Source organism: Pleurodeles waltl, unplaced genomic scaffold (genome assembly GCF_031143425.1).
Source record: "Pleurodeles waltl isolate 20211129_DDA unplaced genomic scaffold, aPleWal1.hap1.20221129 scaffold_135, whole genome shotgun sequence".
Classification (NCBI taxonomy): domain Eukaryota; kingdom Metazoa; phylum Chordata; class Amphibia; order Caudata; family Salamandridae; genus Pleurodeles; species Pleurodeles waltl.
In genome coordinates this window covers 71,704-141,940 of record NW_027149841.1, presented here as the reverse complement: position 1 = coordinate 141,940, position 70,237 = coordinate 71,704, and the positions used below count along the sequence as shown (strand labels likewise).

Sequence of the window (70,237 nt, the reverse complement as noted above, 5' to 3'; positions counted from 1 at the left end):
CCTTGGGTTTCTTTCACCTTGCTCTCGGATAAATTTGGTTGTATGCTGCAGTTGCCTGCAATGACTACAAGGTGGCGCTGCTTTCAGGTAAGAGCACAAATATGCAGAAAATGTTGGGGACTTTTGCCACATTTATCGGTGGTGGGTCTCGCACATTTTTTCCAGGGGAGAGATATTGACCTGAAACACTTTTTACTGCAGAGATGCTGCAGTTCTAAAGGCTGGTCGGGCAGAAGGGCTCAGCCGTTTCATTGCCTGCCCCCCTGCAGCCCATTTATTACCAGCAGTTGTGAGTGGTGACTGCTGTTTGTAAAATATAAAAATTTCAGGACATAGAAAGTCGCAGACGGGGCTTTTGAGATGCCTGCCTATGTCTTTGTTTATTATTTATCTAATAGCTGAGTAATCTGGTCAAGATATTTCTTTTTTTTAACATATTGCGTTAGAATAGCTACTGCTTTCTTAATGTACAAATATTAACACTGCGTTGGTCGGGAATCGAACCCAGGTCAACTGCTTGGAAGGCAGCTATGCTCACCACTATACCACCAACGCTCCATGGCATATGTTTTTTATAAGCTCTAGAAATCACAACCCTGAGTTCAATGACTATATTGCACCAGTATCAGAGGTATTTTTGGTTTACAGACCAACATGAAAATCAGGAAAAACGTTCATGCAACTGCTAAGGAACTGGAGATTGAAACCAATGCAAAAGCTGCGCAGAAAAGGAGAAAGGGAAAGCAGCAGTTCAAATCATTGAAATAAGCATATATTGGCAGCAAGGGAAAAACAGCAGGGTAGAGAAAGAAAACAGCTCCACGAAATTCACAGGAGATTGATAATAGCAGGACAAAAAAAGGGAATAATAGCGTTCCAAGCAGGCTCAGAAAGAAGTTCGAGGTCCCATCTTTCGTTAATGGTCATAACTGTGCATCATTTCCTTTGAAGTGTAGGGTTGATTCTCTGACCATCTGTCTCCCTGACTTTGAGCAGAGACCGATAGTTGAGCAGTCTCTTCCCACAAAAAGCTGGCACAAGCCTGCTGTTTTCCGCTCTGGCAGCGTGGAAACGAGAGAGTGGTCCTCACAAGAAAAAAAATCAATCCATGCTAGCAGAGGATGGTTTCGATCCATCGACCTCTGGGTTATGGGCCCAGCACGCTTCCGCTGCGCCACTCTGCTTCCTGTTCAAAATGCTTTGGTTATGCAGATCAGGAGCCTTCAGAGGAGTGGCATGGGATCGCTGGAGCTATTCTGGCAGGGCTCTCACCTCATTTGCCTAAGAATGTCACAAGGCATGCTGGGTGCAGAAAATCTTCGCCTTCCCCTCTCACAGTCAGTCATAGGGGAAAGTCAAGTCCCTCTCAGTCACTAGCCATGTCTCGCCTTTGTCAAGACAGAAGCACCCCCACCCGCTCCTTCTCTGTGATCCTGCGCTACCATGCTCAGGTTTTGGCCTTACCTGGGAGCCAGAGGTGCACCCGCTGAGAGCTTGCCCGGTAGGAGCGTTTGGGAGCGTTCGGGACGTGAGTGGACTTAGGACTGGAAGTTCTGTCCATTCGAAGCAGCCAACCTTCCTGCTGCAGACAGGGGCTGTTCCCTTGGGTTTCTTTCACCTTGCTCTCGGATAAATTTGGTTGTATGCTGCAGTTGCCTGCAATGACTACAAGGTGGCGCTGCTTTCAGGTAAGAGCACAAATATGCAGAAAATGTTGGGGACTTTTGCCACATTTATCGGTGGTGGGTCTCGCACATTTTTTCCAGGGGAGAGATATTGACCTGAAACACTTTTTACTGCAGAGATGCTGCAGTTCTAAAGGCTGGTCGGGCAGAAGGGCTCAGCCGTTTCATTGCCTGCCCCCCTGCAGCCCATTTATTACCAGCAGTTGTGAGTGGTGACTGCTGTTTGTAAAATATAAAAATTTCAGGACATAGAAAGTCGCAGACGGGGCTTTTGAGATGCCTGCCTATGTCTTTGTTTATTATTTATCTAATAGCTGAGTAATCTGGTCAAGATATTTCTTTTTTTTAACATATTGCGTTAGAATAGCTACTGCTTTCTTAATGTACAAATATTAACACTGCGTTGGTCGGGAATCGAACCCAGGTCAACTGCTTGGAAGGCAGCTATGCTCACCACTATACCACCAACGCTCCATGGCATATGTTTTTTATAAGCTCTAGACATCACAACCCTGAGTTCAATGACTATATTGCACCAGTATCAGAGGTATTTTTGGTTTACAGACCAACATGAAAATCAGGAAAAAAGTTCTTGCAACTGCTAAGGAACTGGAGATTGAAACCTATGCAAAAGCTGCGCAGAAAAGGAGAAAGGGAAAGCAGCAGTTCAAATCATTGAAATAAGCATATATTGGCAGCAAGGGAAAAACAGCAGGGTAGAGAAAGAAAACAGCTCCACGAAATTCACAGGAGATTGATATTAGCAGGACAAAAAATGGGAATAATAGCGTTCCAAGCAGGCTCAGAAAGAAGTGCGAGGGTCCCATCTTTCGTCAATGGTCATAACTGTGCATCATTTCCTTTGAAGTGTAGGGTTGATTCTCTGACCATCTGTCTCCCTGACTTTGAGCAGAGACCGATAGTTGAGCAGTCTCTTCCCACAAAAAGCTGTCACAAGCCTGCTGTTTTCCGCTCTGGCAGCGTGGAAACGAGAGAGTGGTCCTCACAAGAAAAAAAATCAATCCATGCTAGCAGAGGATGGTTTCGATCCATCGACCTCTGGGTTATGGGCCCAGCACGCTTCCGCTGCGCCACTCTGCTTCCTGTTCAAAATGCTGTGGTTATGCAGATCAGGAGCCTTCAGAGGAGTGGCATGGGATCGCTGGAGCTATTCTGGCAGGGCTCTCACCTCATTAGCCTAAGAATGTCACAAGGCATGCTGGGTGCAGAAAATCTTGGCCTTCCCCTCTCACAGTCAGTCATAGGGGAAAGTCAAGGCCCTCTCAGTCACTAGCCATGTCACGCCTTTGTCAAGACAGAAGCACCCCCAACCGCTCCTTCTCTGTGATCCTGCGCTACCATGCTCAGGTTTTGGCCTTACCTGGGAGCCAGAGGTGCACCCGATGAGGGCTTGCCTGGTATGAGCGTTTGGGAGCGTTCGGGACGTGAGTGGACTTAGGACTGGAAGTTCTGTCCATTCGAAGCAGCCAACCTTCCTGCTGCAGACAGGGGCTGTTCCCTTGGGTTTCTTTCACCTTGCTCTCGGATAAATTTGGTTGTATGCTGCAGTTGCCTGCGATGACTACAAGGTGGCGCTGCTTTCAGGTAAGAGCACAAATATGCAGAAAATGTTGGGGACTTTTGCCACATTTATCGGTGGTGGGTCTCGCACATTTTTTCCAGGGGAGAGATATTGATCTGAAACACTTTTTACTGCAGAGATGCTGCAGTTCTAAAGGCTGGTCGGGCAGAAGGACTTAGCCGTTTCATTGCCTGCCCCACTGCAGCCCATTTATTACCAGCAGTTGTGAGTGGTGACTGCTGTTTGTAAAATATAAAAATTTCAGGACATAGAAAGTCGCAGACGGGGCTTTTGGGATGCCTGCCTCTGTCTTTGTTTATTATTTATCTAATAGCTGAGTAATCTGGTCAAGATATTTCTCTTTTTTTTAACATATTGCGATAGAATAGCTACTGCTTTCTTAATGTATAAATATTAACACTGCGTTGGCCGGGAATCAAACCCAGGTCAACTGCTTGGAAGGCAGCTATGCTCACCACTATACCACCAACGCTCCGTGGCATATGTTTTTTTTAAGCTCTAGACATCACAACCCTGAGTTCAATGACTATATTGCACCAGTATCAGAGGTATTTTTGGTTTACAGACCAACATGAAAATCAGGAAAAACGTTCATGCAACTGCTAAGGAACTGGAGATTGAAACCAATGCAAAAGCTGCGCAGAAAAGGAGAAAGGGAAAGCAGCAGTTCAAATCATTGAAATAAGCATATATTGGCAGCAAGGGAAAAACAGCAGGGTAGAGAAAGAAAACAGCTCCACGAAATTCACAGGAGATTGATAATAGCAGGACAAAAAAAGGGAATAATAGCGTTCCAAGCAGGCTCAGAAAGAAGTTCGAGGTCCCATCTTTCGTTAATGGTCATAACTGTGCATCATTTCCTTTGAAGTGTAGGGTTGATTCTCTGACCATCTGTCTCCCTGACTTTGAGCAGAGACCGATAGTTGAGCAGTCTCTTCCCACAAAAAGCTGGCACAAGCCTGCTGTTTTCCGCTCTGGCAGCGTGGAAACGAGAGAGTGGTCCTCACAAGAAAAAAAATCAATCCATGCTAGCAGAGGATGGTTTCGATCCATCGACCTCTGGGTTATGGGCCCAGCACGCTTCCGCTGCGCCACTCTGCTTCCTGATCAAAATGCTTTGGTTATGCAGATCAGGAGTCTTCAGAGGAGTGGCATGGGATCGCTGGAGCTATTCTGGCAGGGCTCTCACCTCATTTGCCTAAGAATGTCACAAGGCATGCTGGGTGCAGAAAATCTTCGCCTTCCCCTCTCACAGTCAGTCATAGGGGAAAGTCAAGTCCCTCTCAGTCACTAGCCATGTCTCGCCTTTGTCAAGACAGAAGCACCCCCACCCGCTCCTTCTCTGTGATCCTGCGCTACCATGCTCAGGTTTTGGCCTTACCTGGGAGCCAGAGGTGCACCCGCTGAGAGCTTGCCCGGTAGGAGCGTTTGGGAGCGTTCGGGACGTGAGTGGACTTAGGACTGGAAGTTCTGTCCATTCGAAGCAGCCAACCTTCCTGCTGCAGACAGGGGCTGTTCCCTTGGGTTTCTTTCACCTTGCTCTCGGATAAATTTGGTTGTATGCTGCAGTTGCCTGCAATGACTACAAGGTGGCGCTGCTTTCAGGTAAGAGCACAAATATGCAGAAAATGTTGGGGACTTTTGCCACATTTATCGGTGGTGGGTCTCGCACATTTTTTCCAGGGGAGAGATATTGACCTGAAACACTTTTTACTGCAGAGATGCTGCAGTTCTAAAGGCTGGTCGGGCAGAAGGGCTCAGCCGTTTCATTGCCTGCCCCCCTGCAGCCCATTTATTACCAGCAGTTGTGAGTGGTGACTGCTGTTTGTAAAATATAAAAATTTCAGGACATAGAAAGTCGCAGACGGGGCTTTTGAGATGCCTGCCTATGTCTTTGTTTATTATTTATCTAATAGCTGAGTAATCTGGTCAAGATATTTCTTTTTTTTAACATATTGCGTTAGAATAGCTACTGCTTTCTTAATGTACAAATATTAACACTGCGTTGGTCGGGAATCGAACCCAGGTCAACTGCTTGGAAGGCAGCTATGCTCACCACTATACCACCAACGCTCCATGGCATATGTTTTTTATAAGCTCTAGACATCACAACCCTGAGTTCAATGACTATATTGCACCAGTATCAGAGGTATTTTTGGTTTACAGACCAACATGAAAATCAGGAAAAAAGTTCTTGCAACTGCTAAGGAACTGGAGATTGAAACCTATGCAAAAGCTGCGCAGAAAAGGAGAAAGGGAAAGCAGCAGTTCAAATCATTGAAATAAGCATATATTGGCAGCAAGGGAAAAACAGCAGGGTAGAGAAAGAAAACAGCTCCACGAAATTCACAGGAGATTGATATTAGCAGGACAAAAAATGGGAATAATAGCGTTCCAAGCAGGCTCAGAAAGAAGTGCGAGGGTCCCATCTTTCGTCAATGGTCATAACTGTGCATCATTTCCTTTGAAGTGTAGGGTTGATTCTCTGACCATCTGTCTCCCTGACTTTGAGCAGAGACCGATAGTTGAGCAGTCTCTTCCCACAAAAAGCTGTCACAAGCCTGCTGTTTTCCGCTCTGGCAGCGTGGAAACGAGAGAGTGGTCCTCACAAGAAAAAAAATCAATCCATGCTAGCAGAGGATGGTTTCGATCCATCGACCTCTGGGTTATGGGCCCAGCACGCTTCCGCTGCGCCACTCTGCTTCCTGTTCAAAATGCTGTGGTTATGCAGATCAGGAGCCTTCAGAGGAGTGGCATGGGATCGCTGGAGCTATTCTGGCAGGGCTCTCACCTCATTAGCCTAAGAATGTCACAAGGCATGCTGGGTGCAGAAAATCTTGGCCTTCCCCTCTCACAGTCAGTCATAGGGGAAAGTCAAGGCCCTCTCAGTCACTAGCCATGTCACGCCTTTGTCAAGACAGAAGCACCCCCAACCGCTCCTTCTCTGTGATCCTGCGCTACCATGCTCAGGTTTTGGCCTTACCTGGGAGCCAGAGGTGCACCCGATGAGGGCTTGCCTGGTATGAGCGTTTGGGAGCGTTTGGGACGTGAGTGGACTTAGGACTGGAAGTTCTGTCCATTCGAAGCAGCCAACCTTCCTGCTGCAGACAGGGGCTGTTCCCTTGGGTTTCTTTCACCTTGCTCTCGGATAAATTTGGTTGTATGCTGCAGTTGCCTGCGATGACTACAAGGTGGCGCTGCTTTCAGGTAAGAGCACAAATATGCAGAAAATGTTGGGGACTTTTGCCACATTTATCGGTGGTGGGTCTCGCACATTTTTTCCAGGGGAGAGATATTGATCTGAAACACTTTTTACTGCAGAGATGCTGCAGTTCTAAAGGCTGGTCGGGCAGAAGGACTTAGCCGTTTCATTGCCTGCCCCACTGCAGCCCATTTATTACCAGCAGTTGTGAGTGGTGACTGCTGTTTGTAAAATATAAAAATTTCAGGACATAGAAAGTCGCAGACGGGGCTTTTGGGATGCCTGCCTCTGTCTTTGTTTATTATTTATCTAATAGCTGAGTAATCTGGTCAAGATATTTCTCTTTTTTTTAACATATTGCGATAGAATAGCTACTGCTTTCTTAATGTATAAATATTAACACTGCGTTGGCCGGGAATCAAACCCAGGTCAACTGCTTGGAAGGCAGCTATGCTCACCACTATACCACCAACGCTCCGTGGCATATGTTTTTTTTAAGCTCTAGACATCACAACCCTGAGTTCAATGACTATATTGCACCAGTATCAGAGGTATTTTTGGTTTACAGACCAACATGAAAATCAGGAAAAAAGTTCTTGCAACTGCTAAGGAACTGGAGATTGAAACCAATGCAAAAGCTGCGCAGAAAAGGAGAAAGGGAAAGCAGCAGTTCAAATCATTGAAATAAGCATATATTGGCAGCAAGGTAAAAACAGCAGGGTATCGAAAGAAAACAGCTCCACGAAATTCACAGGAGATTGATAATAGCAGGACAAAAAAAGGGAATAATAGCGTTCCAAGCAGGCTCAGAAAGAAGTGCAAGGGTCCCATCTTTCGTCAATGGTCATAACTGTGCATCATTTCCTTTGAAGTGTAGGGTTGATTCTCTGACCATCTGTCTCCCTGACTTTGAGCAGAGACCGATAGTTGAGCAGTCTCTTCCCACAAAAAGCTGGCACAAGCCTGCTGTTTTCCGCTCTGGCAGCGTGGAAACGAGAGAGTGGTCCTCACAAGAAAAAAAATCAATCCATGCTAGCAGAGGATGGTTTCGATCCATCAACATCTGGGTTATGGGCCCAGCACGCTTCTGCTGCGCCACTCTGCTTCCTGTTCAAAATGCTGTGGTTATGCAGATCAGGAGCCTTCAGAGGAGTGGCATGGGATCGCTGGAGCTATTCTGGCAGGGCTCTCACCTCATTTGCCTAAGAATGTCACAAGGCATGCTGGGTGCAGAAAATCTTCGCCTTCCCCTCTCACAGTCAGTCATAGGGCAAAGTCAAGGCCCTCTCAGTCACTAGCCATGTCACGCCTTTGTCAAGACAGAAGCACCCCCAACCGCTCCTTCTCTGTGATCCTGCGCTACCATGCTCAGGTTTTGGCCTTACCTGGGAGCCAGAGGTGCACCCGCTGAGGGCTTGCCCAGTATGAGCGTTTGGGAGCGTTCGGGACGTGAGTGGACTTAGGACTGGAAGTTCTGTCCATTTGAAGCAGCCAACCTTCCTGCTGCAGACAGGGGCTGTTCCCTTGGGTTTCTTTCACCTTGCTCTCGGATAAATTTGGTTGTATGCTGCAGTTGCCTGCGATGACTACAAGGTGGCGCTGCTTTCAGGTAAGAGCACAAATATGCAGAAAATGTTGGGGACTTTTGCCACATTTATCGGTGGTGGGTCTCGCACATTTTTTCCAGGGGAGAGATATTGACCTGAAACACTTTTTACTGCAGAGATGCTGCAGTTCTAAAGGCTGGTCGGGCAGAAGGGCTTAGCCGTTTCATTGCCTGCCCCCCTGCAGCCCATTTATTACCAGCAGTTGTGATGGTGACTGCTGTTTGTAAAATATAAACATTTCAGGACATAGAAAGTCGCAGACGGGGCTTTTGGGATGCCTGCCTATGTCTTTGTTTATTATTTATCTAATAGCTGAGTAATCTGGTCAAGATATTTCTCTTTTTTTAACATATTGCATTAGAATAGCTACTGCTTTCTTAATGTATAAATATTAGCACTGTGTTGGCCGGGAATCGAACCCGGGTCAACTGCTTGGAAGGCAGCTATGCTCACCACTATACCACCAACACTCCGTGGCATATGTTTTTTTTAAGCTCTAGACATCACAACCCTGAGTTCAATGACTATATTGCACCAGTATCAGAGGTATTTTTGGTTTACAGACCAACATGAAAATCAGGAAAAAAGTTCTTGCAACTGCTAAGGAACTGGAGATTGAAACCAATGCAAAAGCTGTGCAGAAAAGGAGAAAGGGAAAGCAGCAGTTCAAATCATTGAAATAAGCATATATTGGCAGCAAGGGAAAAACAGCAGGGTAGAGAAAGAAAACAGCTCCACGAAATTCACAGGAGATTGATAATAGCAGGACAAAAAAAGGGAATAATAGCGTTCCAAGCAGGCTCAGAAAGAAGTGCGAGGGTCCCATCTTTCGTTAATGGTCATAACTGTGCATCATTTCCTTTGAAGTGTAGGGTTGATTCTCTGACCATCTGTCTCCCTGACTTTGAGCAGAGACCGATAGTTGAGCAGTCTCTTCCCACAAAAAGCTGGCACAAGCCTGCTGTTTTACGCTCTGGCAGCGTGGAAACGAGAGAGTGGTCCTCACAAGAAAAATAATCAATCCATGCTAGCAGAGGATGGTTTCGATCCATCGACCTCTGGGTTATGGGCCCAGCACGCTTCCGCTGCGCCACTCTGCTTCCTGTTCAAAATGCTGTGGTTATGCAGATCAGGAGCCTTCAGAGGAGTGGCATGGGATCACTGGAGCTATTCTGGCAGGGCTCTCACCTCATTTGCCTAAGAATGTCACAAGGCATGCTGGGTGCAGAAAATCTTCGCCTTCCCCTCTCACAGTCAGTCATAGGGGAAAGTCAAGTCCCTCTCAGTCACTAGCCATGTCACGCCTTTGTCAAGACAGAAGCACCCCCACCCGCTTCTTCTCTGTGATCCTGCGCTACCATGCTCCGGTTTTGGCCTTACCTGGGAGCCAGAGGTGCACCCGGTGAGGGCTTCCCCGGTATGATCGTTTGGGAGCGTTCGGTACGTGAGTGGACTTAGGACTGGAAGTTCTGTCCATTCGAAGCAGCCAACCTTCCTGCTGCAGACAGGGGCTGTTCCCTTGGGTTTCTTTCACCTTGCTCTCGGATAAATTTGGTTGTATGCTGCAGTTGCCTGCGATGACTACAAGGTGGCGCTGCTTTCAGGTAAGAGCACAAATATGCAGAAAATGTTGGGGACTTTTACCACATTTATCGGTGGTGGGTCTCGCACATTTTTTCCAGGGGAGAGTTATTGACCTGAAACACTTTTTACTGCAGAGATGCTGCAGTTCTAAAGGCTGGTCGGGCAGAAGGGCTTAGCCGTTTCATTGCCTGCCCCCCTGCAGCCCATTTATTACCAGCAGTTGTGATGGTGACTGCTGTTTGTAAAATATAAAAATTTCAGGACATAGAAAGTCGCAGACGGGGCTTTTGGGATGCCTGCCTATGTCTTTGTTTATTATTTATCTAATAGCTGAGTAATCTGGTCAAGATATTTCTCTTTTTTTGACATATTGCATTAGAATAGCTACTGCTTTCTTAATGTATAAATATTAGCACTGCGTTGGCCGGGAATCGAACCCGGGTCAATTGCTTGGAAGGCAGCTATGCTCACCACTATACCACCAACGCTCCATGGCATATGTATTTTTTAAGCTCTAGACATCACAACCCTGAGTTCAATGACTATATTGCACCAGTATCAGAGGTATTTTTGGTTTACAGACCAACATGAAAATCAGGAAAAAAGTTCTTGCAACTGCTAAGGAACTGGAGATTGAAACCAATGCAAAAGCGGCGCAGAAAAGGAGAAAGGGAAAGCAGCAGTTCAAATCATTGAAATAAGCATATATTGGCAGCAAGGGAAAAACAGCAGGGTAGAGAAAGAAAACAGCTCCACGAAATTCACAGGAGATTGATAATAGCAGGACAAAAAAAGGGAATAATAGCGTTCCAAGCAGGCTCAGAAAGAAGTGCGAGGGTCCCATCTTTCGTTAATGGTCATAACTGTGCATCATTTCCTTTGAAGTGTAGGGTTGATTCTCTGACCATCTGTCTCCCTGACTTTGAGCAGAGACCGATAGTTGAGCAGTCTCTTCCCACAAAAAGCTGGCACAAGCCTGCTGTTTTCCGCTCTGGCAGCGTGGAAACGAGAGAGTGGTCCTCACAAGAAAAATAATCAATCCATGCTAGCAGAGGATGGTTTCGATCCATCGACCTCTGGGTTATGGGCCCAGCACGCTTCCGCTGCGCCACTCTGCTTCCTGTTCAAAAGGCTGTGGTTATGCAGATCAGGAGCCTTCAGAGGAGTGGCATGGGATCGCTGGAGCTATTCTGGCAGGGCTCTCACCTCATTTGCCTAAGAATGTCACAAGGCATGCTGGGTGCAGAAAATCTTCGCCTTCCCCTCTCACAGTCAGTCATAGGGGAAAGTCAAGTCCCTCTCAGTCACTAGCCATGTCACGCCTTTGTCAAGACAGAAGCACCCCCACCCGCTCCTTCTCTGTGATCCTGCGCTACCATGCTCATGTTTTGGCCTTACCTGGGAGCCAGAGGTGCACCCGGTGAGGGCTTGCCCGGTATGATCGTTTGGGAGCGTTCGGGACGTGAGTGGACTTAGGACTGGAAGTTCTGTCCATTCGAAGCAGCCAACCTTTCTGCTGCAGACAGGGGCTGTTCCCTTGGGTTTCTTTCACCTTGCTCTCGGATAAATTTGGTTGAATGCTGCAGTTGCCTGCGATGACTACAAGGTGGCGCTGCTTTCAGGTAAGAGCACAAATATGCAGAAAATGTTGGGGACTTTTGCCACATTTATCGGTGGTGGGTCTCGCAAATTTTTTGCAGGGGAGAGATATTGACCTGAAACACTTTTTACTGCAGAGATGCTGCAGTTCTAAAGGCTGGTCGGGCAGAAGGGCTTAGCCGTTTCATTGCCTGCCCCCCTGCAGCCCATTTATTACCAGCAGTTGTGATGGTGACTGCTGTTTGTAAAATATAAAAATTTCAGGACATAGAAAGTCGCAGACGGGGCTTTTGGGATGCCTGCCTATGTCTTTGTTTATTATTTATCTAATAGCTGAGTAATCTGGTCAAGATATTTCTCTTTTTTTGACATATTGCATTAGAATAGCTACTGCTTTCTTAATGTATAAATATTAGCACTGCGTTGGCCGGGAATCGAACCCGGGTCAATTGCTTGGAAGGCAGCTATGCTCACCACTATACCACCAACGCTCCATGGCATATGTATTTTTTAAGCTCTAGACATCACAACCCTGAGTTCAATGACTATATTGCACCAGTATCAGAGGTATTTTTGGTTTACAGACCAACATGAAAATCAGGAAAAAAGTTCTTGCAACTGCTAAGGAACTGGAGATTGAAACCAATGCAAAAGCTGCGCAGAAAAGGAGAAAGGGAAAGCAGCAGTTCAAATCATTGAAATAAGCATATATTGGCAGCAAGGGAAAAACAGCAGGGTAGAGAAAGAAAACAGCTCCACGAAATTCACAGGAGATTGATAATAGCAGGACAAAAAAAGGGAATAATAGCGTTCCAAGCAGGCTCAGAAAGAAGTGCGAGGGTCCCATCTTTCGTTAATGGTCATAACTGTGCATCATTTCCTTTGAAGTGTAGGGTTGATTCTCTGACCATCTGTCTCCCTGACTTTGAGCAGAGACCGATAGTTGAGCAGTCTCTTCCCACAAAAAGCTGGCACAAGCCTGCTGTTTTCCGCTCTGGCAGCGTGGAAACGAGAGAGTGGTCCTCACAAGAAAAATAATCAATCCATGCTAGCAGAGGATGGTTTCGATCCATCGACCTCTGGGTTATGGGCCCAGCACGCTTCCGCTGTGCCACTCTGCTTCCTGTTCAAAATGCTGTGGTTATGCAGATCAGGAGCCTTCAGAGGAGTGGCATGGGATCGCTGGAGCTATTCTGGCAGGGCTCTCACCTCATTTGCCTAAGAATGTCACAAGGCATGGTGGGTGCAGAAAATCTTCACCTTCCCCTCTCACAGTCAGTCATATGGGAAAGTCAAGTCCCTCTCAGTCACTAGCCATGTCACGCCTTTGTCAAGACAGAAGCACCCCCACCCGCTCCTTCTCTGTGATCCTGCGCTACCATGCTCCGGTTTTGGCCTTACCTGGGAGCCAGAGGTGCACCCGGTGAGGGCTTGCCCGGTATGAGCGTTCGGGACGTGAGTGGACTTAGGACTGGAAGTTCTGTCCATTCGAAGCAGCCAACCTTCCTGCTGCAGACAGGGGCTATTCCCTTGAGTTTCTTTCACCTTGCTCTCAGATAAATTTGGGTGTATGCTGCAGTTGCCTGTGATGACTACAAGGTCGCGCTGCTTTCAGGTAAGAGCACAAATATGCAGAAAATGTTGGGGACTTTTGCCACATTTATCGGTGGTGGGTCTCGCACATTTTTTCCAGGGGAGAGATATTGACCTGAAACACTTTTTACTGCAGAGAAACTGCAGTTCTAAAGGCTGGTCGGGCAGAAGGGCTTAGCCGTTTCATTGCCTGCCCCCCTGCAGCCCATTTATTACCAGCAGTTGTGAGTGGTGACTGCTGTTTGTAAAATATAAAGATTTCAGGACATAGAAAGTCGCAGACGGGGCTTTTGGGATGCCTGCCTATGTCTTTGATTATTATTTATCTAATAGCTGAGTAATCTGGTCAAGATATTTCTCTTTTTTTTAACATATTGCTTTAGAATAGCTACTGCTTTCTTAATGTATAAATATTAACACTGCGTTGGCCAGGAATCGAACCCGGGTCAACTGCTTGGAAGGTAGTTATGCTCACCACTATACCACCAACGCTCCATGGCATATGTTTTTTTTAAGCTCTAGACATCACAACCCTGAGTTCAATGACTATATTGCACCAGTATCAGAGGTATTTTTGGTTTACAGACCAACATGAAAATCAGGAAAAAAGTTCTTGCAACTGCTAAGGAACTGGAGATTGAAACCAATGCAAAAGCTGCTCAGAAAAGGAGAAAGGGAAAGCAGCAGTTCAAATCATTGAAATAAGCATATATTGGCAGCAAGGGAAAAACAGCAGGGTAGAGAAAGAAAACAGCTCCACGAAATTCACAGGAGATTGATAATAGCAGGACAAAAAAAGGGAATAATAACGTTCCAAGCAGGCTCAGAAAGAAGTGCGAGGGTCCCATCTTTCTTTAATGGTCATAACTGTGCATCATTTCCTTTGAAGTGTAGGGTTGATTCTCTGACCATCTGTCTCCCTGACTTTAAGCAGAGACCGATAGTTGAGCAGTCTCTTCAGACAAAAAGCTGGCACAAGCCTGCTGTTTTCCGCTCTGGCAGCGTGGAAACGAGAGAGTGGTCCTCACAAGAAAAAAATCAATCCATGCTAGCAGAGGATGGTTTCGATCCATCGACCTCTGGGTTATGGGCCCAGCACGCTTCCGCTGCGCCACTCTGCTTCCTGTTCAAAATGCTGTGGTTATGCAGATCAGGAGCCTTCAGAGGAGTTGCATGGGATCGCTGGAGCTATTCTGGCAGGGCTCTCACCTCATTTGCCTAAGAATGTCACAAGGCATGCTGGGTGCAGAAAATCTTCGCCTTCCCCTCTCACAGTCAGTCATAGGGGAAAGTCAAGTCCCTCTCAGTCACTAGCCATGTCACGCCTTTGTCAAGACAGAAGCACCCCCACCCGCTCCTTCTCTGTGATCCTGCGCTACCATGCTCAGGTTTTGGCCTTACCTGGGAGCCAGAGGTGCACCCGGTGAGAACTTGCCCGGTAGGAGCGTTTGGGAGCGTTCGGGACGTGAGTGGACTTAGGACTGGAAGTTCTGTCCATTCGAAGCAGCCAACCTTCCTGCTGCAGACAGGGGCTGTTCCCTTGGGTTTCTTTCACCTTGCTCTCGGATAAATTTGGTTGTATGCTGCAGTTGCCTGCAATGACTACAAGGTGGCGCTGCTTTCAGGTAAGAGCACAAATATGCAGAAAATGTTGGGGACTTTTGCCACATTTATCGGTGGTGGGTCTCGCACATTTTTTCCAGGGGAGAGATATTGACCTGAAACACTTTTTACTGCAGAGATGCTGCAGTTCTAAAGGCTGGTCGGGCAGAAGGGCTTAGCCGTTTCATTGCCTGCCCCCCTGCAGCCCATTTATTACCAGCAGTTGTGATGGTGACTGCTGTTTGTAAAATATAAAAATTTCAGGACATAGAAAGTCGCAGACGGGGCTTTTGGGATGCCTGCCTATGTCTTTGTTTAGCTGAGTAATCTGGTCAAGATATTTCTCTTTTTTTAACATATTGCATTAGAATAGCTACTGCTTTCTTAATGTATAAATATTAGCACTGCGTTGGCCGGGAATCGAACCCGGGTCAATTGCTTGGAAGGCAGCTATGCTCACCACTATACCACCAACGCTCCATGGCATATGTTTTTTTTAAGCTCTAGACATCACAACCCTGAGTTAAATGACTATATTGCACCAGTATCAGAGGTATTTTTGGTTTACAGACCAACATGAAAATCAGGAAAAAAGTTCTTGCAACTGCTAAGGAACTGGAGATTGAAACCAATGCAAAAGCTGCGCAGAAAAGGAGAAAGGGAAAGCAGCAGTTCAAATCATTGAAATAAGCATATATTGGCAGCAAGGGAAAAACTGCAGGGTAGAGAAAGAAAACAGCTCCACGAAATTCACAGGAGATTGATAATAGCAGGACAAAAAAAGGGAATAATAGCGTTCCAAGCAGGCTCAGAAAGAAGTGCGAGGGTCCCATCTTTCGTTAATGGTCATTACTGTGCATCATTTCCTTTGAAGTGTAGGGTTGATTCTCTGACCATCTGTCTCCCTGACTTTGAGCAGAGACCGATAGTTGAGCAGTCTCTTCCCACAAAAAGCTGGCACAAGCCTTCTGTTTTCCGCTCTGGCAGCGTGGAAACGAGAGAGTGGTCCTCACAAGAAAAAAAATCAATCCATGCTAGCAGAGGATGGTTTCACTCCATCGACCTCTGGGTTATGGGCCCAGCACGCTTCCGCTGCGCCACTCTGCTTCCTGTTCAAAATGCTGTGGTTATGCAGATCAGGAGCCTTCAGAGGAGTGGCATGTGATCGCTGGAGCTATTCTGGCAGGGCTCTCACCTCATTTGCTAAGAATGTCACAAGGCATGCTGGGTGCAGAAAATCTTCGCCTTCCCCTCTCACAGTCAGTCATAGGGGAAAGTCAAGTCCCTCTCAGTCACTAGCCATGTCACGCCTTTGTCAAGACGGAAGCACCCCCACCCGCTCCTTCTCTGTGATCCTGCGCTACCATGCTCATGTTTTGGCCTTACCTGGGAGCCAGAGGTGCACCCGGTGAGGGCTTGCCCGGTATGATCGTTTGGGAGCGTTCGGGACGTGAGTGGACTTAGGACTGGAAGTTCTGTCCATTCGAAGCAGCCAACCTTTCTGCTGCAGACAGGGGCTGTTCCCTTGGGTTTCTTTCACCTTGCTCTCGGATAAATTTGGTTGTATGCTGCAGTTGCCTGCGATGACTACAAGGTGGCGCTGCTTTCAGGTAAGAGCACAAATATGCAGAAAATGTTGGGGACTTTTGCCACATTTATCGGTGGTGGGTCTCGCACATTTTTTCCAGGGGAGAGATATTGACCTGAAACACTTTTTACTGCAGAGATGCTGCAGTTCTAAAGGCTGGTCGGGCAGAAGGGCTTAGCCGTTTCATTGCCTGCCCCCCTGCAGCCCATTTATTACCAGCAGTTGTGATGGTGAGTGCTGTTTGTAAAATATAAAAATTTCAGGACATAGAAAGTCGCAGACGGGGCTTTTGGGATGCCTGCCTATGTCTTTGTTTATTATTTATCTAATAGCTGAGTAATCTGGTCAAGATATTTCTCTTTTTTTGACATATTGCATTAGAATAGCTACTGCTTTCTTAATGTATAAATATTAGCACTGCGTTGGCCGGGAATCGAACCCGGGTCAATTGCTTGGAAGGCAGCTATGCTCACCACTATACCACCAACGCTCCATGGCATATGTATTTTTTAAGCTCTAGACATCACAACCCTGAGTTCAATGACTATATTGCACCAGTATCAGAGGTATTTTTGGTTTACAGACCAACATGAAAATCAGGAAAAAAGTTCTTGCAACTGCTAAGGAACTGGAGATTGAAACCAATGCAAAAGCTGCGCAGAAAAGGAGAAAGGGAAAGCAGCAGTTCAAATCATTGAAATAAGCATATATTGGCAGCAAGGGAAAAACAGCAGGGTAGAGAAAGAAAACAGCTCCACGAAATTCACAGGAGATTGATAATAGCAGGACAAAAAAAGGGAATAATAGCGTTCCAAGCAGGCTCAGAAAGAAGTGCGAGGGTCCCATCTTTCGTTAATGGTCATAACTGTGCATCATTTCCTTTGAAGTGTAGGGTTGATTCTCTGACCATCTGTCTCCCTGACTTTGAGCAGAGACCGATAGTTGAGCAGTCTCTTCCCACAAAAAGCTGTCACAAGCCTGCTGTTTTCCGCTCTGGCAGCGTGGAAACGAGAGAGTGGTCCTCACAAGAAAAAAAATCAATCCATGCTAGCAGAGGATGGTTTCGATCCATCGACCTCTGGGTTATGGGCCCAGCACGCTTCCGCTGCGCCACTCTGCTTCCTGTTCAAAATGCTGTGGTTATGCAGATCAGGAGCCTTCAGAGGAGTGGCATGGGATCGCTGGAGCTATTCTGGCAGGGCTCTCACCTCATTAGCCTAAGAATGTCACAAGGCATGCTGGGTGCAGAAAATCTTGGCCTTCCCCTCTCACAGTCAGTCATAGGGGAAAGTCAAGGCCCTCTCAGTCACTAGCCATGTCACGCCTTTGTCAAGACAGAAGCACCCCCAACCGCTCCTTCTCTGTGATCCTGCGCTACCATGCTCAGGTTTTGGCCTTACCTGGGAGCCAGAGGTGCACCCGATGAGGGCTTGCCTGGTATGAGCGTTTGGGAGCGTTCGGGACGTGAGTGGACTTAGGACTGGAAGTTCTGTCCATTCGAAGCAGCCAACCTTCCTGCTGCAGACAGGGGCTGTTCCCTTGGGTTTCTTTCACCTTGCTCTCGGATAAATTTGGTTGTATGCTGCAGTTGCCTGCGATGACTACAAGGTGGCGCTGCTTTCAGGTAAGAGCACAAATATGCAGAAAATGTTGGGGACTTTTGCCACATTTATCGGTGGTGGGTCTCGCACATTTTTTCCAGAGGAGAGATATTGATCTGAAACACTTTTTACTGCAGAGATGCTGCAGTTCTAAAGGCTGGTCGGGCAGAAGGACTTAGCCGTTTCATTGCCTGCCCCACTGCAGCCCATTTATTACCAGCAGTTGTGAGTGGTGACTGCTGTTTGTAAAATATAAAAATTTCAGGACATAGAAAGTCGCAGACGGGGCTTTTGGGATGCCTGCCTCTGTCTTTGTTTATTATTTATCTAATAGCTGAGTAATCTGGTCAAGATATTTCTCTTTTTTTTAACATATTGCGATAGAATAGCTACTGCTTTCTTAATGTATAAATATTAACACTGCGTTGGCCGGGAATCAAACCCAGGTCAACTGCTTGGAAGGCAGCTATGCTCACCACTATACCACCAACGCTCCGTGGCATATGTTTTTTTTAAGCTCTAGACATCACAACCCTGAGTTCAATGACTATATTGCACCAGTATCAGAGGTATTTTTGGTTTACAGACCAACATGAAAATCAGGAAAAAAGTTCTTGCAACTGCTAAGGAACTGGAGATTGAAACCAATGCAAAAGCTGCGCAGAAAAGGAGAAAGGGAAAGCAGCAGTTCAAATCATTGAAATAAGCATATATTGGCAGCAAGGTAAAAACAGCAGGGTATCGAAAGAAAACAGCTCCACGAAATTCACAGGAGATTGATAATAGCAGGACAAAAAAAGGGAATAATAGCATTCCAAGCAGGCTCAGAAAGAAGTGCAAGGGTCCCATCTTTCGTCAATGGTCATAACTGTGCATCATTTCCTTTGAAGTGTAGGGTTGATTCTCTGACCATCTGTCTCCCTGACTTTGAGCAGAGACCGATAGTTGAGCAGTCTCTTCCCACAAAAAGCTGGCACAAGCCTGCTGTTTTCCGCTCTGGCAGCGTGGAAACGAGAGAGTGGTCCTCACAAGAAAAAAAATCAATCCATGCTAGCAGAGGATGGTTTCGATCCATCAACATCTGGGTTATGGGCCCAGCACGCTTCTGCTGCGCCACTCTGCTTCCTGTTCAAAATGCTGTGGTTATGCAGATCAGGAGCCTTCAGAGGAGTGGCATGGGATCGCTGGAGCTATTCTGGCAGGGCTCTCACCTCATTTGCCTAAGAATGTCACAAGGCATGCTGGGTGCAGAAAATCTTCGCCTTCCCCTCTCACAGTCAGTCATAGGGCAAAGTCAAGGCCCTCTCAGTCACTAGCCATGTCACGCCTTTGTCAAGACAGAAGCACCCCCAACCGCTCCTTCTCTGTGATCCTGCGCTACCATGCTCAGGTTTTGGCCTTACCTGGGAGCCAGAGGTGCACCCGCTGAGGGCTTGCCCAGTATGAGCGTTTGGGAGCGTTCGGGACGTGAGTGGACTTAGGACTGGAAGTTCTGTCCATTTGAAGCAGCCAACCTTCCTGCTGCAGACAGGGGCTGTTCCCTTGGGTTTCTTTCACCTTGCTCTCGGATAAATTTGGTTGTATGCTGCAGTTGCCTGCGATGACTACAAGGTGGCGCTGCTTTCAGGTAAGAGCACAAATATGCAGAAAATGTTGGGGACTTTTGCCACATTTATCGGTGGTGGGTCTCGCACATTTTTTCCAGGGGAGAGATATTGACCTGAAACACTTTTTACTGCAGAGATGCTGCAGTTCTAAAGGCTGGTCGGGCAGAAGGGCTTAGCCGTTTCATTGCCTGCCCCCCTGCAGCCCATTTATTACCAGCAGTTGTGATGGTGACTGCTGTTTGTAAAATATAAACATTTCAGGACATAGAAAGTCGCAGACGGGGCTTTTGGGATGCCTGCCTATGTCTTTGTTTATTATTTATCTAATAGCTGAGTAATCTGGTCAAGATATTTCTCTTTTTTTAACATATTGCATTAGAATAGCTACTGCTTTCTTAATGTATAAATATTAGCACTGTGTTGGCCGGGAATCGAACCCGGGTCAACTGCTTGGAAGGCAGCTATGCTCACCACTATACCACCAACACTCCATGGCATATGTTTTTTTTAAGCTCTAGACATCACAACCCTGAGTTCAATGACTATATTGCACCAGTATCAGAGGTATTTTTGGTTTACAGACCAACATGAAAATCAGGAAAAAAGTTCTTGCAACTGCTAAGGAACTGGAGATTGAAACCAATGCAAAAGCTGCGCAGAAAAGGAGAAAGGGAAAGCAGCAGTTCAAATCATTGAAATAAGCATATATTGGCAGCAAGGGAAAAACAGCAGGGTAGAGAAAGAAAACAGCTCCACGAAATTCACAGGAGATTGATAATAGCAGGACAAAAAAAGGGAATAATAGCGTTCCAAGCAGGCTCAGAAAGAAGTGCGAGGGTCCCATCTTTCGTTAATGGTCATAACTGTGCATCATTTCCTTTGAAGTGTAGGGTTGATTCTCTGACCATCTGTCTCCCTGACTTTGAGCAGAGACCGATAGTTGAGCAGTCTCTTCCCACAAAAAGCTGGCACAAGCCTGCTGTTTTACGCTCTGGCAGCGTGGAAACGAGAGAGTGGTCCTCACAAGAAAAATAATCAATCCATGCTAGCAGAGGATGGTTTCGATCCATCGACCTCTGGGTTATGGGCCCAGCACGCTTCCGCTGCGCCACTCTGCTTCCTGTTCAAAATGCTGTGGTTATGCAGATCAGGAGCCTTCAGAGGAGTGGCATGGGATCACTGGAGCTATTCTGGCAGGGCTCTCACCTCATTTGCCTAAGAATGTTACAAGGCATGCTGGGTGCAGAAAATCTTCGCCTTCCCCTCTCACAGTCAGTCATAGGGGAAAGTCAAGTCCCTCTCAGTCACTAGCCATGTCACGCCTTTGTCAAGACAGAAGCACCCCCACCCGCTCCTTCTCTGTGATCCTGCGCTACCATGCTCAGGTTTTGGCCTTACCTGGGAGCCAGAGGTGCATCCGGTGAGGGCTTGCCCGGTATGAGCGTTTAGGAGCGTTCGGGATGTGAGTGGACTTAGGACTGGAAGTTCTGTCCATTCGAAGCAGCCAACCTTCCTGCTGCAGACAGGGGCTGTTCCCTTGGGTTTCTTTCACCTTGCTCTCGGATAAATTTGGTTGTATGCTGCAGTTGCCTGCGATGACTACAAGGTGGCGCTGCTTTCAGGTAAGAGCACAAATATGCAGAAAATGTTGGGGACTTTTGCCACATTTATCGGTGGTGGGTCTCGCACATTTTTTCCAGGGGAGAGATATTGACCTGAAACACTTTTTACTGCAGAGATGCTGCAGTTCTAAAGGCTGGTCGGGCAGAAGGGCTTAGCCGTTTCATTGCCTGCCCCCCTGCAGCCCATTTATTACCAGCAGTTGTGAGTGGTGACTGCTGTTTGTAAAATATAAAAATTTCAGGACATAGAAAGTCGCAGACGGGGCTTTTGGGATGCCTGACTATGTCTTTGTTTATTATTTATCTAATAGCTGAGTAATCTGGTCAAGATATTTCTCTTTTTTTTAACATATTGCGTTAGAAAAGTTACTGCTTTCTTAATGTATAAATATTAGCACTGCGTTGGCCGGGAATCAAACCCGGGTCAATTGCTTGGAAGGCAGCTATGCTCACCACTATACCACCAACGCTCCATGGCATATGTTTTTTTTCAGCTCTAGACATCACAACCCTGAGTTCAATGACTATATTGCACCAGTATCAGAGGTATTTTTGGTTTACAGACCAACATGAAAATCAGGAAAAAAGTTCTTGCAACTGCTAAGGAACTGGAGATTGAAACCAATGCAAAAGCTGCGCAGAAAAGGAGAAAGGGAAAGCAGCAGTTCAAATCATTGAAATAAGCATTTATTGGCAGCAAGGGAAAAACAGCAGGGTAGAGAAAGAAAACACCTCCACGATATTCACAGGAGATTGATAATAGCAGGACAAAAAAAGGGAATAATAGCGTTCCAAGCAGGCTCAGAAAGAAGTGCGAGGGTCCCATCTTTCGTTAATGGTCATAACTGTGCATCATTTCCTTTGAAGTGTAGGGTTGATTCTCTGACCATCTGTCTCCCTGACTTTGAGCAGAGACCGATAGTTGAGCAGTCTCTTCCCACAAAAAGCTGGCACAAGCCTGCTGTTTTCCGCTCTGGCAGCGTGGAAACGAGAGAGTGGTCCTCACAAGAAAAAAAATCAATCCATGCTAGCAGAGGATGGTTTCACTCCATCGACCTCTGGGTTATGGGCCCAGCACGCTTCCGCTGCACCACTCTGCTTCCTGTTCAAAATGCTGTGGTTATGCAGATCAGGAGCCTTCAGAGGAGTGGCATGTGATCGCTGGAGCTATTCTGGCAGGGCTCTCACCTCATTTGCCTAAGAATGTCACAAGGCATGCTGGGTGCAGAAAATCTTCGCCTTCCCCTCTCACAGTCAGTCATAGGGGAAAGTCAAGTCTCTCTCAGTCACTAGCCATGTCACACCTTTGTCAAGACAGAAGCACCCCCACCCGCTCCTTCTCTGTGATCCTGCGCTACCATGCTAAGGTTTTGGCCTTACCTGGGAGCCAGAGGTGCACCCGGTGAGGGCTTGCCCGGTATGAGCGTTTAGGAGCGTTAAGGGACATGAGTGGACTTAGGACTGGAAGTTCTGTCCATTCGAAGCAGCCAACCTTCCTGCTGCAGACAGGGGCTGTTCCCTTGGGTTTCTTTCACCTTGCTCTTGGATAAATTTGGTTGTATGCTGCAGTTGCCTGCGATGACTACAAGGTGGCGCTGCTTTCAGGTAAGAGCACAAATATGCAGAAAATGTTGGGGACTTTTGCCACATTTATCGGTGGTGGGCCTCGCACATTTTTTCCAGGGGAGAGATATTGACCTGAAACACTTTTTACTGCAGAGATGCTGCAGTTCTAAAGGCTGGTCGGGCAGAAGGGCTTAGCCGTTTCATTGCCTGCCCCCCTGCAGCCCATTTATTACCAGCAGTTGTGAGTGGTGACTGCTGTTTGTAAAATATAAAAATTTCAGGACATAGAAAGTCGCAGACGGGGCTTTTGGGATGCCTGCCTATGTCTTTGTTTATCTAATAGCTGAGTAATCTGGTCAAGATATTTCTCTTTTTTTTAACATATTGCGTTAGAATAGCTACTGCTTTCTTAATGTATAAATATTAGCACTGCGTTGGCCGGGAATCGAACCCGGGTCAACTGCTTGGAAGGCAGCTATGCTCACCACTATACCACCAACGCTCCATGGCATATGTTTTTTTTAAGCTCTAGACATCACAACCCTGAGTTCAATGACTATATTGCACCAGTATCAGAGGTATTTTTGGTTTACAGACCAACATGAAAATCAGGAAAAAAGTTCTTGCAACTGCTAAGGAACTGGAGATTGAAACCAATGCAAAAGCTGCGCAGAAAAGGAGAAAGGGAAAGCAGCAGTTCAAATCATTGAAATAAGCATTTATTGGCAGCAAGGGAAAAACAGCAGGGTAGAGAAAGAAAACACCTCCACGATATTCACAGGAGATTGATAATAGCAGGACAAAAAAAGGGAATAATAGCGTTCCAAGCAGGCTCAGAAAGAAGTGCGAGGGTCCCATCTTTTGTTAATGGTCATAACTGTGCATCATTTCCTTTGAAGTGTAGGGTTGATTCTCTGACCATCTGTCTCCCTGACTTTGAGCAGAGACCGATAGTTGAGCAGTCTCTTCCCACAAAAAGCTGGCACAAGCCTGCTGTTTTCCGCTCTGGCAGCGTGGAAACGAGAGAGTGGTCCTCACAAGAAAAAAAAACAATCCATGCTAGCAGAGAATGGTTTCGATCCATCGACCTCTGGGTTATGGGCCCAGCACGCTTCCGCTGCGCCACTCTGCTTCCTGTTCAAAATGCTGTGGTTATGCAGATAAGGAGCCTTCAGAGGAGTGGCATGGGATCGCTGGAGCTATTCTGGCAGGGCTCTCACCTCATTTGCCTAAGAATGTCACAAGGCATGGTGGGTACAGAAAATCTTTGCCTTCCCCTCTCACAGTCAGTCATAGGGGAAAGTCAAGTCCCTCTCAGTCACTAGCCATGTCACGCCTTTGTCAAGACAGAAGCACCCCCACCCGCTCCTTCTCTGTGATCCTGCGCTACCATGCTAAGGTTTTGGCCTCACCTGGGAGCCAGAGGTGCACCCGGTGAGGGCTTGCCCGGTATGAGCGTTTGGGAGCGTTTGGGACGTGAGTGGACTTAGGACTGGAAGTTCTGTCCATTCGAAGCAGCCAACCTTCCTGCTGCAGACAGGGGCTGTTCCCTTGGGTTTCTTTCACCTTGCTCTCGGATAAATTTGGTTGTATGCTGCAGTTGCCTGCGATGACTACAAGGTGGCGCTGCTTTCAGGTAAGAGCACAAATATGCAGAAAATGTTGGGGACTTTTGCCACATTTATCGGTGGTGGGTCTCGCACATTTTTTCCAGGGGAGAGATATTGACCTGAAACACTTTTTACTGCAGAGATGCTGCAGTTCTAAAGGCTGGTCGGGCAGAAGGGCTTAGCCGTTTCATTGCCTGCCCCCCTGCAGCCCATTTATTACCAGCAGTTGTGAGTGGTTACTGCTGTTTGTAAAATATAAAAATTTCAGGACATAGAAAGTCGCAGACGGGGCTTTTTGGATGCCTGCCTCTGTCTTTGTTTATTATTTATCTAATAGCTGAGTAATTTGGTCAAGATATTTCTCTTTTTTTTAACATATTGCGATAGAATAGCTACTGCTTTCTTAATGTATAAATATTAGCACTGCGTTAGCCGGGAATCAAACCCGGGTCAACTGCTTGGAAGGCAGCTATGCTCACCACTATACCACCAACGCTCCATGGCATATGTTTTTTTTAAGCTCTAGACATCACAACCCTGAGTTCAATGACTATATTGCACCAGTATCAGAGGTATTTTTGGTTTACTGACCAACATGAAAATCAGGAAAAAAGTTCTTGCAACTGCTAAGGAACTGGAGATTGAAACCAATGCAAAAGCTGCGCAGAAAAGGAGAAAGGGAAAGCAGCAGTTCAAATCATTGAAATAAGCATATATTGGCAGCAAGGGAAAAACAGCAGGGTAGAGAAAGAAAACAGCTCCACGAAATTCACAGGAGATTGATAATAGCAGGACAAAAAAAGGGAATAATAGCGTTCCAAGCAGGCTCAGAAAGAAGTGCGAGGGTCCCATATTTCGTTAATGGTCATAACTGTGCATCATTTCCTTTGAAGTGTAGGGTTGATTCTCTGACCATCTGTCTCCCTGACTTTGAGCAGAGACCGATAGTTGAGCAGTCTCTTCCCACAAAAAGCTGGCACAAGCCTGCTGTTTTCCGCTCTGGCAGCGTGGAAACGAGAGAGTGGTCCTCATAAGAAAAATAATCAATCCATGCTAGCAGAGGATGGTTTCGATCCATCGACCTCTGGGTTATGGGCCCAGCACGCTTCCGCTGCGCCACTCTGCTTCCTGTTCAAAATGCTGTGGTTATGCAGATCAGGAGCCTTCAGAGGAGTGGCATGGGATCGCTGGAGCTATTCTGGCAGGGCTCTCACCTCATTTGCCTAAGAATGTCACAAGGCATGGTGGGTGCAGAAAATCTTCGCCTTCCCCTCTCACAGTCAGTCATAGGGGAAAGTCACGTCCCTCTCAGTCACTAGCCATGTCACGCCTTTGTCAAGACAGAAGCACCCCCACCCGCTCCTTCTCTGTGATCCTGCGCTACCATGCTCAGGTTTTGGCCTTACCTGGGAGCCAGAGGTGCACCCGGTGAGGGCTTGCCCGGTATGAGCGTTTGGGAAGTGAGTGGACTTAGGACTGGAAGTTCTGTCCATTCGAAGCAGCCAACCTTCCTGCTGCAGACAGGGGCTGTTCCCTTGGGTTTCTTTCACCTTGCTCTCGGATAAATTTGGTTGTATGCTGCAGTTGCCTGCGATGACTACAAGGTGGCGCTGCTTTCAGGTAAGAGCACAAATATGCAGAAAATGTTGGGGACTTTTGCCACATTTATCGGTGGTGGGTCTCGCACATTTTTTCCAGGGGAGAGATATTGACCTGAAACACTTTTTACTGCAGAGATGCTGCAGTTCTAAAGGCTGGTCGGGCAGAAGGGCTTAGCCGTTTCATTGCCTGCCCCCCTGCAGCCCATTTATTACCAGCAGTTGTGAGTGGTGACTGCTGTTTGTAAAATATAAAAATTTCAGGACATAGAAAGTCGCAGACGGGGCTTTTGGGATGCCTGCCTCTGTCTTTGTTTATTATTTATCTAATAGCTGAGTAATCTGGTCAAGATATTTCTCTTTTTTTAACATATTGCGATAGAATAGCTACTGCTTTCTTAATGTATAAATATTAGCACTGCGTTAGCCGGGAATCAAACCCGGGTCAATTGCTTGGAAGGCAGGTATGCTCACCACTATACCACCAACGCTCCATGGCATATGTCTTTTTTAAGCTCTAGACATCACAACCCTGAGTTCAATGACTATATTGCACCAGTATCAGAGGTATTTTTGGTTTACTGACCAACATGAAAATGAGGAAAAAAGTTCTTGCAACTGCTAAGGAACTGGAGATTGAAACCAATGCAAAAGCTGCGCAGAAAAGGAGAAAGGGAAAGCAGCAGTTCAAATCATTGAAATAAGCATATATTGGCAGCAAGGGAAAAACAGCAGGGTAGAGAAAGAAAACAGCTCCACGAAATTCACAGGAGATTGATAATAGCAGGACAAAAAAAGGGAATAATAGCGTTCCAAGCAGGCTCAGAAAGAAGTGCGAGGGTCCCATCTTTCGTTAATGGTCATTACTGTGCATCATTTCCTTTGAAGTGTAGGGTTGATTCTCTGACCATCTGTCTCCCTGACTTTGAGCAGAGACCGATAGTTGAGCAGTCTCTTCCCACAAAAAGCTGGCACAAGCCTTCTGTTTTCCGCTCTGGCAGCGTGGAAACGAGAGAGTGGTCCTCACAAGAAAAAAAATCAATCCATGCTAGCAGAGGATGGTTTCACTCCATCGACCTCTGGGTTATGGGCCCAGCACGCTTCCGCTGCGCCACTCTGCTTCCTGTTCAAAATGCTGTGGTTATGCAGATCAGGAGCCTTCAGAGGAGTGGCATGTGATCGCTGGAGCTATTCTGGCAGGGCTCTCACCTCATTTGCCTAAGAATGTCACAAGGCATGCTGGGTGCAGAAAATCTTCGCCTTCCCCTCTCACAGTCAGTCATAGGGGAAAGTCAAGTCCCTCTCAGTCACTAGCCATGTCACGCCTTTGTCAAGACAGAAGCACCCCCACCCGCTCCTTCTCTGTGATCCTGCGCTACCATGCTCAGGTTTTGGCCTTACCTGGGAGCCAGAGGTGCATCCGGTGAGGGCTTGCCCGGTATGAGCGTTTAGGAGCGTTCGGGATGTGAGTGGACTTAGGACTGGAAGTTCTGTCCATTCGAAGCAGCCAACCTTCCTGCTGCAGACAGGGGCTGTTCCCTTGGGTTTCTTTCACCTTGCTCTCGGATAAATTTGGTTGTATGCTGCAGTTGCCTGCGATGACTACAAGGTGGCGCTGCTTTCAGGTAAGAGCACAAATATGCAGAAAATGTTGGGGACTTTTGCCACATTTATCGGTGGTGGGTCTCGCACATTTTTTCCAGGGGAGAGATATTGACCTGAAACACTTTTTACTGCAGAGATGCTGCAGTTCTAAAGGCTGGTCGGGCAGAAGGGCTTAGCCGTTTCATTGCCTGCCCCCCTGCAGCCCATTTATTACCAGCAGTTGTGAGTGGTGACTGCTGTTTGTAAAATATAAAAATTTCAGGACATAGAAAGTCGCAGACGGGGCTTTTGGGATGCCTGACTATGTCTTTGTTTATTATTTATCTAATAGCTGAGTAATCTGGTCAAGATATTTCTCTTTTTTTTAACATATTGCGTTAGAAAAGTTACTGCTTTCTTAATGTATAAATATTAGCACTGCGTTGGCCGGGAATCGAACCCGGGTCAATTGCTTGGAAGGCAGGTATGCTCACCACTATACCACCAACGCTCCATGGCATATGTTTTTTTTCAGCTCTAGACATCACAACCCTGAGTTCAATGACTATATTGCACCAGTATCAGAGGTATTTTTGGTTTACAGACCAACATGAAAATCAGGAAAAAAGTTCTTGCAACTGCTAAGGAACTGGAGATTGAAACCAATGCAAAAGCTGCGCAGAAAAGGAGAAAGGGAAAGCAGCAGTTCAAATCATTGAAATAAGCATTTATTGGCAGCAAGGGAAAAACAGCAGGGTAGAGAAAGAAAACACCTCCACGATATTCACAGGAGATTGATAATAGCAGGACAAAAAAAGGGAATAATAGCGTTCCAAGCAGGCTCAGAAAGAAGTGCGAGGGTCCCATCTTTCGTTAATGGTCATAACTGTGCATCATTTCCTTTGAAGTGTAGGGTTGATTCTCTGACCATCTGTCTCCCTGACTTTGAGCAGAGACCGATAGTTGAGCAGTCTCTTCCCACAAAAAGCTGGCACAAGCCTGCTGTTTTCCGCTCTGGCCACGTGGAAACGAGAGAGTGGTCCTCACAAGAAAAAAAATCAATCCATGCTAGCAGAGGATGGTTTCACTCCATCGACCTCTGGGTTATGGGCCCAGCACGCTTCCGCTGCGCCACTCTGCTTCCTGTTCAAAATGCTGTGGTTATGCAGATCAGGAGCCTTCAGAGGAGTGGCATGTGATCGCTGGAGCTATTCTGGCAGGGCTCTCACCTCATTTGCCTAAGAATGTCACAAGGCATGCTGGGTGCAGAAAATCTTCGCCTTCCCCTCTCACAGTCAGTCATAGGGGAAAGTCAAGTCTCTCTCAGTCACTAGCCATGTCACACCTTTGTCAAGACAGAAGCACCCCCACCCGCTCCTTCTCTGTGATCCTGCGCTACCATGCTCAGGTTTTGGCCTTACCTGGGAGCCAGAGGTGCACCCGGTGAGGGCTTGCCCGGTATGAGCGTTTAGGAGCGTTAAGGGACATGAGTGGACTTAGGACTGGAAGTTCTGTCCATTCGAAGCAGCCAACCTTCCTGCTGCAGACAGGGGCTGTTCCCTTGGGTTTCTTTCACCTTGCTCTTGGATAAATTTGGTTGTATGCTGCAGTTGCCTGCGATGACTACAAGGTGGCCCTGCTTTCAGGTAAGAGCACAAATATGCAGAAAATGTTGGGGACTTTTGCCACATTTATCGGTGGTGGGCCTCGCACATTTTTTCCAGGGGAGAGATATTGACCTGAAACACTTTTTACTGCAGAGATGCTGCAGTTCTAAAGGCTGGTCGGGCAGAAGGGCTTAGCCGTTTCATTGCCTGCCCCCCTGCAGCCCATTTATTACCAGCAGTTGTGAGGGGTGACTGCTGTTTGTAAAATATAAAAATTTCAGGACATAGAAAGTCGCAGACGGGGCTTTTGGGATGCCTGCCTATGTCTTGGTTTATTATTTATCTAATAGCTGAGTAATCTGGTCAAGATATTTCTCTTTTTTTTAACATATTGCGTTAGAATAGCTACTGCTTTCTTAATGTATAAATATTAGCACTGCGTTGGCCGGGAATCGAACCCGGGTCAACTGCTTGGAAGGCAGCTATGCTCACCACTATACCACCAACGCTCCATGGCATATGTTTTTTTTAAGCTCTAGACATCACAACCCTGAGTTCAATGACTATATTGCACCAGTATCAGAGGTATTTTTGGTTTACAGACCAACATGAAAATCAGGAAAAAAGTTCTTGCAACTGCTAAGGAACTGGAGATTGAAACCAATGCAAAAGCTGCGCAGAAAAGGAGAAAGGGAAAGCAGCAGTTCAAATCATTGAAATAATCATTTATTGGCAGCAAGGGAAAAACAGCAGGGTAGAGAAAGAAAACACCTCCACGATATTCACAGGAGATTGATAATAGCAGGACAAAAAAAGGGAATAATAGCGTTCCAAGCAGGCTCAGAAAGAAGTGCGAGGGTCCCATCTTTTGTTAATGGTCATAACTATGCATCATTTCCTTTGAAGTGTAGGGTTGATTCTCTGACCATCTGTCTCCCTGACTTTGAGCAGAGACCGATAGTTGAGCAGTCTCTTCCCACAAAAAGCTGGCACAAGCCTGCTGTTTTCCGCTCTGGCAGCGTGGAAACGAGAGAGTGGTCCTCACAAGAAAAAAAAACAATCCATGCTAGCAGAGGATGGTTTCGATCCATCGACCTCTGGGTTATGGGCCCAGCACGCTTCCGCTGCGCCACTCTGCTTCCTGTTCAAAATGCTGTGGTTATGCAGATAAGGAGCCTTCAGAGGAGTGGCATGGGATCGCTGGAGCTATTCTGGCAGGGCTCTCACCTCATTTGCCTAAGAATGTCACAAGGCATGGTGGGTGCAGAAAATCTTTGCCTTCCCCTCTCACAGTCAGTCATAGGGGAAAGTCAAGTCCCTCTCAGTCACTAGCCATGTCACGCCTTTGTCAAGACAGAAGCACCCCCACCCGCTCCTTCTCTGTGATCCTGCGCTACCATGCTCAGGTTTTGGCCTCACCTGGGAGCCAGAGGTGCACCCGGTGAGGGCTTGCCCGGTATGAGCGTTTGGGAGCGTTTGGGACGTGAGTGGACTTAGGACTGGAAGTTCTGTCCATTCGAAGCAGCCAACCTTCCTGCTGCAGACAGGGGCTGTTCCCTTGGGTTTCTTTCACCTTGCTCTCAGATAAATTTGGTTGTATGCTGCAGTTGCCTGCGATGACTACAAGGTGGCGCTGCTTTCAGGTAAGAGCACAAATATGCAGAAAATGTTGGGGACTTTTGCCACATTTATCGGTGGTGGGTCTCGCACATTTTTTCCAGGGGAGAGATATTGACCTGAAACACTTTTTACTGCAGAGATGCTGCAGTTCTAAAGGCTGGTCGGGCAGAAGGGCTTAGCCGTTTCATTGCCTGCCCCCCTGCAGCCCATTTATTACCAGCAGTTGTGAGTGGTGACTGCTGTTTGTAAAATATAAAAATTTCAGGACATAGAAAGTAGCAGACGGGGCTTTTGGGATGCCTGCCTCTGTCTTTGTTTATTATTTATCTAATAGCTGAGTAATCTGGTCAAGATATTTCTCTTTTTTTTAACATATTGCGATAGAATAGCTACTGCTTTCTTAATGTATAAATATTAGCACTGCGTTAGCCGGGAATCAAACCCGGGTCAACTGCTTGGAAGGCAGCTATGCTCACCACTATACCACCAACGCTCCATGGCATATGTTTTTTTTAAGCTCTAGACATCACAACCCTGAGTTCAATGACTATATTGCACCAGTATCAGAGGTATTTTTGGTTTACTGACCAACATGAAAATCAGGAAAAAAGTTCTTGCAACTGCTAAGGAACTGGAGATTGAAACCAATGCAAAAGCTGCGCAGAAAAGGAGAAAGGGAAAGCAGCAGTTCAAATCATTGAAATAAGCATATATTGGCAGCAAGGGAAAAACAGCAGGGTAGAGAAAGAAAACAGCTCCACGAAATTCACAGGAGATTGATAATAGCAGGACAAAAAAAGGGAATAATAGCGTTCCAAGCAGGCTCAGAAAGAAGTGCGTGGGTCCCATCTTTCGTTAATGGTCATAACTGTGCATCATTTCCTTTGAAGTGTAGGGTTGATTCTCTGACCATCTGTCTCCCTGACTTTGAGCAGAGACCGATAGTTGAGTAGTCTCTTCCCACCAAAAGCTGGCACAAGCCTGCTGTTTTCCGCTCTGGCAGCGTGGAAACGAGAGAGTGGTCCTCATAAGAAAAATAATCAATCCATGCTAGCAGAGGATGGTTTCGATCCATCGACCTCTGGGTTATGGGCCCAGCACGCTTCCGCTGCGCCACTCTGCTTCCTGTTCAAAATGCTGTGGTTATGCAGATCAGGAGCCTTCAGAGGAGTGGCATGGGATCGCTGGAGCTATTCTGGCAGGGCTCTCACCTCATTTGCCTAAGAATGTCACAAGGCATGGTGGGTGCAGAAAATCTTCGCCTTCCCCTCTCACAGTCAGTCATAGGGGAAAGTCACGTCCCTCTCAGTCACTAGCCATGTCACGCCTTTGTCAAGACAGAAGCACCCCCACCCGCTCCTTCTCTGTGATCCTGCGCTACCATGCTCAGGTTTTGGCCTTACCTGGGAGCCAGAGGTGCACCCGGTGAGGGCTTGCCCGGTATGAGCGTTTGGGACGTGAGTGGACTTAGGACTGGAAGTTCTGTCCATTCGAAGCAGCCAACCTTCCTGCTGCAGACAGGGGCTGTTCCCTTGGGTTTCTTTCACCTTGCTCTCGGATAAATTTGGTTGTATGCTGCAGTTGCCTGCGATGACTACAAGGTGGCGCTGCTTTCAGGTAAGAGCACAAATATGCAGAAAATGTTGGGGACTTTTGCCACATTTATCGGTGGTGGGTCTCGCACATTTTTTCCAGGGGAGAGATATTGACCTGAAACACTTTTTACTGCAGAGATGCTGCAGTTCTAAAGGCTGGTTGGGCAGAAGGGCTTAGCCGTTTCATTGCCTGCCCCCCTGCAGCCCATTTATTACCAGCAGTTGTGAGTGGTGACTGCTGTTTGTAAAATATAAAAATTTCAGGACATAGAAAGTCGCAGACGGGGCTTTTGGGATGCCTGCCTCTGTCTTTGTTTATTATTTATCTAATAGCTGAGTAATCTGGTGAAGATATTTCTCTTTTTTTAACATATTGCGATAGAATAGCTACTGCTTTCTTAATGTATAAATATTAGCACTGCGTTAGCCGGGAATCAAACCCGGGTCAATTGCTTGGAAGGCAGGTATGCTCACCACTATACCACCAACGCTCCATGGCATATGTCTTTTTTAAGCTCTAGACATCACAACCCTGAGTTCAATGACTATATTGCACCAGTATCAGAGGTATTTTTGGTTTACTGACCAACATGAAAATCAGGAAAAAAGTTCTTGCAACTGCTAAGGAACTGGAGATTGAAACCAATGCAAAAGCTGCGCAGAAAAGGAGAAAGGGAAAGCAGCAGTTCAAATCATTGAAATAAGCATATATTGGCAGCAAGGGAAAAACAGCAGGGTAGAGAAAGAAAACAGCTCCACGAAATTCACAGGAGATTGATAATAGCAGGACAAAAAAAGGGAATAATAGCGTTCCAAGCAGGCTCAGAAAGAAGTGCGAGGGTCCCATCTTTCGTTAATGGTCATTACTGTGCATCATTTCCTTTGAAGTGTAGGGTTGATTCTCTGACCATCTGTCTCCCTGACTTTGAGCTGAGACCGATAGTTGAGCAGTCTCTTCCCACAAAAAGCTGGCACAAGCCTTCTGTTTTCCGCTCTGGCAGCGTGGAAACGAGAGAGTGGTCCTCACAAGAAAAAAAATCAATCCATGCTAGCAGAGGATGGTTTCACTCCATCGACCTCTGGGTTATGGGCCCAGCACGCTTCCGCTGCGCCACTCTGCTTCCTGTTCAAAATGCTGTGGTTATGCAGATCAGGAGCCTTCAGAGGAGTGGCATGTGATCGCTGGAGCTATTCTGGCAGGGCTCTCACCTCATTTGCCTAAGAATGTCACAAGGCATGCTGGGTGCAGAAAATCTTCGCCTTCCCCTCTCACAGTCAGTCATAGGGGAAAGTCAAGTCCCTCTCAGTCACTAGCCATGTCACGCCTTTGTCAAGACAGAAGCACCCCCACCCGCTCCTTCTCTGTGATCCTGCGCTACCATGCTCAGGTTTTGGCCTTACCTGGGAGCCAGAGGTGCACCCGGTGAGGGCGAGCGTTTAGGAGCGTTCGGGATGTGAGTGGACTTAGGACTGGAAGTTCTGTCCATTCGAAGCAGCCAACCTTCCTGCTGCAGACAGGGGCTGTTCCCTTGGGTTTCTTTCACCTTGCTCTCGGATAAATTTGGTTGTATGCTGCAGTTGCCTGCGATGACTACAAGGTGGCGCTGCTTTCAGGTAAGAGCACAAATATGCAGAAAATGTTGGGGACTTTTGCCACATTTATCGGTGGTGGGTCTCGCACATTTTTTCCAGGGGAGAGATATTGACCTGAAACACTTTTTACTGCAGAGATGCTGCAGTTCTAAAGGCTGGTCGGGCAGAAGGGCTTAGCCGTTTCATTGCCTGCCCCCCTGCAGCCCATTTATTACCAGCAGTTGTGAGTGGTGACTGCTGTTTGTAAAATATAAAAATTTCAGGACATAGAAAGTCGCAGACGGGGCTTTTGGGATGCCTGACTATGTCTTTGTTTATTATTTATCTAATAGCTGAGTAATCTGGTCAAGATATTTCTCTTTTTTTTAACATATTGCGTTAGAATAGTTACTGCTTTCTTAATATATAAATATTAGCACTGCGTTGGCCGGGAATCGAACCCGGGTCAACTGCTTGGAAGGCAGCTATGCTCACCACTATACCACCAACGCTCCATTGCATATGTTTTTTTTAAGCTCTAGACATCACAACCCTGAGTTCAATGACTATATTGCACCAGTATCAGAGGTATTTTTGGTTTACAGACCAACATGAAAATCAGGAAAAAAGTTCTTGCAACTGCTAAGGAACTGGAGATTGAAACCAATGCAAAAGCTGCGCAGAAAAGGAGAAAGGGAAAGCAGCAGTTCAAATCATTGAAATAAGCATTTATTGGCAGCAAGGGAAAAACAGCAGGGTAGAGAAAGAAAACACCTCCACGATATTCACAGGAGATTGATAATAGCAGGACAAAAAAAGGGAATAATAGCGTTCCAAGCAGGCTCAGAAAGAAGTGCGAGGGTCCCATCTTTCGTTAATGGTCATAATTGTGCATCATTTACTTTGAAGTGTAGGGTTGATTCTCTGACCATCTGTCTCCCTGACTTTGAGCAGAGACCGATAGTTGAGCAGTCTCTTCCCACAAAAAGCTGGAACAAGCCTGCTGTTTTCCGCTCTGGCAGCGTGGAAACGAGAGAGTGGTCCTCACAAGAAAAAAAATCAATCCATGCTAGCAGAGGATGGTTTCACTCCATCGACCTCTGGGTTATGGGCCCAGCACGCTTCCGCTGCGCCACTCTGCTTCCTGTTCAAAATGCTGTGGTTATGCAGATCAGGAGCCTTCAGAGGAGTGGCATGTGATCGCTGGAGCTATTCTGGCAGGGCTCTCACCTCATTTGCCTAAGAATGTCACAAGGCATGCTGGGTGCAGAAAATCTTCGCCTTCCCCTCTCACAGTCAGTCATAGGGGAAAGTCAAGTCTCTCTCAGTCACTAGCCATGTCACGCCTTTGTCAAGACAGAAGCACCCCCACCCGCTCCTTCTCTGTGATCCTGCGCTACCATGCTCAGGTTTTGGCCTTACCTGGGAGCCAGAGGTGCACCCGGTGAGGGCTTGCCCGGTATGAGCGTTTAGGAGCGTTCGGGACGTGAGTGGACTTAGGACTGGAAGTTCTGTCCATTCGAAGCAGCCAACCTTCCTGCTGCAGACAGGGGCTGTTCCCTTGGGTTTCTTTCACCTTGCTCTTGGATAAATTTGGTTGTATGCTGCAGTTGCCTGCGATGACTACAAGGTGGCGCTGCTTTCAGGTAAGAGCACAAATATGCAGAAAATGTTGGGGACTTTTGCCACATTTATCGGTGGTGGGTCTCGCACATTTTTTCCAGGGGAGAGATATTGACCTGAAACACTTTTTACTGCAGAGATGCTGCAGTTCTAAAGGCTGGTCGGGCAGAAGGGCTTAGCCGTTTCATTGCCTGCCCCCCTGCAGCCCATTTATTACCAGCAGTTGTGAGTGGTGACTGCTGTTTGTAAAATATAAAAATTTCAGGACATAGAAAGTCGCAGACGGGGCTTTTGGGATGCCTGCCTATGTCTTTGTTTATTATTTATCTAATAGCTGAGTAATCTGGTCAAGATATTTCTCTTTTTTTTAACATATTGCGTTAGAATAGCTACTGCTTTCTTAATGTATAAAGATTAGCACTGCGTTGGCCGGGAATCGAACCCGGGTCAACTGCTTGGAAGGCAGCTATGCTCACCACTATACCACCAACGCTCCATGGCATACGTTTTTTTTAAGCTCTAGACATCACAACCCTGAGTTCAATGACTATATTGCACCAGTATCAGAGGTATTTTTGGTTTACAGACCAACATGAAAATCAGGAAAAAAGTTCTTGCAACTGCTAAGGAACTGGAGATTGAAACCAATGCAAAAGCTGCGCAGAAAAGGAGAAAGGGAAAGCAGCAGTTCAAATCATTGAAATAAGCATTTATTGGCAGCAAGGGAAAAACAGCAGGGTAGAGAAAGAAAACACCTCCACGATATTCACAGGAGATTGATAATAGCAGGACAAAAAAAGGGAATAATAGCGTTCCAAGCAGGCTCAGAAAGAAGTGCGAGGGTCCCATCTTTTGTTAATGGTCATAACTGTGCATCATTTCCTTTGAAGTGTAGGGTTGATTCTCTGACCATCTGTCTCCCTGACTTTGAGCAGAGACCGATAGTTGAGCAGTCTCTTCCCACAAAAAGCTGGCACAAGCCTGCTGTTTTCCGCTCTGGCAGCGTGGAAACGAGAGAGTGGTCCTCACAAGAAAAAAAAACAATCCATGCTAGCAGAGGATGGTTTCGATCCATCGACCTATGGGTTAAGGGCCCAGCACGCTTCCGCTGCGCCACTCTGCTTCCTGTTCAAAATGCTGTGGTTATGCAGATCAGGAGCCTTCAGAGGAGTGGCATGGGATCGCTGGAGCTATTCTGGCAGGGCTCTCACCTCATTTGCCTAAGAATGTCACAAGGCATGGTGGGTGCAGAAAATCTTTGCCTTCCCCTCTCACAGTCAGTCATAGGGGAAAGTCAAGTCCCTCTCAGTCACTAGCCATGTCACGCCTTTGTCAAGACAGAAGCACCCCCACCAGCTCCTTCTCTGTGATCCTGCGCTACCATGCTCAGGTTTTGGCCTCACCTGGGAGCCAGAGGTGCACCCGGTGAGGGCTTGCCCGGTATGAGCGTTTGGGACGTGAGTGGACTTAGGACTGGAAGTTCTGTCCATTCGAAGCAGCCAACCTTCCTGCTGCAGACAGGGGCTGTTCCCTTGGGTTTCTTTCACCTTGCTCTCGGATAAATTTGGTTGTATGCTGCAGTTGCCTGCGACTACTACAAGGTGGCGCTGCTTTCAGGTAAGAGCACAAATATGCAGAAAATTTTGGGGACTTTTGCCACATTTATCGGTGGTGCGTCTCGCACACTTTTTCCAGGGGAGAGATATTGACCTGAAACACTTTTTACTGCAGAGATGCTGCAGTTCTAAAGGCTGGTCGGGCAGAAGGGCTTAGCCGTTTCATTGCCTGCCCCCCTGCAGCCCATTTATTACCAGCAGTTGTGAGTGGTGACTGCTGTTTGTAAAATATAAAAATTTCAGGACATAGAAAGTCGCAGACGGGGCTTTTGGGATGCCTGCCTCTGTCTTTGTTTATTATTTATCTAATAGCTGAGTAATCTGGTCAAGATATTTCTCTTTTTTTTAACATATTGCGATAGAATAGCTACTGCTTTCTTAATGTATAAATATTAGCACTGCGTTAGCCGGGAATCAAACCCGGGTCAACTGCTTGGAAGGCAGCTATGCTCACCACTATACCACCAACGCTCCATGGCATATGTTTTTTTTAAGCTCTAGACATCACAACCCTGAGTTCAATGACTATATTGCACCAGTATCAGAGGTATTTTTGGTTTACTGACCAACATGAAAATCAGGAAAAAAGTTCTTGCAACTGCTAAGGAACTGGAGATTGAAACCAATGCAAAAGCTGCGCAGAAAAGGAGAAAGGGAAAGCAGCAGTTCAAATCATTGAAATAAGCATATATTGGCAGCAAGGGAAAAACAGCAGGGTAGAGAAAGAAAACAGCTCCACGAAATTCACAGGAGATTGATAATAGCAGGACAAAAAAAGGGAATAATAGCGTTCCAAGAAGGCTCAGAAAGAAGTGCGAGGGTCCCATCTTTCGTTAATGGTCATAACTGTGCATCATTTCCTTTGAAGTGTAGGGTTGATTCTCTGACCATCTGTCTCCCTGACTTTGAGCAGAGACCGATAGTTGAGCAGTCTCTTCCCGCAAAAAGCTGGCACAAGCCTGCTGTTTTCCGCTCTGGCAGCGTGGAAACGAGAGAGTGGTCCTCATAAGAAAAATAATCAATCCATGCTAGCAGAGGATGGTTTCGATCCATCGACCTCTGGGTTATGGGCCCAGCACGCGTCCGCTGCGCCACTCTGCTTCCTGTTCAAAATGCTGTGGTTATGCAGATCAGGAGCCTTCAGAGGAGTGGCATGGGATCGCTGGAGCTATTCTGGCAGGGCTCTCACCTCATTTGCCTAAGAATGTCACAAGGCATGGTGGGTGCAGAAAATCTTCGCCTTCCCCTCTCACAGTCAGTCATAGGGGAAAGTCAAGTCCCTCTCAGTCACTAGCCATGTCACGCCTTTGTCAAGACAGAAGCACCCCCACCCGCTCCTTCTCTGTGATCCTGCGCTACCATGCTCAGGTTTTGGCCTTACCTGGGAGCCAGAGGTGCACCCGGTGAGGGCTTGCCCGGTATGAGCGTTTGGGACGTGAGTGGACTTAGGACTGGAAGTTCTGTCCATTCGAAGCAGCCAACCTTCCTGCTGTAGACAGGGGCTGTTCCCTTGGGTTTCTTTCACCTTGCTCTCGGATAAATTTGGTTGTATGCTGCAGTTGCCTGCGATGACTACAAGGTGGCGCTGCTTTCAGGTAAGAGCACAAATATGCAGAAAATGTTGGGGACTTTTGCCACATTTATCGGTGGTGGGTCTCGCGCATTTTTTCCAGGGGAGAGATATTGACCTGAAACACTTTTTACTGCAGAGATGCTGCAGTTCTAAAGGCTGGTCGGGCAGAAGGGCTTAGCCGTTTCATTGCCTGCCCCCCTGCAGCCCATTTATTACCAGCAGTTGTGAGTGGTGACTGCTGTTTGTAAAATATAAAAATTTCAGGACATAGAAAGTCGCAGACGGGGCTTTTGGGATGCCTGACTATGTCTTTGTTTATTATTTATCTAATAGCTGAGTAATCTGGTCAAGATATTTCTCTTTTTTTTAACATATTGCGATAGAATAGCTACTGCTTTCTTAATGTATAAATATTAACACTGCGTTGGCCGGGAATCAAACCCAGGTCAACTGCTTGGAAGGCAGCTATGCTCACCACTATACCACCAACGCTCCGTGGCATATGTTTTTTTTAAGCTCTAGACATCACAACCCTGAGTTCAATGACTATATTGCACCAGTATCAGAGGTATTTTTGGTTTACAGACCAACATGAAAATCAGGAAAAACGTTCATGCAACTGCTAAGGAACTGGAGATTGAAACCAATGCAAAAGCTGCGCAGAAAAGGAGAAAGGGAAAGCAGCAGTTCAAATCATTGAAATAAGCATATATTGGCAGCAAGGGAAAAACAGCAGGGTAGAGAAAGAAAACAGCTCCACGAAATTCACAGGAGATTGATAATAGCAGGACAAAAAAAGGGAATAATAGCGTTCCAAGCAGGCTCAGAAAGAAGTTCGAGGTCCCATCTTTCGTTAATGGTCATAACTGTGCATCATTTCCTTTGAAGTGTAGGGTTGATTCTCTGACCATCTGTCTCCCTGACTTTGAGCAGAGACCGATAGTTGAGCAGTCTCTTCCCACAAAAAGCTGGCACAAGCCTGCTGTTTTCCGCTCTGGCAGCGTGGAAACGAGAGAGTGGTCCTCACAAGAAAAAAAATCAATCCATGCTAGCAGAGGATGGTTTCGATCCATCGACCTCAGGGTTATGGGCCCAGCACGCTTCCGCTGCGCCACTCTGCTTCCTGTTCAAAATGCTTTGGTTATGCAGATCAGGAGCCTTCAGAGGAGTGGCATGGGATCGCTGGAGCTATTCTGGCAGGGCTCTCACCTCATTTGCCTAAGAATGTCACAAGGCATGCTGGGTGCAGAAAATCTTCGCCTTCCCCTCTCACAGTCAGTCATAGGGGAAAGTCAAGTCCCTCTCAGTCACTAGCCATGTCTCGCCTTTGTCAAGACAGAAGCACCCCCACCCGCTCCTTCTCTGTGATCCTGCGCTACCATGCTCAGGTTTTGGCCTTACCTGGGAGCCAGAGGTGCACCCGCTGAGAGCTTGCCCGGTAGGAGCGTTTGGGAGCGTTCGGGACGTGAGTGGACTTAGGACTGGAAGTTCTGTCCATTCGAAGCAGCCAACCTTCCTGCTGCAGACAGGGGCTGTTCCCTTGGGTTTCTTTCACCTTGCTCTCGGATAAATTTGGTTGTATGCTGCAGTTGCCTGCAATGACTACAAGGTGGCGCTGCTTTCAGGTAAGAGCACAAATATGCAGAAAATGTTGGGGACTTTTGCCACATTTATCGGTGGTGGGTCTCGCACATTTTTTCCAGGGGAGAGATATTGACCTGAAACACTTTTTACTGCAGAGATGCTGCAGTTCTAAAGGCTGGTCGGGCAGAAGGGCTCAGCCGTTTCATTGCCTGCCCCCCTGCAGCCCATTTATTACCAGCAGTTGTGAGTGGTGACTGCTGTTTGTAAAATATAAAAATTTCAGGACATAGAAAGTCGCAGACGGGGCTTTTGAGATGCCTGCCTATGTCTTTGTTTATTATTTATCTAATAGCTGAGTAATCTGGTCAAGATATTTCTTTTTTTTAACATATTGTGTTAGAATAGCTACTGCTTTCTTAATGTACAAATATTAACACTGCGTTGGTCGGGAATCGAACCCAGGTCAACTGCTTGGAAGGCAGCTATGCTCACCACTATACCACCAACGCTCCATGGCATATGTTTTTTATAAGCTCTAGACATCACAACCCTGAGTTCAATGACTATATTGCACCAGTATCAGAGGTATTTTTGGTTTACAGACCAACATGAAAATCAGGAAAAAAGTTCTTGCAACTGCTAAGGAACTGGAGATTGAAACCTATGCAAAAGCTGCGCAGAAAAGGAGAAAGGGAAAGCAGCAGTTCAAATCATTGAAATAAGCATATATTGGCAGCAAGGGAAAAACAGCAGGGTAGAGAAAGAAAACAGCTCCACGAAATTCACAGGAGATTGATATTAGCAGGACAAAAAATGGGAATAATAGCGTTCCAAGCAGGCTCAGAAAGAAGTGCGAGGGTCCCATCTTTCGTCAATGGTCATAACTGTGCATCATTTCCTTTGAAGTGTAGGGTTGATTCTCTGACCATCTGTCTCCCTGACTTTGAGCAGAGACCGATAGTTGAGCAGTCTCTTCCCACAAAAAGCTGTCACAAGCCTGCTGTTTTCCGCTCTGGCAGCGTGGAAACGAGAGAGTGGTCCTCACAAGAAAAAAAATCAATCCATGCTAGCAGAGGATGGTTTCGATCCATCGACCTCTGGGTTATGGGCCCAGCACGCTTCCGCTGCGCCACTCTGCTTCCTGTTCAAAATGCTGTGGTTATGCAGATCAGGAGCCTTCAGAGGAGTGGCATGGGATCGCTGGAGCTATTCTGGCAGGGCTCTCATCTCATTAGCCTAAGAATGTCACAAGGCATGCTGGGTGCAGAAAATCTTGGCCTTCCCCTCTCACAGTCAGTCATAGGGGAAAGTCAAGGCCCTCTCAGTCACTAGCCATGTCACGCCTTTGTCAAGACAGAAGCACCCCCAACCGCTCCTTCTCTGTGATCCTGCGCTACCATGCTCAGGTTTTGGCCTTACCTGGGAGCCAGAGGTGCACCCGATGAGGGCTTGCCTGGTATGAGCGTTTGGGAGCGTTCGGGACGTGAGTGGACTTAGGACTGGAAGTTCTGTCCATTTGAAGCAGCCAACCTTCCTGCTGCAGACAGGGGCTGTTCCCTTGGGTTTCTTTCACCTTGCTCTCGGATAAATTTGGTTGTATGCTGCAGTTGCCTGCGATGACTACAAGGTGGCGCTGCTTTCAGGTAAGAGCACAAATATGCAGAAAATGTTGGGGACTTTTGCCACATTTATCGGTGGTGGGTCTCGCACATTTTTTCCAGGGGAGAGATATTGATCTGAAACACTTTTTACTGCAGAGATGCTGCAGTTCTAAAGGCTGGTCGGGCAGAAGGACTTAGCCGTTTCATTGCCTGCCCCACTGCAGCCCATTTATTACCAGCAGTTGTGAGTGGTGACTGCTGTTTGTAAAATATAAAAATTTCAGGACATAGAAAGTCGCAGACGGGGCTTTTGGGATGCCTGCCTCTGTCTTTGTTTATTATTTATCTAATAGCTGAGTAATCTGGTCAAGATATTTCTCTTTTTTTTAACATATTGCGATAGAATAGCTACTGCTTTCTTAATGTATAAATATTAACACTGCGTTGGCCGGGAATCAAACCCAGGTCAACTGCTTGGAAGGCAGCTATGCTCACCACTATACCACCAACGCTCCGTGGCATATGTTTTTTTTAAGCTCTAGACATCACAACCCTGAGTTCAATGACTATATTGCACCAGTATCAGAGGTATTTTTGGTTTACAGACCAACATGAAAATCAGGAAAAAAGTTCTTGCAACTGCTAAGGAACTGGAGATTGAAACCAATGCAAAAGCTGCGCAGAAAAGGAGAAAGGGAAAGCAGCAGTTCAAATCATTGAAATAAGCATATATTGGCAGCAAGGTAAAAACAGCAGGGTATCGAAAGAAAACAGCTCCACGAAATTCACAGGAGATTGATAATAGCAGGACAAAAAAAGGGAATAATAGCGTTCCAAGCAGGCTCAGAAAGAAGTGCAAGGGTCCCATCTTTCGTCAATGGTCATAACTGTGCATCATTTCCTTTGAAGTGTAGGGTTGATTCTCTGACCATCTGTCTCCCTGACTTTGAGCAGAGACCGATAGTTGAGCAGTCTCTTCCCACAAAAAGCTGGCACAAGCCTGCTGTTTTCCGCTCTGGCAGCGTGGAAACGAGAGAGTGGTCCTCACAAGAAAAAAAATCAATCCATGCTAGCAGAGGATGGTTTCGATCCATCAACATCTGGGTTATGGGCCCAGCACGCTTCTGCTGCGCCACTCTGCTTCCTGTTCAAAATGCTGTGGTTATGCAGATCAGGAGCCTTCAGAGGAGTGGCATGGGATCGCTGGAGCTATTCTGGCAGGGCTCTCACCTCATTTGCCTAAGAATGTCACAAGGCATGCTGGGTGCAGAAAATCTTCGCCTTCCCCTCTCACAGTCAGTCATAGGGCAAAGTCAAGGCCCTCTCAGTCACTAGCCATGTCACGCCTTTGTCAAGACAGAAGCACCCCCAACCGCTCCTTCTCTGTGATCCTGCGCTACCATGCTCAGGTTTTGGCCTTACCTGGGAGCCAGAGGTGCACCCGCTGAGGGCTTGCCCAGTATGAGCGTTTGGGAGCGTTCGGGACGTGAGTGGACTTAGGACTGGAAGTTCTGTCCATTTGAAGCAGCCAACCTTCCTGCTGCAGACAGGGGCTGTTCCCTTGGGTTTCTTTCACCTTGCTCTCGGATAAATTTGGTTGTATGCTGCAGTTGCCTGCGATGACTACAAGGTGGCCCTGCTTTCAGGTAAGAGCACAAATATGCAGAAAATGTTGGGGACTTTTGCCACATTTATCGGTGGTGGGTCTCGCACATTTTTTCCAGGGGAGAGATATTGACCTGAAACACTTTTTACTGCAGAGATGCTGCAGTTCTAAAGGCTGGTCGGGCAGAAGGGCTTAGCCGTTTCATTGCCTGCCCCCCTGCAGCCCATTTATTACCAGCAGTTGTGATGGTGACTGCTGTTTGTAAAATATAAACATTTCAGGACATAGAAAGTCGCAGACGGGGCTTTTGGGATGCCTGCCTATGTCTTTGTTTATTATTTATCTAATAGCTGAGTAATCTGGTCAAGATATTTCTCTTTTTTTAACATATTGCATTAGAATAGCTACTGCTTTCTTAATGTATAAATATTAGCACTGTGTTGGCCGGGAATCGAACCCGGGTCAACTGCTTGGAAGGCAGCTATGCTCACCACTATACCACCAACACTCCGTGGCATATGTTTTTTTTAAGCTCTAGACATCACAACCCTGAGTTCAATGACTATATTGCACCAGTATCAGAGGTATTTTTGGTTTACAGACCAACATGAAAATCAGGAAAAAAGTTCTTGCAACTGCTAAGGAACTGGAGATTGAAACCAATGCAAAAGCTGTGCAGAAAAGGAGAAAGGGAAAGCAGCAGTTCAAATCATTGAAATAAGCATATATTGGCAGCAAGGGAAAAACAGCAGGGTAGAGAAAGAAAACAGCTCCACGAAATTCACAGGAGATTGATAATAGCAGGACAAAAAAAGGGAATAATAGCGTTCCAAGCAGGCTCAGAAAGAAGTGCGAGGGTCCCATCTTTCGTTAATGGTCATAACTGTGCATCATTTCCTTTGAAGTGTAGGGTTGATTCTCTGACCATCTGTCTCCCTGACTTTGAGCAGAGACCGATAGTTGAGCAGTCTCTTCCCACAAAAAGCTGGCACAAGCCTGCTGTTTTACGCTCTGGCAGCGTGGAAACGAGAGAGTGGTCCTCACAAGAAAAATAATCAATCCATGCTAGCAGAGGATGGTTTCGATCCATCGACCTCTGGGTTATGGGCCCAGCACGCTTCCGCTGCGCCACTCTGCTTCCTGTTCAAAAGGCTGTGGTTATGCAGATCAGGAGCCTTCAGAGGAGTGGCATGGGATCACTGGAGCTATTCTGGCAGGGCTCTCACCTCATTTGCCTAAGAATGTCACAAGGCATGCTGGGTGCAGAAAATCTTCGCCTTCCCCTCTCACAGTCAGTCATAGGGGAAAGTCAAGTCCCTCTCAGTCACTAGCCATGTCACGCCTTTGTCAAGACAGAAGCACCCCCACCCGCTTCTTCTCTGTGATCCTGCGCTACCATGCTCCGGTTTTGGCCTTACCTGGGAGCCAGAGGTGCACCCGGTGAGGGCTTCCCCGGTATGATCGTTTGGGAGCGTTCGGTACGTGAGTGGACTTAGGACTGGAAGTTCTGTCCATTCGAAGCAGCCAACCTTCCTGCTGCAGACAGGGGCTGTTCCCTTGGGTTTCTTTCACCTTGCTCTCGGATAAATTTGGTTGTATGCTGCAGTTGCCTGCGATGACTACAAGGTGGCGCTGCTTTCAGGTAAGAGCACAAATATGCAGAAAATGTTGGGGACTTTTACCACATTTATCGGTGGTGGGTCTCGCACATTTTTTCCAGGGGAGAGTTATTGACCTGAAACACTTTTTACTGCAGAGATGCTGCAGTTCTAAAGGCTGGTCGGGCAGAAGGGCTTAGCCGTTTCATTGCCTGCCCCCCTGCAGCCCATTTATTACCAGCAGTTGTGATGGTGACTGCTGTTTGTAAAATATAAAAATTTCAGGACATAGAAAGTCGCAGACGGGGCTTTTGGGATGCCTGCCTATGTCTTTGTTTATTATTTATCTAATAGCTGAGTAATCTGGTCAAGATATTTCTCTTTTTTTGACATATTGCATTAGAATAGCTACTGCTTTCTTAATGTATAAATATTAGCACTGCGTTGGCCGGGAATCGAACCCGGGTCAATTGCTTGGAAGGCAGCTATGCTCACCACTATACCACCAACGCTCCATGGCATATGTATTTTTTAAGCTCTAGACATCACAACCCTGAGTTCAATGACTATATTGCACCAGTATCAGAGGTATTTTTGGTTTACAGACCAACATGAAAATCAGGAAAAAAGTTCTTGCAACTGCTAAGGAACTGGAGATTGAAACCAATGCAAAAGCGGCGCAGAAAAGGAGAAAGGGAAAGCAGCAGTTCAAATCATTGAAATAAGCATATATTGGCAGCAAGGGAAAAACAGCAGGGTAGAGAAAGAAAACAGCTCCACGAAATTCACAGGAGATTGATAATAGCAGGACAAAAAAAGGGAATAATAGCGTTCCAAGCAGGCTCAGAAAGAAGTGCGAGGGTCCCATCTTTCGTTAATGGTCATAACTGTGCATCATTTCCTTTGAAGTGTAGGGTTGATTCTCTGACCATCTGTCTCCCTGACTTTGAGCAGAGACCGATAGTTGAGCAGTCTCTTCCCACAAAAAGCTGGCACAAGCCTGCTGTTTTCCGCTCTGGCAGCGTGGAAACGAGAGAGTGGTCCTCACAAGAAAAATAATCAATCCATGCTAGCAGAGGATGGTTTCGATCCATCGACCTCTGGGTTATGGGCCCAGCACGCTTCCGCTGCGCCACTCTGCTTCCTGTTCAAAAGGCTGTGGTTATGCAGATCAGGAGCCTTCAGAGGAGTGGCATGGGATCGCTGGAGCTATTCTGGCAGGGCTCTCACCTCATTTGCCTAAGAATGTCACAAGGCATGCTGGGTGCAGAAAATCTTCGCCTTCCCCTCTCACAGTCAGTCATAGGGGAAAGTCAAGTCCCTCTCAGTCACTAGCCATGTCACGCCTTTGTCAAGACAGAAGCACCCCCACCCGCTCCTTCTCTGTGATCCTGCGCTACCATGCTCATGTTTTGGCCTTACCTGGGAGCCAGAGGTGCACCCGGTGAGGGCTTGCCCGGTATGATCGTTTGGGAGCGTTCGGGACGTGAGTGGACTTAGGACTGGAAGTTCTGTCCATTCGAAGCAGCCAACCTTTCTGCTGCAGACAGGGGCTGTTCCCTTGGGTTTCTTTCACCTTGCTCTCGGATAAATTTGGTTGAATGCTGCAGTTGCCTGCGATGACTACAAGGTGGCGCTGCTTTCAGGTAAGAGCACAAATATGCAGAAAATGTTGGGGACTTTTGCCACATTTATCGGTGGTGGGTCTCGCAAATTTTTTGCAGGGGAGAGATATTGACCTGAAACACTTTTTACTGCAGAGATGCTGCAGTTCTAAAGGCTGGTCGGGCAGAAGGGCTTAGCCGTTTCATTGCCTGCCCCCCTGCAGCCCATTTATTACCAGCAGTTGTGATGGTGACTGCTGTTTGTAAAATATAAAAATTTCAGGACATAGAAAGTCGCAGACGGGGCTTTTGGGATGCCTGCCTATGTCTTTGTTTATTATTTATCTAATAGCTGAGTAATCTGGTCAAGATATTTCTCTTTTTTTGACATATTGCATTAGAATAGCTACTGCTTTCTTAATGTATAAAAATTAGCACTGCGTTGGCCGGGAATCGAACCCGGGTCAATTGCTTGGAAGGCAGCTATGCTCACCACTATACCACCAACGCTCCATGGCATATGTATTTTTTAAGCTCTAGACATCACAACCCTGAGTTCAATGACTATATTGCACCAGTATCAGAGGTATTTTTGGTTTACAGACCAACATGAAAATCAGGAAAAAAGTTCTTGCAACTGCTAAGGAACTGGAGATTGAAACCAATGCAAAAGCTGCGCAGAAAAGGAGAAAGGGAAAGCAGCAGTTCAAATCATTGAAATAAGCATATATTGGCAGCAAGGGAAAAACAGCAGGGTAGAGAAAGAAAACAGCTCCACGAAATTCACAGGAGATTGATAATAGCAGGACAAAAAAAGGGAATAATAGCATTCCAAGCAGGCTCAGAAAGAAGTGCGAGGGTCCCATCTTTCGTTAATGGTCATAACTGTGCATCATTTCCTTTGAAGTGTAGGGTTGATTCTCTGACCATCTGTCTCCCTGACTTTGAGCAGAGACCGATAGTTGAGCAGTCTCTTCCCACAAAAAGCTGGCACAAGCCTGCTGTTTTCCGCTCTGGCAGCGTGGAAACGAGAGAGTGGTCCTCACAAGAAAAATAATCAATCCATGCTAGCAGAGGATGGTTTCGATCCATCGACCTCTGGGTTATGGGCCCAGCACGCTTCCGCTGTGCCACTCTGCTTCCTGTTCAAAATGCTGTGGTTATGCAGATCAGGAGCCTTCAGAGGAGTGGCATGGGATCGCTGGAGCTATTCTGGCAGGGCTCTCACCTCATTTGCCTAAGAATGTCACAAGGCATGGTGGGTGCAGAAAATCTTCACCTTCCCCTCTCACAGTCAGTCATATGGGAAAGTCAAGTCCCTCTCAGTCACTAGCCATGTCACGCCTTTGTCAAGACAGAAGCACCCCCACCCGCTCCTTCTCTGTGATCCTGCGCTACCATGCTCCGGTTTTGGCCTTACCTGGGAGCCAGAGGTGCACCCGGTGAGGGCTTGCCCGGTATGAGCGTTCGGGACGTGAGTGGACTTAGGACTGGAAGTTCTGTCCATTCGAAGCAGCCAACCTTCCTGCTGCAGACAGGGGCTATTCCCTTGAGTTTCTTTCACCTTGCTCTCAGATAAATTTGGGTGTATGCTGCAGTTGCCTGTGATGACTACAAGGTCGCGCTGCTTTCAGGTAAGAGCACAAATATGCAGAAAATGTTGGGGACTTTTGCCACATTTATCGGTGGTGGGTCTCGCACATTTTTTCCAGGGGAGAGATATTGACCTGAAACACTTTTTACTGCAGAGAAACTGCAGTTCTAAAGGCTGGTCGGGCAGAAGGGCTTAGCCGTTTCATTGCCTGCCCCCCTGCAGCCCATTTATTACCAGCAGTTGTGAGTGGTGACTGCTGTTTGTAAAATATAAAGATTTCAGGACATAGAAAGTCGCAGACGGGGCTTTTGGGATGCCTGCCTATGTCTTTGATTATTATTTATCTAATAGCTGAGTAATCTGGTCAAGATATTTCTCTTTTTTTTAACATATTGCTTTAGAATAGCTACTGCTTTCTTAATGTATAAATATTAACACTGCGTTGGCCAGGAATCGATCCCGGGTCAACTGCTTGGAAGGTAGTTATGCTCACCACTATACCACCAACGCTCCATGGCATATGTTTTTTTTAAGCTCTAGACATCACAACCCTGAGTTCAATGACTATATTGCACCAGTATCAGAGGTATTTTTGGTTTACAGACCAACATGAAAATCAGGAAAAAAGTTCTTGCAACTGCTAAGGAACTGGAGATTGAAACCAATGCAAAAGCTGCTCAGAAAAGGAGAAAGGGAAAGCAGCAGTTCAAATCATTGAAATAAGCATATATTGGCAGCAAGGGAAAAACAGCAGGGTAGAGAAAGAAAACAGCTCCACGAAATTCACAGGAGATTGATAATAGCAGGACAAAAAAAGGGAATAATAACGTTCCAAGCAGGCTCAGAAAGAAGTGCGAGGGTCCCATCTTTCTTTAATGGTCATAACTGTGCATCATTTCCTTTGAAGTGTAGGGTTGATTCTCTGACCATCTGTCTCCCTGACTTTAAGCAGAGACCGATAGTTGAGCAGTCTCTTCAGACAAAAAGCTGGCACAAGCCTGCTGTTTTCCGCTCTGGCAGCGTGGAAACGAGAGAGTGGTCCTCACAAGAAAAAAATCAATCCATGCTAGCAGAGGATGGTTTCGATCCATCGACCTCTGGGTTATGGGCCCAGCACGCTTCCGCTGCGCCACTCTGCTTCCTGTTCAAAATGCTGTGGTTATGCAGATCAGGAGCCTTCAGAGGAGTTGCATGGGATCGCTGGAGCTATTCTGGCAGGGCTCTCACCTCAATTGCCTAAGAATGTCACAAGGCATGCTGGGTGCAGAAAATCTTCGCCTTCCCCTCTCACAGTCAGTCATAGGGGAAAGTCAAGTCCCTCTCAGTCACTAGCCATGTCACGCCTTTGTCAAGACAGAAGCACCCCCACCCGCTCCTTCTCTGTGATCCTGCGCTACCATGCTCAGGTTTTGGCCTTACCTGGGAGCCAGAGGTGCACCCGGTGAGAACTTGCCCGGTAGGAGCGTTTGGGAGCGTTCGGGACGTGAGTGGACTTAGGACTGGAAGTTCTGTCCATTCGAAGCAGCCAACCTTCCTGCTGCAGACAGGGGCTGTTCCCTTGGGTTTTTTTCACCTTGCTCTCGGATAAATTTGGTTGTATGCTGCAGTTGCCTGCAATGACTACAAGGTGGCGCTGCTTTCAGGTAAGAGCACAAATATGCAGAAAATGTTGGGGACTTTTGCCACATTTATCGGTGGTGGGTCTCGCACATTTTTTCCAGGGGAGAGATATTGACCTGAAACACTTTTTACTGCAGAGATGCTGCAGTTCTAAAGGCTGGTCGGGCAGAAGGGCTTAGCCGTTTCATTGCCTGCCCCCCTGCAGCCCATTTATTACCAGCAGTTGTGATGGTGACTGCTGTTTGTAAAATATAAACATTTCAGGACATAGAAAGTCGCAGACGGGGCTTTTGGGATGCCTGCCTATGTCTTTGTTTAGCTGAGTAATCTGGTCAAGATATTTCTCTTTTTTTAACATATTGCATTAGAATAGCTACTGCTTTCTTAATGTATAAATATTAGCACTGCGTTGGCCGGGAATCGAACCCGGGTCAATTGCTTGGAAGGCAGCTATGCTCACCACTATACCACCAACGCTCCATGGCATATGTTTTTTTTAAGCTCTAGACATCACAACCCTGAGTTAAATGACTATATTGCACCAGTATCAGAGGTATTTTTGGTTTACAGACCAACATGAAAATCAGGAAAAAAGTTCTTGCAACTGCTAAGGAACTGGAGATTGAAACCAATGCAAAAGCTGCGCAGAAAAGGAGAAAGGGAAAGCAGCAGTTCAAATCATTGAAATAAGCATATATTGGCAGCAAGGGAAAAACTGCAGGGTAGAGAAAGAAAACAGCTCCACGAAATTCACAGGAGATTGATAATAGCAGGACAAAAAAAGGGAATAATAGCGTTCCAAGCAGGCTCAGAAAGAAGTGCGAGGGTCCCATCTTTCGTTAATGGTCATTACTGTGCATCATTTCCTTTGAAGTGTAGGGTTGATTCTCTGACCATCTGTCTCCCTGACTTTGAGCAGAGACCGATAGTTGAGCAGTCTCTTCCCACAAAAAGCTGGCACAAGCCTTCTGTTTTCCGCTCTGGCAGCGTGGAAACGAGAGAGTGGTCCTCACAAGAAAAAAAATCAATCCATGCTAGCAGAGGATGGTTTCACTCCATCGACCTCTGGGTTATGGGCCCAGCACGCTTCTGCTGCGCCACTCTGCTTCCTGTTCAAAATGCTGTGGTTATGCAGATCAGGAGCCTTCAGAGGAGTGGCATGTGATCGCTGGAGCTATTCTGGCAGGGCTCTCACCTCATTTGCCTAAGAATGTCACAAGGCATGCTGGGTGCAGAAAATCTTCGCCTTCCCCTCTCACAGTCAGTCATAGGGGAAAGTCAAGTCCCTCTCAGTCACTAGCCATGTCACGCCTTTGTCAAGACAGAAGCACCCCCACCCGCTCCTTCTCTGTGATCCTGCGCTACCATGCTCATGTTTTGGCCTTACCTGGGAGCCAGAGGTGCACCCGGTGAGGGCTTGCCCGGTATGATCGTTTGGGAGCGTTCGGGACGTGAGTGGACTTAGGACTGGAAGTTCTGTCCATTCGAAGCAGCCAACCTTTCTGCTGCAGACAGGGGCTGTTCCCTTGGGTTTCTTTCACCTTGCTCTCGGATAAATTTGGTTGTATGCTGCAGTTGCCTGCGATGACTACAAGGTGGCGCTGCTTTCAGGTAAGAGCACAAATATGCAGAAAATGTTGGGGACTTTTGCCACATTTATCGGTGGTGGGTCTCGCACATTTTTTCCAGGGGAGAGATATTGACCTGAAACACTTTTTACTGCAGAGATGCTGCAGTTCTAAAGGCTGGTCGGGCAGAAGGGCTTAGCCGTTTCATTGCCTGCCCCCCTGCAGCCCATTTATTACCAGCAGTTGTGATGGTGAGTGCTGTTTGTAAAATATAAAAATTTCAGGACATAGAAAGTCGCAGACGGGGCTTTTGGGATGCCTGCCTATGTCTTTGTTTATTATTTATCTAATAGCTGAGTAATCTGGTCAAGATATTTCTCTTTTTTTGACATATTGCATTAGAATAGCTACTGCTTTCTTAATGTATAAATATTAGCACTGCGTTGGCCGGGAATCGAACCCGGGTCAATTGCTTGGAAGGCAGCTATGCTCACCACTATACCACCAACGCTCCATGGCATATGTATTTTTTAAGCTCTAGACATCACAACCCTGAGTTCAATGACTATATTGCACCAGTATCAGAGGTATTTTTGGTTTACAGACCAACATGAAAATCAGGAAAAAAGTTCTTGCAACTGCTAAGGAACTGGAGATTGAAACCAATGCAAAAGCTGCGCAGAAAAGGAGAAAGGGAAAGCAGCAGTTCAAATCATTGAAATAAGCATATATTGGCAGCAAGGGAAAAACAGCAGGGTAGAGAAAGAAAACAGCTCCACGAAATTCACAGGAGATTGATAATAGCAGGACAAAAAAAGGGAATAATAGCGTTCCAAGCAGGCTCAGAAAGAAGTGCGAGGGTCCCATCTTTCGTTAATGGTCATAACTGTGCATCATTTCCTTTGAAGTGTAGGGTTGATTCTCTGACCATCTGTCTCCCTGACTTTGAGCAGAGACCGATAGTTGAGCAGTCTCTTCCCACAAAAAGCTGTCACAAGCCTGCTGTTTTCCGCTCTGGCAGCGTGGAAACGAGAGAGTGGTCCTCACAAGAAAAAAAATCAATCCATGCTAGCAGAGGATGGTTTCGATCCATCGACCTCTGGGTTATGGGCCCAGCACGCTTCCGCTGCGCCACTCTGCTTCCTGTTCAAAATGCTGTGGTTATGCAGATCAGGAGCCTTCAGAGGAGTGGCATGGGATCGCTGGAGCTATTCTGGCAGGGCTCTCACCTCATTAGCCTAAGAATGTCACAAGGCATGCTGGGTGCAGAAAATCTTGGCCTTCCCCTCTCACAGTCAGTCATAGGGGAAAGTCAAGGCCCTCTCAGTCACTAGCCATGTCACGCCTTTGTCAAGACAGAAGCACCCCCAACCGCTCCTTCTCTGTGATCCTGCGCTACCATGCTCAGGTTTTGGCCTTACCTGGGAGCCAGAGGTGCACCCGATGAGGGCTTGCCTGGTATGAGCGTTTGGGAGCGTTCGGGACGTGAGTGGACTTAGGACTGGAAGTTCTGTCCATTCGAAGCAGCCAACCTTCCTGCTGCAGACAGGGGCTGTTCCCTTGGGTTTCTTTCACCTTGCTCTCGGATAAATTTGGTTGTATGCTGCAGTTGCCTGCGATGACTACAAGGTGGCGCTGCTTTCAGGTAAGAGCACAAATATGCAGAAAATGTTGGGGACTTTTGCCACATTTATCGGTGGTGGGTCTCGCACATTTTTTCCAGAGGAGAGATATTGATCTGAAACACTTTTTACTGCAGAGATGCTGCAGTTCTAAAGGCTGGTCGGGCAGAAGGACTTAGCCGTTTCATTGCCTGCCCCACTGCAGCCCATTTATTACCAGCAGTTGTGAGTGGTGACTGCTGTTTGTAAAATATAAAAATTTCAGGACATAGAAAGTCGCAGACGGGGCTTTTGGGATGCCTGCCTCTGTCTTTGTTTATTATTTATCTAATAGCTGAGTAATCTGGTCAAGATATTTCTCTTTTTTTTAACATATTGCGATAGAATAGCTACTGCTTTCTTAATGTATAAATATTAACACTGCGTTGGCCGGGAATCAAACCCAGGTCAACTGCTTGGAAGGCAGCTATGCTCACCACTATACCACCAACGCTCCGTGGCATATGTTTTTTTTAAGCTCTAGACATCACAACCCTGAGTTCAATGACTATATTGCACCAGTATCAGAGGTATTTTTGGTTTACAGACCAACATGAAAATCAGGAAAAAAGTTCTTGCAACTGCTAAGGAACTGGAGATTGAAACCAATGCAAAAGCTGCGCAGAAAAGGAGAAAGGGAAAGCAGCAGTTCAAATCATTGAAATAAGCATATATTGGCAGCAAGGTAAAAACAGCAGGGTATCGAAAGAAAACAGCTCCACGAAATTCACAGGAGATTGATAATAGCAGGACAAAAAAAGGGAATAATAGCGTTCCAAGCAGGCTCAGAAAGAAGTGCAAGGGTCCCATCTTTCGTCAATGGTCATAACTGTGCATCATTTCCTTTGAAGTGTAGGGTTGATTCTCTGACCATCTGTCTCCCTGACTTTGAGCAGAGACCGATAGTTGAGCAGTCTCTTCCCACAAAAAGCTGGCACAAGCCTGCTGTTTTCCGCTCTGGCAGCGTGGAAACGAGAGAGTGGTCCTCACAAGAAAAAAAATCAATCCATGCTAGCAGAGGATGGTTTCGATCCATCAACATCTGGGTTATGGGCCCAGCACGCTTCTGCTGCGCCACTCTGCTTCCTGTTCAAAATGCTGTGGTTATGCAGATCAGGAGCCTTCAGAGGAGTGGCATGGGATCGCTGGAGCTATTCTGGCAGGGCTCTCACCTCATTTGCCTAAGAATGTCACAAGGCATGCTGGGTGCAGAAAATCTTCGCCTTCCCCTCTCACAGTCAGTCATAGGGCAAAGTCAAGGCCCTCTCAGTCACTAGCCATGTCACGCCTTTGTCAAGACAGAAGCACCCCCAACCGCTCCTTCTCTGTGATCCTGCGCTACCATGCTCAGGTTTTGGCCTTACCTGGGAGCCAGAGGTGCACCCGCTGAGGGCTTGCCCAGTATGAGCGTTTGGGAGCGTTCGGGACGTGAGTGGACTTAGGACTGGAAGTTCTGTCCATTTGAAGCAGCCAACCTTCCTGCTGCAGACAGGGGCTGTTCCCTTGGGTTTCTTTCACCTTGCTCTCGGATAAATTTGGTTGTATGCTGCAGTTGCCTGCGATGACTACAAGGTGGCGCTGCTTTCAGGTAAGAGCACAAATATGCAGAAAATGTTGGGGACTTTTGCCACATTTATCGGTGGTGGGTCTCGCACATTTTTTCCAGGGGAGAGATATTGACCTGAAACACTTTTTACTGCAGAGATGCTGCAGTTCTAAAGGCTGGTCGGGCAGAAGGGCTTAGCCGTTTCATTGCCTGCCCCCCTGCAGCCCATTTATTACCAGCAGTTGTGATGGTGACTGCTGTTTGTAAAATATAAACATTTCAGGACATAGAAAGTCGCAGACGGGGCTTTTGGGATGCCTGCCTATGTCTTTGTTTATTATTTATCTAATAGCTGAGTAATCTGGTCAAGATATTTCTCTTTTTTTAACATATTGCATTAGAATAGCTACTGCTTTCTTAATGTATAAATATTAGCACTGTGTTGGCCGGGAATCGAACCCGGGTCAACTGCTTGGAAGGCAGCTATGCTCACCACTATACCACCAACACTCCATGGCATATGTTTTTTTTAAGCTCTAGACATCACAACCCTGAGTTCAATGACTATATTGCACCAGTATCAGAGGTATTTTTGGTTTACAGACCAACATGAAAATCAGGAAAAAAGTTCTTGCAACTGCTAAGGAACTGGAGATTGAAACCAATGCAAAAGCTGCGCAGAAAAGGAGAAAGGGAAAGCAGCAGTTCAAATCATTGAAATAAGCATATATTGGCAGCAAGGGAAAAACAGCAGGGTAGAGAAAGAAAACAGCTCCACGAAATTCACAGGAGATTGATAATAGCAGGACAAAAAAAGGGAATAATAGCGTTCCAAGCAGGCTCAGAAAGAAGTGCGAGGGTCCCATCTTTCGTTAATGGTCATAACTGTGCATCATTTCCTTTGAAGTGTAGGGTTGATTCTCTGACCATCTGTCTCCCTGACTTTGAGCAGAGACCGATAGTTGAGCAGTCTCTTCCCACAAAAAGCTGGCACAAGCCTGCTGTTTTACGCTCTGGCAGCGTGGAAACGAGAGAGTGGTCCTCACAAGAAAAATAATCAATCCATGCTAGCAGAGGATGGTTTCGATCCATCGACCTCTGGGTTATGGGCCCAGCACGCTTCCGCTGCGCCACTCTGCTTCCTGTTCAAAATGCTGTGGTTATGCAGATCAGGAGCCTTCAGAGGAGTGGCATGGGATCACTGGAGCTATTCTGGCAGGGCTCTCACCTCATTTGCCTAAGAATGTTACAAGGCATGCTGGGTGCAGAAAATCTTCGCCTTCCCCTCTCACAGTCAGTCATAGGGGAAAGTCAAGTCCCTCTCAGTCACTAGCCATGTCACGCCTTTGTCAAGACAGAAGCACCCCCACCCGCTCCTTCTCTGTGATCCTGCGCTACCATGCTCAGGTTTTGGCCTTACCTGGGAGCCAGAGGTGCATCCGGTGAGGGCTTGCCCGGTATGAGCGTTTAGGAGCGTTCGGGATGTGAGTGGACTTAGGACTGGAAGTTCTGTCCATTCGAAGCAGCCAACCTTCCTGCTGCAGACAGGGGCTGTTCCCTTGGGTTTCTTTCACCTTGCTCTCGGATAAATTTGGTTGTATGCTGCAGTTGCCTGCGATGACTACAAGGTGGCGCTGCTTTCAGGTAAGAGCACAAATATGCAGAAAATGTTGGGGACTTTTGCCACATTTATCGGTGGTGGGTCTCGCACATTTTTTCCAGGGGAGAGATATTGACCTGAAACACTTTTTACTGCAGAGATGCTGCAGTTCTAAAGGCTGGTCGGGCAGAAGGGCTTAGCCGTTTCATTGCCTGCCCCCCTGCAGCCCATTTATTACCAGCAGTTGTGAGTGGTGACTGCTGTTTGTAAAATATAAAAATTTCAGGACATAGAAAGTCGCAGACGGGGCTTTTGGGATGCCTGACTATGTCTTTGTTTATTATTTATCTAATAGCTGAGTAATCTGGTCAAGATATTTCTCTTTTTTTTAACATATTGCGTTAGAAAAGTTACTGCTTTCTTAATGTATAAATATTAGCACTGCGTTGGCCGGGAATCAAACCCGGGTCAATTGCTTGGAAGGCAGCTATGCTCACCACTATACCACCAACGCTCCATGGCATATGTTTTTTTTCAGCTCTAGACATCACAACCCTGAGTTCAATGACTATATTGCACCAGTATCAGAGGTATTTTTGGTTTACAGACCAACATGAAAATCAGGAAAAAAGTTCTTGCAACTGCTAAGGAACTGGAGATTGAAACCAATGCAAAAGCTGCGCAGAAAAGGAGAAAGGGAAAGCAGCAGTTCAAATCATTGAAATAAGCATTTATTGGCAGCAAGGGAAAAACAGCAGGGTAGAGAAAGAAAACACCTCCACGATATTCACAGGAGATTGATAATAGCAGGACAAAAAAAGGGAATAATAGCGTTCCAAGCAGGCTCAGAAAGAAGTGCGAGGGTCCCATCTTTCGTTAATGGTCATAACTGTGCATCATTTCCTTTGAAGTGTAGGGTTGATTCTCTGACCATCTGTCTCCCTGACTTTGAGCAGAGACCGATAGTTGAGCAGTCTCTTCCCACAAAAAGCTGGCACAAGCCTGCTGTTTTCCGCTCTGGCAGCGTGGAAACGAGAGAGTGGTCCTCACAAGAAAAAAAATCAATCCATGCTAGCAGAGGATGGTTTCACTCCATCGACCTCTGGGTTATGGGCCCAGCACGCTTCCGCTGCACCACTCTGCTTCCTGTTCAAAATGCTGTGGTTATGCAGATCAGGAGCCTTCAGAGGAGTGGCATGTGATCGCTGGAGCTATTCTGGCAGGGCTCTCACCTCATTTGCCTAAGAATGTCACAAGGCATGCTGGGTGCAGAAAATCTTCGCCTTCCCCTCTCACAGTCAGTCATAGGGGAAAGTCAAGTCTCTCTCAGTCACTAGCCATGTCACACCTTTGTCAAGACAGAAGCACCCCCACCCGCTCCTTCTCTGTGATCCTGCGCTACCATGCTAAGGTTTTGGCCTTACCTGGGAGCCAGAGGTGCACCCGGTGAGGGCTTGCCCGGTATGAGCGTTTAGGAGCGTTAAGGGACATGAGTGGACTTAGGACTGGAAGTTCTGTCCATTCGAAGCAGCCAACCTTCCTGCTGCAGACAGGGGCTGTTCCCTTGGGTTTCTTTCACCTTGCTCTTGGATAAATTTGGTTGTATGCTGCAGTTGCCTGCGATGACTACAAGGTGGCGCTGCTTTCAGGTAAGAGCACAAATATGCAGAAAATGTTGGGGACTTTTGCCACATTTATCGGTGGTGGGCCTCGCACATTTTTTCCAGGGGAGAGATATTGACCTGAAACACTTTTTACTGCAGAGATGCTGCAGTTCTAAAGGCTGGTCGGGCAGAAGGGCTTAGCCGTTTCATTGCCTGCCCCCCTGCAGCCCATTTATTACCAGCAGTTGTGAGTGGTGACTGCTGTTTGTAAAATATAAAAATTTCAGGACATAGAAAGTCGCAGACGGGGCTTTTGGGATGCCTGCCTATGTCTTTGTTTATCTAATAGCTGAGTAATCTGGTCAAGATATTTCTCTTTTTTTTAACATATTGCGTTAGAATAGCTACTGCTTTCTTAATGTATAAATATTAGCACTGCGTTGGCCGGGAATCGAACCCGGGTCAACTGCTTGGAAGGCAGCTATGCTCACCACTATACCACCAACGCTCCATGGCATATGTTTTTTTTAAGCTCTAGACATCACAACCCTGAGTTCAATGACTATATTGCACCAGTATCAGAGGTATTTTTGGTTTACAGACCAACATGAAAATCAGGAAAAAAGTTCTTGCAACTGCTAAGGAACTGGAGATTGAAACCAATGCAAAAGCTGCGCAGAAAAGGAGAAAGGGAAAGCAGCAGTTCAAATCATTGAAATAAGCATTTATTGGCAGCAAGGGAAAAACAGCAGGGTAGAGAAAGAAAACACCTCCACGATATTCACAGGAGATTGATAATAGCAGGACAAAAAAAGGGAATAATAGCGTTCCAAGCAGGCTCAGAAAGAAGTGTGAGGGTCCCATCTTTTGTTAATGGTCATAACTGTGCATCATTTCCTTTGAAGTGTAGGGTTGATTCTCTGACCATCTGTCTCCCTGACTTTGAGCAGAGACCGATAGTTGAGCAGTCTCTTCCCACAAAAAGCTGGCACAAGCCTGCTGTTTTCCGCTCTGGCAGCGTGGAAACGAGAGAGTGGTCCTCACAAGAAAAAAAAACAATCCATGCTAGCAGAGAATGGTTTCGATCCATCGACCTCTGGGTTATGGGCCCAGCACGCTTCCGCTGCGCCACTCTGCTTCCTGTTCAAAATGCTGTGGTTATGCAGATAAGGAGCCTTCAGAGGAGTGGCATGGGATCGCTGGAGCTATTCTGGCAGGGCTCTCACCTCATTTGCCTAAGAATGTCACAAGGCATGGTGGGTACAGAAAATCTTTGCCTTCCCCTCTCACAGTCAGTCATAGGGGAAAGTCAAGTCCCTCTCAGTCACTAGCCATGTCACGCCTTTGTCAAGACAGAAGCACCCCCACCCGCTCCTTCTCTGTGATCCTGCGCTACCATGCTAAGGTTTTGGCCTCACCTGGGAGCCAGAGGTGCACCCGGTGAGGGCTTGCCCGGTATGAGCGTTTGGGAGCGTTTGGGACGTGAGTGGACTTAGGACTGGAAGTTCTGTCCATTCGAAGCAGCCAACCTTCCTGCTGCAGACAGGGGCTGTTCCCTTGGGTTTCTTTCACCTTGCTCTCGGATAAATTTGGTTGTATGCTGCAGTTGCCTGCGATGACTACAAGGTGGCGCTGCTTTCAGGTAAGAGCACAAATATGCAGAAAATGTTGGGGACTTTTGCCACATTTATCGGTGGTGGGTCTCGCACATTTTTTCCAGGGGAGAGATATTGACCTGAAACACTTTTTACTGCAGAGATGCTGCAGTTCTAAAGGCTGGTCGGGCAGAAGGGCTTAGCCGTTTCATTGCCTGCCCCCCTGCAGCCCATTTATTACCAGCAGTTGTGAGTGGTTACTGCTGTTTGTAAAATATAAAAATTTCAGGACATAGAAAGTCGCAGACGGGGCTTTTTGGATGCCTGCCTCTGTCTTTGTTTATTATTTATCTAATAGCTGAGTAATCTGGTCAAGATATTTCTCTTTTTTTTAACATATTGCGATAGAATAGCTACTGCTTTCTTAATGTATAAATATTAGCACTGCGTTAGCCGGGAATCAAACCCGGGTCAACTGCTTGGAAGGCAGCTATGCTCACCACTATACCACCAACGCTCCATGGCATATGTTTTTTTTAAGCTCTAGACATCACAACCCTGAGTTCAATGACTATATTGCACCAGTATCAGAGGTATTTTTGGTTTACTGACCAACATGAAAATCAGGAAAAAAGTTCTTGCAACTGCTAAGGAACTGGAGATTGAAACCAATGCAAAAGCTGCGCAGAAAAGGAGAAAGGGAAAGCAGCAGTTCAAATCATTGAAATAAGCATATATTGGCAGCAAGGGAAAAACAGCAGGGTAGAGAAAGAAAACAGCTCCACGAAATTCACAGGAGATTGATAATAGCAGGACAAAAAAAGGGAATAATAGCGTTCCAAGCAGGCTCAGAAAGAAGTGCGAGGGTCCCATATTTCGTTAATGGTCATAACTGTGCATCATTTCCTTTGAAGTGTAGGGTTGATTCTCTGACCATCTGTCTCCCTGACTTTGAGCAGAGACCGATAGTTGAGCAGTCTCTTCCCACAAAAAGCTGGCACAAGCCTGCTGTTTTCCGCTCTGGCAGCGTGGAAACGAGAGAGTGGTCCTCATAAGAAAAATAATCAATCCATGCTAGCAGAGGATGGTTTCGATCCATCGACCTCTGGGTTATGGGCCCAGCACGCTTCCGCTGCGCCACTCTGCTTCCTGTTCAAAATGCTGTGGTTATGCAGATCAGGAGCCTTCAGAGGAGTGGCATGGGATCGCTGGAGCTATTCTGGCAGGGCTCTCACCTCATTTGCCTAAGAATGTCACAAGGCATGGTGGGTGCAGAAAATCTTCGCCTTCCCCTCTCACAGTCAGTCATAGGGGAAAGTCACGTCCCTCTCAGTCACTAGCCATGTCACGCCTTTGTCAAGACAGAAGCACCCCCACCCGCTCCTTCTCTGTGATCCTGCGCTACCATGCTCAGGTTTTGGCCTTACCTGGGAGCCAGAGGTGCACCCGGTGAGGGCTTGCCCGGTATGAGCGTTTGGGAAGTGAGTGGACTTAGGACTGGAAGTTCTGTCCATTCGAAGCAGCCAACCTTCCTGCTGCAGACAGGGGCTGTTCCCTTGGGTTTCTTTCACCTTGCTCTCGGATAAATTTGGTTGTATGCTGCAGTTGCCTGCGATGACTACAAGGTGGCGCTGCTTTCAGGTAAGAGCACAAATATGCAGAAAATGTTGGGGACTTTTGCCACATTTATCGGTGGTGGGTCTCGCACATTTTTTCCAGGGGAGAGATATTGACCTGAAACACTTTTTACTGCAGAGATGCTGCAGTTCTAAAGGCTGGTCGGGCAGAAGGGCTTAGCCGTTTCATTGCCTGCCCCCCTGCAGCCCATTTATTACCAGCAGTTGTGAGTGGTGACTGCTGTTTGTAAAATATAAAAATTTCGGGACATAGAAAGTCGCAGACGGGGCTTTTGGGATGCCTGCCTCTGTCTTTGTTTATTATTTATCTAATAGCTGAGTAATCTGGTCAAGATATTTCTCTTTTTTTAACATATTGCGATAGAATAGCTACTGCTTTCTTAATGTATAACTATTAGCACTGCGTTAGCCGGGAATCAAACCCGGGTCAATTGCTTGGAAGGCAGGTATGCTCACCACTATACCACCAACGCTCCATGGCATATGTCTTTTTTAAGCTCTAGACATCACAACCCTGAGTTCAATGACTATATTGCACCAGTATCAGAGGTATTTTTGGTTTACTGACCAACATGAAAATGAGGAAAAAAGTTCTTGCAACTGCTAAGGAACTGGAGATTGAAACCAATGCAAAAGCTGCGCAGAAAAGGAGAAAGGGAAAGCAGCAGTTCAAATCATTGAAATAAGCATATATTGGCAGCAAGGGAAAAACAGCAGGGTAGAGAAAGAAAACAGCTCCACGAAATTCACAGGAGATTGATAATAGCAGGACAAAAAAAGGGAATAATAGCGTTCCAAGCAGGCTCAGAAAGAAGTGCGAGGGTCCCATCTTTCGTTAATGGTCATTACTGTGCATCATTTCCTTTGAAGTGTAGGGTTGATTCTCTGACCATCTGTCTCCCTGACTTTGAGCAGAGACCGATAGTTGAGCAGTCTCTTCCCACAAAAAGCTGGCACAAGCCTTCTGTTTTCCGCTCTGGCAGCGTGGAAACGAGAGAGTGGTCCTCACAAGAAAAAAAATCAATCCATGCTAGCAGAGGATGGTTTCACTCCATCGACCTCTGGGTTATGGGCCCAGCACGCTTCCGCTGCGCCACTCTGCTTCCTGTTCAAAATGCTGTGGTTATGCAGATCAGGAGCCTTCAGAGGAGTGGCATGTGATCGCTGGAGCTATTCTGGCAGGGCTCTCACCTCATTTGCCTAAGAATGTCACAAGGCATGCTGGGTGCAGAAAATCTTCGCCTTCCCCTCTCACAGTCAGTCATAGGGGAAAGTCAAGTCCCTCTCAGTCACTAGCCATGTCACGCCTTTGTCAAGACAGAAGCACCCCCACCCGCTCCTTCTCTGTGATCCTGCGCTACCATGCTCAGGTTTTGGCCTTACCTGGGAGCCAGAGGTGCATCCGGTGAGGGCTTGCCCGGTATGAGCGTTTAGGAGCGTTCGGGATGTGAGTGGACTTAGGACTGGAAGTTCTGTCTATTCGAAGCAGCCAACCTTCCTGCTGCAGACAGGGGCTGTTCCCTTGGGTTTCTTTCACCTTGCTCTCGGATAAATTTGGTTGTATGCTGCAGTTGCCTGCGATGACTACAAGGTGGCGCTGCTTTCAGGTAAGAGCACAAATATGCAGAAAATGTTGGGGACTTTTGCCACATTTATCGGTGGTGGGTCTCGCACATTTTTTCCAGGGGAGAGATATTGACCTGAAACACTTTTTACTGCAGAGATGCTGCAGTTCTAAAGGCTGGTCGGGCAGAAGGGCTTAGCCGTTTCATTGCCTGCCCCCCTGCAGCCCATTTATTACCAGCAGTTGTGAGTGGTGACTGCTGTTTGTAAAATATAAAAATTTCAGGACATAGAAAGTCGCAGACGGGGCTTTTGGGATGCCTGACTATGTCTTTGTTTATTATTTATCTAATAGCTGAGTAATCTGGTCAAGATATTTCTCTTTTTTTTAACATATTGCGTTAGAAAAGTTACTGCTTTCTTAATGTATAAATATTAGCACTGCGTTGGCCGGGAATCGAACCCGGGTCAATTGCTTGGAAGGCAGGTATGCTCACCACTATACCACCAACGCTCCATGGCATATGTTTTTTTTCAGCTCTAGACATCACAACCCTGAGTTCAATGACTATATTGCACCAGTATCAGAGGTATTTTTGGTTTACAGACCAACATGAAAATCAGGAAAAAAGTTCTTGCAACTGCTAAGGAACTGGAGATTGAAACCAATGCAAAAGCTGCGCAGAAAAGGAGAAAGGGAAAGCAGCAGTTCAAATCATTGAAATAAGCATTTATTGGCAGCAAGGGAAAAACAGCAGGGTAGAGAAAGAAAACACCTCCACGATATTCACAGGAGATTGATAATAGCAGGACAAAAAAAGGGAATAATAGCGTTCCAAGCAGGCTCAGAAAGAAGTGCGAGGGTCCCATCTTTCGTTAATGGTCATAACTGTGCATCATTTCCTTTGAAGTGTAGGGTTGATTCTCTGACCATCTGTCTCCCTGACTTTGAGCAGAGACCGATAGTTGAGCAGTCTCTTCCCACAAAAAGCTGGCACAAGCCTGCTGTTTTCCGCTCTGGCAGCGTGGAAACGAGAGAGTGGTCCTCACAAGAAAAAAAATCAATCCATGCTAGCAGAGGATGGTTTCACTCCATCGACCTCTGGGTTATGGGCCCAGCACGCTTCCGCTGCGCCACTCTGCTTCCTGTTCAAAATGCTGTGGTTATGCAGATCAGGAGCCTTCAGAGGAGTGGCATGTGATCGCTGGAGCTATTCTGGCAGGGCTCTCACCTCATTTGCCTAAGAATGTCACAAGGCATGCTGGGTGCAGAAAATCTTCGCCTTCCCCTCTCACAGTCAGTCATAGGGGAAAGTCAAGTCTCTCTCAGTCACTAGCCATGTCACACCTTTGTCAAGACAGAAGCACCCCCACCCGCTCCTTCTCTGTGATCCTGCGCTACCATGCTCAGGTTTTGGCCTTACCTGGGAGCCAGAGGTGCACCCGGTGAGGGCTTGCCCGGTATGAGCGTTTAGGAGCGTTAAGGGACATGAGTGGACTTAGGACTGGAAGTTCTGTCCATTCGAAGCAGCCAACCTTCCTGCTGCAGACAGGGGCTGTTCCCTTGGGTTTCTTTCACCTTGCTCTTGGATAAATTTGGTTGTATGCTGCAGTTGCCTGCGATGACTACAAGGTGGCCCTGCTTTCAGGTAAGAGCACAAATATGCAGAAAATGTTGGGGACTTTTGCCACATTTATCGGTGGTGGGCCTCGCACATTTTTTCCAGGGGAGAGATATTGACCTGAAACACTTTTTACTGCAGAGATGCTGCAGTTCTAAAGGCTGGTCGGGCAGAAGGGCTTAGCCGTTTCATTGCCTGCCCCCCTGCAGCCCATTTATTACCAGCAGTTGTGAGTGGTGACTGCTGTTTGTAAAATATAAAAATTTCAGGACATAGAAAGTCGCAGACGGGGCTTTTGGGATGCCTGCCTATGTCTTGGTTTATTATTTATCTAATAGCTGAGTAATCTGGTCAAGATATTTCTCTTTTTTTTAACATATTGCGTTAGAATAGCTACTGCTTTCTTAATGTATAAATATTAGCACTGCGTTGGCCGGGAATCGAACCCGGGTCAACTGCTTGGAAGGCAGCTATGCTCACCACTATACCACCAACGCTCCATGGCATATGTTTTTTTTAAGCTCTAGACATCACAACCCTGAGTTCAATGACTATATTGCACCAGTATCAGAGGTATTTTTGGTTTACAGACCAACATGAAAATCAGGAAAAAAGTTCTTGCAACTGCTAAGGAACTGGAGATTGAAACCAATGCAAAAGCTGCGCAGAAAAGGAGAAAGGGAAAGCAGCAGTTCAAATCATTGAAATAATCATTTATTGGCAGCAAGGGAAAAACAGCAGGGTAGAGAAAGAAAACACCTCCACGATATTCACAGGAGATTGATAATAGCAGGACAAAAAAAGGGAATAATAGCGTTCCAAGCAGGCTCAGAAAGAAGTGCGAGGGTCCCATCTTTTGTTAATGGTCATAACTATGCATCATTTCCTTTGAAGTGTAGGGTTGATTCTCTGACCATCTGTCTCCCTGACTTTGAGCAGAGACCGATAGTTGAGCAGTCTCTTCCCACAAAAAGCTGGCACAAGCCTGCTGTTTTCCGCTCTGGCAGCGTGGAAACGAGAGAGTGGTCCTCACAAGAAAAAAAAACAATCCATGCTAGCAGAGGATGGTTTCGATCCATCGACCTCTGGGTTATGGGCCCAGCACGCTTCCGCTGCGCCACTCTGCTTCCTGTTCAAAATGCTGTGGTTATGCAGATAAGGAGCCTTCAGAGGAGTGGCATGGGATCGCTGGAGCTATTCTGGCAGGGCTCTCACCTCATTTGCCTAAGAATGTCACAAGGCATGGTGGGTGCAGAAAATCTTTGCCTTCCCCTCTCACAGTCAGTCATAGGGGAAAGTCAAGTCCCTCTCAGTCACTAGCCATGTCACGCCTTTGTCAAGACAGAAGCACCCCCACCCGCTCCTTCTCTGTGATCCTGCGCTACCATGCTCAGGTTTTGGCCTCACCTGGGAGCCAGAGGTGCACCCGGTGAGGGCTTGCCCGGTATGAGCGTTTGGGAGCGTTTGGGACGTGAGTGGACTTAGGACTGGAAGTTCTGTCCATTCGAAGCAGCCAACCTTCCTGCTGCAGACAGGGGCTGTTCCCTTGGGTTTCTTTCACCTTGCTCTCAGATAAATTTGGTTGTATGCTGCAGTTGCCTGCGATGACTACAAGGTGGCGCTGCTTTCAGGTAAGAGCACAAATATGCAGAAAATGTTGGGGACTTTTGCCACATTTATCGGTGGTGGGTCTCGCACATTTTTTCCAGGGGAGAGATATTGACCTGAAACACTTTTTACTGCAGAGATGCTGCAGTTCTAAAGGCTGGTCGGGCAGAAGGGCTTAGCCGTTTCATTGCCTGCCCCCCTGCAGCCCATTTATTACCAGCAGTTGTGAGTGGTGACTGCTGTTTGTAAAATATAAAAATTTCAGGACATAGAAAGTAGCAGACGGGGCTTTTGGGATGCCTGCCTCTGTCTTTGTTTATTATTTATCTAATAGCTGAGTAATCTGGTCAAGATATTTCTCTTTTTTTTAACATATTGCGATAGAATAGCTACTGCTTTCTTAATGTATAAATATTAGCACTGCGTTAGCCGGGAATCAAACCCGGGTCAACTGCTTGGAAGGCAGCTATGCTCACCACTATACCACCAACGCTCCATGGCATATGTTTTTTTTAAGCTCTAGACATCACAACCCTGAGTTCAATGACTATATTGCACCAGTATCAGAGGTATTTTTGGTTTACTGACCAACATGAAAATCAGGAAAAAAGTTCTTGCAACTGCTAAGGAACTGGAGATTGAAACCAATGCAAAAGCTGCGCAGAAAAGGAGAAAGGGAAAGCAGCAGTTCAAATCATTGAAATAAGCATATATTGGCAGCAAGGGAAAAACAGCAGGGTAGAGAAAGAAAACAGCTCCACGAAATTCACAGGAGATTGATAATAGCAGGACAAAAAAAGGGAATAATAGCGTTCCAAGCAGGCTCAGAAAGAAGTGCGAGGGTCCCATCTTTCGTTAATGGTCATAACTGTGCATCATTTCCTTTGAAGTGTAGGGTTGATTCTCTGACCATCTGTCTCCCTGACTTTGAGCAGAGACCGATAGTTGAGTAGTCTCTTCCCACCAAAAGCTGGCACAAGCCTGCTGTTTTCCGCTCTGGCAGCGTGGAAACGAGAGAGTGGTCCTCATAAGAAAAATAATCAATCCATGCTAGCAGAGGATGGTTTCGATCCATCGACCTCTGGGTTATGGGCCCAGCACGCTTCCGCTGCGCCACTCTGCTTCCTGTTCAAAATGCTGTGGTTATGCAGATCAGGAGCCTTCAGAGGAGTGGCATGGGATCGCTGGAGCTATTCTGGCAGGGCTCTCACCTCATTTGCCTATGAATGTCACAAGGCATGGTGGGTGCAGAAAATCTTCGCCTTCCCCTCTCACAGTCAGTCATAGGGGAAAGTCACGTCCCTCTCAGTCACTAGCCATGTCACGCCTTTGTCAAGACAGAAGCACCCCCACCCGCTCCTTCTCTGTGATCCTGCGCTACCATGCTCAGGTTTTGGCCTTACCTGGGAGCCAGAGGTGCACCCGGTGAGGGCTTGCCCGGTATGAGCGTTTGGGACGTGAGTGGACTTAGGACTGGAAGTTCTGTCCATTCGAAGCAGCCAACCTTCCTGCTGCAGACAGGGGCTGTTCCCTTGGGTTTCTTTCACCTTGCTCTCGGATAAATTTGGTTGTATGCTGCAGTTGCCTGCGATGACTACAAGGTGGCGCTGCTTTCAGGTAAGAGCACAAATATGCAGAAAATGTTGGGGACTTTTGCCACATTTATCGGTGGTGGGTCTCGCACATTTTTTCCAGGGGAGAGATATTGACCTGAAACACTTTTTACTGCAGAGATGCTGCAGTTCTAAAGGCTGGTTGGGCAGAAGGGCTTAGCCGTTTCATTGCCTGCCCCCCTGCAGCCCATTTATTACCAGCAGTTGTGAGTGGTGACTGCTGTTTGTAAAATATAAAAATTTCAGGACATAGAAAGTCGCAGACGGGGCTTTTGGGATGCCTGCCTCTGTCTTTGTTTATTATTTATCTAATAGCTGAGTAATCTGGTGAAGATATTTCTCTTTTTTTAACATATTGCGATAGAATAGCTACTGCTTTCTTAATGTATAAATATTAGCACTGCGTTAGCCGGGAATCAAACCCGGGTCAATTGCTTGGAAGGCAGGTATGCTCACCACTATACCACCAACGCTCCATGGCATATGTCTTTTTTAAGCTCTAGACATCACAACCCTGAGTTCAATGACTATATTGCACCAGTATCAGAGGTATTTTTGGTTTACTGACCAACATGAAAATCAGGAAAAAAGTTCTTGCAACTGCTAAGGAACTGGAGATTGAAACCAATGCAAAAGCTGCGCAGAAAAGGAGAAAGGGAAAGCAGCAGTTCAAATCATTGAAATAAGCATATATTGGCAGCAAGGGAAAAACAGCAGGGTAGAGAAAGAAAACAGCTCCACGAAATTCACAGGAGATTGATAATAGCAGGACAAAAAAAGGGAATAATAGCGTTCCAAGCAGGCTCAGAAAGAAGTGCGAGGGTCCCATCTTTCGTTAATGGTCATTACTGTGCATCATTTCCTTTGAAGTGTAGGGTTGATTCTCTGACCATCTGTCTCCCTGACTTTGAGCTGAGACCGATAGTTGAGCAGTCTCTTCCCACAAAAAGCTGGCACAAGCCTTCTGTTTTCCGCTCTGGCAGCGTGGAAACGAGAGAGTGGTCCTCACAAGAAAAAAAATCAATCCATGCTAGCAGAGGATGGTTTCACTCCATCGACCTCTGGGTTATGGGCCCAGCACGCTTCCGCTGCGCCACTCTGCTTCCTGTTCAAAATGCTGTGGTTATGCAGATCAGGAGCCTTCAGAGGAGTGGCATGTGATCGCTGGAGCTATTCTGGCAGGGCTCTCACCTCATTTGCCTAAGAATGTCACAAGGCATGCTGGGTGCAGAAAATCTTCGCCTTCCCCTCTCACAGTCAGTCATAGGGGAAAGTCAAGTCCCTCTCAGTCACTAGCCATGTCACGCCTTTGTCAAGACAGAAGCACCCCCACCCGCTCCTTCTCTGTGATCCTGCGCTACCATGCTCAGGTTTTGGCCTTACCTGGGAGCCAGAGGTGCACCCGGTGAGGGCGAGCGTTTAGGAGCGTTCGGGATGTGAGTGGACTTAGGACTGGAAGTTCTGTCCATTCGAAGCAGCCAACCTTCCTGCTGCAGACAGGGGCTGTTCCCTTGGGTTTCTTTCACCTTGCTCTCGGATAAATTTGGTTGTATGCTGCAGTTGCCTGCGATGACTACAAGGTGGCGCTGCTTTCAGGTAAGAGCACAAATATGCAGAAAATGTTGGGGACTTTTGCCACATTTATCGGTGGTGGGTCTCGCACATTTTTTCCAGGGGAGAGATATTGACCTGAAACACTTTTTACTGCAGAGATGCTGCAGTTCTAAAGGCTGGTCGGGCAGAAGGGCTTAGCCGTTTCATTGCCTGCCCCCCTGCAGCCCATTTATTACCAGCAGTTGTGAGTGGTGACTGCTGTTTGTAAAATATAAAAATTTCAGGACATAGAAAGTCGCAGACGGGGCTTTTGGGATGCCTGACTATGTCTTTGTTTATTATTTATCTAATAGCTGAGTAATCTGGTCAAGATATTTCTCTTTTTTTTAACATATTGCGTTAGAATAGTTACTGCTTTCTTAATATATAAATATTAGCACTGCGTTGGCCGGGAATCGAACCCGGGTCAACTGCTTGGAAGGCAGCTATGCTCACCACTATACCACCAACGCTCCATTGCATATGTTTTTTTTAAGCTCTAGACATCACAACCCTGAGTTCAATGACTATATTGCACCAGTATCAGAGGTATTTTTGGTTTACAGACCAACATGAAAATCAGGAAAAAAGTTCTTGCAACTGCTAAGGAACTGGAGATTGAAACCAATGCAAAAGCTGCGCAGAAAAGGAGAAAGGGAAAGCAGCAGTTCAAATCATTGAAATAAGCATTTATTGGCAGCAAGGGAAAAACAGCAGGGTAGAGAAAGAAAACACCTCCACGATATTCACAGGAGATTGATAATAGCAGGACAAAAAAAGGGAATAATAGCGTTCCAAGCAGGCTCAGAAAGAAGTGCGAGGGTCCCATCTTTCGTTAATGGTCATAATTGTGCATCATTTACTTTGAAGTGTAGGGTTGATTCTCTGACCATCTGTCTCCCTGACTTTGAGCAGAGACCGATAGTTGAGCAGTCTCTTCCCACAAAAAGCTGGAACAAGCCTGCTGTTTTCCGCTCTGGCAGCGTGGAAACGAGAGAGTGGTCCTCACAAGAAAAAAAATCAATCCATGCTAGCAGAGGATGGTTTCACTCCATCGACCTCTGGGTTATGGGCCCAGCACGCTTCCGCTGCGCCACTCTGCTTCCTGTTCAAAATGCTGTGGTTATGCAGATCAGGAGCCTTCAGAGGAGTGGCATGTGATCGCTGGAGCTATTCTGGCAGGGCTCTCACCTCATTTGCCTAAGAATGTCACAAGGCATGCTGGGTGCAGAAAATCTTCGCCTTCCCCTCTCACAGTCAGTCATAGGGGAAAGTCAAGTCTCTCTCAGTCACTAGCCATGTCACGCCTTTGTCAAGACAGAAGCACCCCCACCCGCTCCTTCTCTGTGATCCTGCGCTACCA

General features: G+C 46.9%; 11 non-coding genes across 11 annotated transcripts; all 11 read right to left on the bottom strand.

The window, feature by feature from the left end:
• Positions 1-8,495: 8,495 nt before the first annotated feature.
• On the bottom strand, positions 8,496-8,567 carry TRNAG-UCC (transfer RNA glycine (anticodon UCC)). The gene has a single exon. It is a non-coding gene; the product is annotated as a tRNA-Gly (tRNA).
• An 11,120-nt stretch (positions 8,568-19,687) lies between these two features.
• Positions 19,688-19,759, bottom strand: TRNAG-UCC (transfer RNA glycine (anticodon UCC)). The gene has a single exon. It is a non-coding gene; the product is annotated as a tRNA-Gly (tRNA).
• Positions 19,760-22,889: 3,130 nt separating this feature from the next.
• TRNAG-UCC (transfer RNA glycine (anticodon UCC)) lies at positions 22,890-22,961 on the bottom strand. The gene has a single exon. It is a non-coding gene; the product is annotated as a tRNA-Gly (tRNA).
• Positions 22,962-29,295: 6,334 nt separating this feature from the next.
• TRNAG-UCC (transfer RNA glycine (anticodon UCC)) lies at positions 29,296-29,367 on the bottom strand. Its single transcript has one exon. It is a non-coding gene; the product is annotated as a tRNA-Gly (tRNA).
• A 4,718-nt stretch (positions 29,368-34,085) lies between these two features.
• On the bottom strand, positions 34,086-34,157 carry TRNAG-UCC (transfer RNA glycine (anticodon UCC)). Its single transcript has one exon. It is a non-coding gene; the product is annotated as a tRNA-Gly (tRNA).
• A 1,532-nt stretch (positions 34,158-35,689) lies between these two features.
• TRNAG-UCC (transfer RNA glycine (anticodon UCC)) lies at positions 35,690-35,761 on the bottom strand. The gene has a single exon. It is a non-coding gene; the product is annotated as a tRNA-Gly (tRNA).
• Positions 35,762-43,684: 7,923 nt separating this feature from the next.
• Positions 43,685-43,756, bottom strand: TRNAG-UCC (transfer RNA glycine (anticodon UCC)). The gene has a single exon. It is a non-coding gene; the product is annotated as a tRNA-Gly (tRNA).
• An 11,121-nt stretch (positions 43,757-54,877) lies between these two features.
• On the bottom strand, positions 54,878-54,949 carry TRNAG-UCC (transfer RNA glycine (anticodon UCC)). The gene has a single exon. It is a non-coding gene; the product is annotated as a tRNA-Gly (tRNA).
• A 3,130-nt stretch (positions 54,950-58,079) lies between these two features.
• On the bottom strand, positions 58,080-58,151 carry TRNAG-UCC (transfer RNA glycine (anticodon UCC)). The gene has a single exon. It is a non-coding gene; the product is annotated as a tRNA-Gly (tRNA).
• Positions 58,152-64,485: 6,334 nt separating this feature from the next.
• On the bottom strand, positions 64,486-64,557 carry TRNAG-UCC (transfer RNA glycine (anticodon UCC)). Its single transcript has one exon. It is a non-coding gene; the product is annotated as a tRNA-Gly (tRNA).
• A 4,718-nt stretch (positions 64,558-69,275) lies between these two features.
• Positions 69,276-69,347, bottom strand: TRNAG-UCC (transfer RNA glycine (anticodon UCC)). The gene has a single exon. It is a non-coding gene; the product is annotated as a tRNA-Gly (tRNA).
• Between the last annotated feature and the right edge of the window lie 890 nt (positions 69,348-70,237).